The following is a 72,089-nucleotide window of genomic DNA, read 5'->3' as shown; positions in this document are numbered from 1 at the left end:
CAGGTATATCGTGCATGCCATACCCCTCCTGTCTCGCTTCCACCCGAGCAGAAAGGGGACTACTGGGGCCATTGGTCTCCCAGAAGCACATGCCTCTGGTCTTCCAGAGGCACAATTGTTTGTTTCAAACTTTTCACTGTGTAATTTATCCATTCAACACAGGCGTTTGTATCCCCAGTTGTTTCTACTTCAATGGTCTGCTTTAAGTCTTTTACCTTTCCAATTTTTATCACATAACGATCAATTAAGGTACTCTACTATTCCTTTCTCCTACTTGGGTTCTGTCTTTCACATGTATTTTAAAACAACGTTCCCGGAAATTCTTCCTGTCTGCTTTCATCACTATCCGAAATATTTGTTGTAACTAGACCTGATAGGTTTCTTCCCCTAAAACTGCTTCATACCATGAGGTTTTCTTTATTGTTAAATATATTGGGTTCCACCTTTTATCTGGACAGTCAAGAGTTTTCCGGAAAGGGCCTTGCTGTACTGTAACGAGAGGATCAAAAAAGAGATCAACTCTGAGGACTTCCTGCCTCTGCCATTCTTTACATTCTTTATTCCAAAACATATCTCTTACACTTCTCTCTCCGAGACAGTTTCCTCCCATTAGTCTTATCCCATGTGCCACTTTCGGGAATTTTTCATTAGAAACTAAGATGTATCTCTGAGTTACTGTGTTGCCAAAGATTTCTGACATTGCCACAATCCACCAGACTGCAGGGATCTGTTTCTCTGACTTGTGGATTTGTACTTTCTGGAACCGTTATCACTAAGTAAGATGACCACACCATAGCCTGCCAGAATCCTATGATAGGAAAAGCTAATAGAGTGTACCTGAACATTCTTCCCATTCTTCACTGGCATTGAAGCGCCGAGCGACTTAGCATACAATCTACAGAAACGATCCCGCGGTCGCGCCACTACTGTATAATCAGTTATTTAAAATCTTTTTAGCTTACTTTTAAGTGGTTCTTTTGTCGATTCGAATGTCCAGACTTCTCTCTCAACTGCAGATTCCACTGGCCCTTTCAGCTGAGTGTCGTGAGTCCAGACTATTTCTTCCGTTCTTATCGGGGTTTCAGTTGTTAAGAGTGCTTGGTACAGTCCCTCCCAGTCTGGTTGCAATTTGGTTTCAGTCCATGATTTGACTAGGACCCAATCCCCCGTTTGGATCGGATGGACGGTGAATTTAAGGGGTGGAGTCTGTGCCAATAAACTCCATTTCCGGAGCAGGAAAGACGAGAACGACAAGCCCAGTCTATACTTCTTTAAGAACAAATCTTTAGTATCCGGGGTTGACAGTTCTCCTTTCAATCCTTGATAGGGCAGGCCAAACAATATCTCATAAGGGGTCAGCCCCATATCTCTCATTGGGTCCGTTCGCTCTCGCAAAAGGGCTATAGGTAAACACTTAGTCCAAGGGAGTCTGATTTCTGCAACTAATTTAGATAACTGCTTATTGAGTGTGTGGTTCATTCTCTCAACGGTTCCTGATGAAGGTGGATGGCAAGGCATGTGGAACACCCAGGAGATTCCTAACTCCTTCATCACTCCCTGGAGTACCCTGGAAGTCAAATAATTTCCCTGATCTGAATCTATGCATTCCACTACGCCGTATTTGGAAATTATGTGTTCAAGTAATATCTTGGACACCGCACTTGTGGTGGCAGTGTCTAAAAGGTACGCCTCCACTCCTCCAGACAGGTGATCAACCATTATCAGCATATACCTCAGTCTTTCCAATCGGGGTAATTCTGTATATTCGATCTGAATGCTCTGAAATGGCCATTGCACAGGTTTTCTCCCTCCGGGGACTTGTTTCCTTAATGCCTTCTTGTTTATGTTTTACATGCTATGCATTCCTCACATATCTGTTGGTTATTGTATATATTCATTTGCATCCATATTTCCTTAAGACTAAATCAGGGGAGCCACTTGCACTCCCAAGTGGCTCCCCTGATGTAAAACAGCCATAATTTCTTGCACCGTCATATTATTCAACATTTCTCTCCCATCGGGTAACATCCAGCTCCTAACTGCTGTCTTTGCACCTCCAAGATATTTTAGTTCCTTTTCCTCCTTTGCAGTAAACAACGGGGAACCCTGAAGATCTAGAATTTCACGTATTGCGGAGTATATCACTGCTCCCAGTGGATTGGGGCTGCTTCTTTAGATACCTCATCTGCCAGTTTATTTCCCGTTGCTTCCAGTTCATTCCACTTCTGATGTCCATTTATATGAACTACCGCTATTTCTCTCGGGTGTAACAGAAACTCCAACACTTGGTTATCAATTCCTCATGCGATAGTTCTTTTTCTCTTCTGTTTGTCAGTTATTTTTCCTGCCAAATTTTTCTGAAGGTGTGCATCACTCCAAATGCATATTTTCTGTGTGCGTACACCGTTGCTTCCTTGTCTTCTCAGGCTCTGAGAGCTCTTTCTAGGGCATAGAGTGCACAAGTTTGGGCTGACCAGCCGTTAGCCAGTCTTTCAACCTCGATAACGCTTCCTTCTATCCCGTCGACTACAGCATATCCATTGTGCCTTTTCCCCTTAATCACCCGGGAGGAACCATCGATAAACAACCGACCTGCAACGGTACGTCCCTTAAGTCCATCCGCACATTAATCTGATATTCAATAATATCAAAGCAATCGTGTTCTGCATTACCAAGGGCCATCCCCTCTCCCTTCCACAGAAATGCAGCTGGATTCAAGCAACTGTCTGTGACTAACAGAAGGTCATTCTGTTCAATTAAGATTGTCTCATATTTAAAGATCCTAGAGTCTTTGAGCTATCGTCCTACTTTCTGAGTTAGTATGGTCCATACCGTATGTGGGGTGTTGAATATTCAGGCTCACCAAAAGTAAGTTTCCGATTCTCCTGTACCAATAAGGCTGTTGCTGTCACTGTCTGCACACACTCCAGCCACACGCTTGATACTGGGTCTAATAATTTAGACAAGTAGGCAACCGGTTGCTTCTTCCCCCACCCCTCAAACTCCGCCCATCCCCCGTCGCTGGGTTAGGACCCCTAGAGCCACTCTCCTGTCTACCGTGACAAACAAATGGAAGTGCTTGTCTCGGGAAGATAATGCATGGCAGCGGTATAGGTTAGGTTCCCCTTTAGTTCTTCAATTAATTCCCTCTCTTTATCTGTCGAATTCAATAATTTAGGGTGTTCCTCTAATCGATTCAGATATAGTTTCTTTGTTTGCCGTTCATATGAGTCTATCCATAATCGACAGTACCCTGTTAATCCCAGGCATTTTCGTAATTCCCTTTTGGTTTTAGGCGGCAGCATTCCCACAATTCCCTCAATTCTTTCTGGGTTTATTTTTCGTTTTCTTTCACTGATTAGGTTTCGCAAATATATGACTTTCTATTCTACGTACTGCAATTTATTATTGGACACCCTCAATCCTTGTTGTCCTCGAAAGTTCCCCAATTCGTTTGTGGCTTCTATTGTTTTGTCACTTTTCTCGCCTGTTACAAGAAGACCATCTATATATTGAACAGGGTAGTTCCTTTGGGACTATTGAATTTCTCTGAGACTTGTTCCAACAACTGACCAAAGAGATTCTGGAATTGAGTAAATCCCTGCGGGAGTACAGTCCATCTGTACTGCTGTTTTCACCCTGCTTTTGGATCTTCCAAATCGAAGGCAAACAGATCCCTACACCCCTGTGCCAGTAACATGCCCAGTAGGAATCCTGCAGATCGAGGACACTAAACTATTTATGGCCATGGGGAATCTTACTCAGTAGTATATAGGGATTAGGGAAAACAGGGTGGCGGGCTTGTACTATTTGGTTCAATGTCGTTAGGTCTTGTGCCAGGCGATAACTACCGTCCGATTTTTTTTTACTCGCAGGATAGGGGTATTGTAAGGTGTCATGCAGGGCTCTAGTAATCCATCAATTACTGGCTGCAGTCCCTTGTGTCACACTATTGAAATGGGATATTGTGATTTGCCAACCACGTCTACCTCTCTCTTTAAACTGATCTCAAAAGGAGGTATTTGTAATCCCCCGCGATTCTCTTCCCGTGCTCACACTCTGGGTTCTATTTCCTTCTCCTTTTCCTCGGTCAAGACAACAATTTGCATCACTAATCTCTGGGCCCATACCCCATTCTCCAGTCCGAGGAGTATGACTAAATCCTTCCACAATAAGTTACTTCCGACAGCAGGAATATATAACAGTTCACATTCGACAATATCTTTACCACTCTGGATTATTATAGGTTCAAGAACTGGAACTGTAAATCCCTCCCCTTTTACTCCAGAAAGAGTTAACAGTCGTTTCGAGATTTCCACTCCCTTGCGCTTAAAATTTAAGTATGAACTTGCTGTCCCCGTATAGACTCAGAAAACTACGTCCCCTTTGTAAGGTCCCACCTGTAAATTTATCAAGGTTTTCTGGTGGGGCCCCAGGGAAACGGAACCCCTGACACACCTGGTCTTCACCAAGGTTCATAAACGGTACTGCCTTTGCTTCCTTTTTCAGATGTGGACACTCGATCTTAAAGTGACATGTCTTTCCATAGTGGGGATTTTCACTTCTATCCTTGTTCCTGTCTATCAGACAACTGAACATCTCCTCCCTAATATCTTCTCCTCCCTTTATTTTCAATATGCTGCCCGCCACCATTCCGGTTTCCTTCTCCTTTTAGTTTTGTCCTTCTTTTTATTACCTAATCAACTGTGGCTACCATTATTTTTGCCTTTAGTTTCTGCTTCTCATGTTACGTTGCCAGATCAATTACTGAGCCGATTTAACCAATTGAACAGCTTTAGGGCCACCTGATGGCCTTTCTCCATCACCCAATGTTTTGCTCAGATCTTGATTTTATTTAAAAACATTACAATATTTCTTGCTCTCTGTAGCCTCAAATACCGATTAATCAATTTATGCTTGTCTGACTTAAAAGCCTCTTCCTAACTGCACAGTTTGGAATCATACATATAACTATATATTTATATATTATAAATTCACCTATTCAGTATTTAATATTTAAAATGTAGAATGCCTACAGTTCCTAACTTCGAAATCCACTATTATTTCCCGGTTTTAGTTCCTTAATTTAAATCGAATATTCGTTTCTTAAGTAGTCCTGATCAATCATTGCTCATTTATAATGATGTAACTCGTAAAATAAACGGAGCTGCCTTAAAAGGATTTGTCAACTCGAGTTAAAAAAATTCTACTGTATGCATAATGGCCGAATCCAAGGACACAGGAATTAACCATAAGATGATTTATTTACTTATTACAATCGAATGTTGCAGTGAATCTTCAAACGTCCTCCATAAATCGCTTTTATGTCAGGATAAAAGAGATGAGTTAGAAACTTATACTCAGGCAGTCATGACCTGCAAAAAGAACAGGAGTTAACATTTTATTTCATAATTATTGTAAAATCCTTAACCTTAAAAGAAATCATGTTATATTTCCACAATAGAAATTAGATTCAAAACAGTCCCGGATCTCAAGCTCCAGGGAACAAAGCACAAAAATTCAATAACCAAAACTGAAATGTGCATTCAAACCGAATCACAAAGGGTTAAATTTTCTATTAGCTGTACAGCTCTTTTTTTCCCTCTCTCTCTCTCTCTAACACACACACACCATATCTCACTGATACTTTCTGAATTTCCGGCAACAACACCGCTAGAGGCTTCTCCCTGTAGCCCTCTATTTTTTTGAATTTTTTTCTGGATGTCAGGCCATGATTTTCTTACGAAGTGTACCCTCAGTAGTCCTTCAGCTAAGAGCCTTTCCAAGACAAAGCATATTCTGAAACCTCCTGACGGTAAGGCTGATTTGCATTGACATATGAATTCAACTATTTACAAACACAGTCTTCGGCTGACCCGTACTTCGGCCAGAAGATGAAGAAAGGATTTCTTAGTCCATACAAAGCAACAATATTTCATCATCCATTTCCTATATTTTCCCCTTGTACAAGTATTATTTTGCCATTTCCACATCATCGGACTTACAGGAGGTAAATTTTCAGGGACCCCGCCTCCATTTCGATTTCCTTTTTTTGGTCCCTAGAGGCTTTTTCCTTACCCTTGGAACAGCCCATATTGATTTCCTTCGTTAGTCCTTCGTAACTACTAGAACTCAACCCCAGCCGCCAAGGCAATATTTAAAAATCAGTTTTCCTTCCTTGGTCCATGCACGGTGTTGCCTGGCTCGATGTCTCCCGGTGCCAACTTGCAACCTTTCGCCTGCTTCAGATAGACGCTCATCGGATCTTGATCAGTCAAGCAGAAGGGGAAATCCAGCACTGAAGAACACCGGAACATTGTGAAAGGAAAGGGATGCATCTTCCCAACCACCGACGGTGCCTACGGGGCTGGTGATGCTGGACACCCCGGACGAGCGTCGAACTTGTGAGAGACGGAGCTCACAATATAATAAAATTCAGTCCGAGTCAAATTCTGAAGCAGCGAATTTTATTGAAACGTTCTTGCAAGATGGGTGTCTAGCAAGGAGGCACCCCAATCCAAAAAATACTTCACAATTTAAGCAGTTTACTTTAGTCTCTGTAAATACTTCCCCGTTTCCCTCATTGGTCCTCAAACCTATCAATATTACTTATTGTGTTCTGCACCTGCCTCGCTGCACTCCCCCCTTTTTTACTTCCTCCCCTACTCCAAGCTTAGTGGCCCTGACTCCTACTTACCTGTAACTAACTTGGTTCATTTCAGTGCCTATATGAGGACAACGTGCCGAGTCTGCCATAACTCAATGTTCTTTGCATCTTATCTGTTTGGCTGTAACATCTTCCATTGTTTGCAAGCACATTTCATTCTTGTATTCACATTTCAGCTAATGAAAGCAATTATATATTTCCTTCACATAGTTCCATTCCTGGCCGAAACACTTATACAATGGTGTGAAGTTCATTTACCTTGCATAATCAATTACTTATTCAGCTTTTGGCTGGAAGAATTATACACTGGTGTTCGTACATTTATTTTGCATCAGCAAATATGTTTGCAGAAGTAACACTGCTCTACCTGTACCCCACAGCATGTCTAACCACAGCGAGGCTCCCACCTTTTCCTCCATTATTGATCAATTACACTTTCAGTCCCAACACACTCCTCGCTTGTCCTTAGCCAATCCCCATTCCTTCACCTCATTTGACAGTTAAACGTTTGCCCCGACATTCCACCATCTATCATTGGCCGTCATGCTATCCACACAAGTTTCAGAAAAGCTGGAAGCCAATTGTTAAAATAGTCTTGCTTTTCCATTCGCCCATTCCAGTCAGTCAGATCGGTCTTCGCCCAATTCAGGCAATTTCTGGAAAATCCATTCGTAAAAATGGAGTAACCAAAAGGAGCTGGTACTGCCCTCACTCCTCCCCCATAATCCACGAGGGAGTGAGCAACAGGAGGTGGGCCTGCCCTAACCGCTCCCCATCATCCACAAGGGAGTGAGCAACATGAGCTAGGACTGCCCTCTCCTCTCCCCCAATCATTCACAAGGTCGTGTGCAACAGGATCCGGGGCTGCCCTCTCCCATTCATCATCCACAAGGGAGTGAGGAATTTCTGTGTGGGTTTCCAGTCTGAGGCATGTGTGTGAGTGTGTGTCAGCGTAGGGAGGAAGGGAGGGAAGGGCCAGTAAGTTGCCGTCCATACTCAACTGTTGTGCTGATTTCTCTCTCAACAGTTAACCGCCTCCCACCCTTGTCGAGCCCACCATGCACTCATCGGGACCGTTTGGAAGAATACAAATTTAAGGAGTACATTCACATTTATTCTGCAAGAGAAGCAGAATCCAGTGGTCTCAAGGCAGATACAGGGACGCAGAGTCTACAGCACTTCAAGTAGCTGACTGACACACCATCACTTTTCATGGATAAAGTTAAGAATCACACAGCATCAGGTTATATAGTCCATCAGGTTTACTTGAAAGTATTAGCTTTCAGAGTGCTGCCACTTCAGGTAATCAGTGCAGCAGGGTCCTAATACACTGAATTTATGGTAAACTATCACAGTGGTATGCAATTGAAATGATGTATTAAACGAACATAGATTGTTATTAAGTCTTTCACCTTTTAGAATGTATTGCAGGTTTCGCTTCATTAATATGTAAATCCCAGGACTTCGTTTAAGTAACATTCTCGAGATAACTTAAGGTTTTAAAAACAAAATGACATCCCAGCTCAGACAATGTATTAAATCTGTCAGGTTCGAGTCTGTCTGAATCCCAAACTTGAGTCAGACTGGTTCAATTTCTCGAGTGGGAATTTATAAATTGTGGTAGGATTTGACTGTGTGCTTTCTGAGCAAAAATGGCATGTATCTGCATACATATATACATTATTTTCGAGATAATTAGAGATGGACATCCACTTCTGGCCTCACCTGTCACACTCCCATTCAAACATTTTCCAAAATCTTCAGACATACTCCCTGTGTAAAAGAAAAACAAATGCATCACACTGTGCCCGATTTCATTTAAATATGTGCTTTACCTGGTCATCACTTCCAGAGCCTGTCTGCCTTCTGCTGCCTCACTGTGTGTGGAGATTCTCACGGATTACCCCTGCTCATCATTTGTCCCCAGGGAACAAGAATCCTGCAATCTTTGCCGGGACAATCAATGTTTAAAGATACTTTCAAATGCTCCTAAGTAATGCGAGGGTGGTGTAGTGGATCGCACTGCTGCCGCATAGCGTCATGGATGTGGGTTCGTGGTTTGGCCTCGGGCAACTGTGTGGATTCTGTATATTTTCCATAGGAATGCGTGGGTTCCTTCCTGGTGCTCCGGTTTCCTCCCAAAATCCAAAGATGTGAGATTAGGTGAATTGGCCATGGTAAATTTTCTCGCCTTCAGGGATGTGTATGGTTGGTAAATCAGTTGTAACTATAGGGTAACAGAATGGGTCTGTGTGGGTTACTCTTCAGCGGGTCGGTGTGGATCTTTTGGACCAAAGGGTCTGTGGGGATTGTATTCGAACTGAAAGATGCACAGCACCAGAGTTGACACTGTTTAACAAAAGTGAACTTAATTATGTGACTGAAAGGTTAAACGAAGAAACATTCAAACAAAACAATGTTTGCTTCAACATTCTCTGCAATGTTTTGAATTTGTTTTACATTTACAGCCCAGGATGTTTATCTCATGAAGCCTTGAAGGTTCATTCACTTTCTATAGAGATCAACACCAACGTCTGCCATTTCCCACTTGAACTTCCGTCCATTTCTTCCCAGTTTCTCATTCTGATACCGGAGATTTACAGAGCTCTCTCTCTCTCCACAAATGCTCCACTGTCTGTTTTGTCAGAGCTCTTTGGGTAAAAGCAGTTTGTCTGTCAAAAGACCGCCAACTCTATCACAGTTGGTTGCAATCTTCATTGGTGACATTGCTCCAATGCATTTTTATACTTAATAGGCTGTTTTGAATTTTTCCTCTGATCTTCATTCACCATAAATGTTAGTTAACTCTGAGTCAACAGCTTCCTCAATTTGTCTCTACAGATTACCTTTCAACACTTTGTTTCTTCCACACCATGTTGAGGTTTAATTTGCTCTGTTCTGAACTGGTAATTGATTGTTTTATTCAGTATTAATTCAGTAGTGGCGGGCAATTTAACCTTTGATGTTAGGAATGCACAGTTGCTAATGCCTTTGTCTAGTCTTTGAAATTTTTTACTTTGCGATTTTCCCGATAGTTTTTTCCAGATTCTGCACTGTCCAATACTTCAATTTCTCGAATTTCAAGTAAGTTCCATGCTGAGCTGGAGTCCAAATGTAGAAGACTTTTCACATACAGACATAACTTCAGAACTGTGACTCTCCATCCAAGGGTGGGAAAACAGTAAATTGCCCATAAAATCATTTCCCTTTGTTGAATTCACATGATTAATAAGTAACGTGCAAACAAAAACAACAAGAGACTCTACTCACAGAATAAAATGTCAATTCACTCTGAGCAACGATCAATAAGACATAGGTACAGAAGTAGTCCATTCAGCCCATCAAGTCTGGTCAGCTATTTAATCAGATCACCGCCATTGATCGGATTGCCCTCAACTACAATGACTTGCCTTTTCTGAAAAACCGTTGATTGCCTTCCTGATTAAAATCTGTCCATCTCAGCTTTCAGTACACTTAATACACCAGGCTAAATAGTCCTCAGAGATAACAAGAAATTAATCCTCATCTCGTTCTTAAATAAGTGAACAAATATTATGAGACCATGCACTGTGGCCCGAGACAGGAGGCCTGTGACCAGTGGAGTACCACAAAAATTGTTGTTGGGTACACTACTTTTCGTCATTTACGTAAATGATTCAGATTTGAGCATAAGATGCATAGTTAGTAAGGACAAGGGACTAGTTTGCAGGACTTACACACTTAATGGTAATCTCCTAGGGAATGTTGCTGAACAAGCAGAACTTGGAGTGCAGGTTCATAACTCCTTGAAGCTGGAGTCGTAGGTTGATAGGATAGTGAAGAAGGCGTTTAGTATGCTTTCTTTTATTGGACAGAGTATTGACTACGGCAGTTGGGAGGTCATGTTGCGGCTGTAGAGGCTATTGGTTGGACCACTGTTGGAATATTGCATGCAATTCGGGTCTCCTTTCTATCGGAAAGATATTTTGAAACCTGAAAGATTTCAGAAAAGATTTACAAAGATATTACCAGGATTGGAGGTTTTGAGCTATAGGGAGAGGCTAAACAGGCAGGGGCTGTTTTCCCTGGAGGGTCGGAGACTGAGGGGTGAACTTACAGAGGTTTAGAAAATTAAGAGGGGCATGGATAGGATAAATAGACAAAGATTAGATTAGCATATCCGTTCGGCATGGACGGATTGAACCGAAGGGTCTGTGTCCATGCTGTACATCTCTATGACTGTACATAGATCTTGTCCCAGAGAGTCTTTCCAAATAATTCCCCTCCCATCGATGTGAAACTAACAGGCCTGTAAAATCCTGGATTATCCCTGCTATCCTTTTGATATGATGGGACTATGTCATGAGCCAGTTTTGGACTGGGGTGGATAAAGTTAAAAATCACACAACATCGGATCATAGTCCAACAGGTTTAATGGTAAACAATAGCTTTCAGTGCGCTGCTCCTTCAATCGGTGGTTGTGGAGTGAAACATCACAGGACCCAGAATGCATAAAGTGTCATGATACATTGAACAAAACTGGAATTTTAATTCTTCCATCTTTTAGCATGCTTTGCAAGTTTCGATTCATTAATCAGTAAATTGCAGAACTTCTTTTAAGCCACCTCCATGTGCTAACTTAAGGTTTTCTCACAAATGGTGACATCTCAGCTCAGACAATGCTTTAAAAGTGTGAGATCAGAGTCTGTCTGTATCCCAATCTTGAGCCCGAATGGTTCTATTTGCAAAGGGGAATTTACGAGATATTATATGTGTTGATAGCCTGTATGGACTATGCGATCTATACACCAGACCTCTGTGAAAACACCTGTGGCTAAAAAGGACACAAAGATATCTGTCTGTGCTCTAGTAATACGTTTTGAGAAGATTTGTAGCTCAGGTTGATTTTTTTGGATGTAGGTTTGCTCGCTGAGCTGCAAGGTTCATTTCCAGATATTTCGATACCCAATGAGGTAACATCTTCAGTAGGTCTCTGGTGAAGCAATGCTGAAAATTCCTGCATTCTGTTTATATGTTTGCATTTGTTTGGTTTGGTGATGTCATTTGCTGTAGTGATGTTATTTTCTGTGGTGAAATCACTTCCTGTTCCTTTTCTCAGGGGGAGATCGATAAGGTCGAACTCAAAGTGTTTGTTGAGAGAGTTTTTTGATAGAATGTTACAGTAAATTGCTCTCTTGCCTCACTCAATACTCTGGGACTGATCCCATCAGAACCCGGTATCTTGTCTATCTTAATATGTTTTAAAACGCACACCTCTTCCTTTTTAGCAATAACCTGGCTAAGAAACTTGCTATTCCCTTCCCTGAGGTCATCCTCCACCAATTCCTTCTCTTTGGTGAAAACTGACATGAAGAATACGTTTATGACCTAAACTAGCACTTCTGACACTGCACATAGAACCCCTGCTTTATCGTTGAGTGGACCAGCCATTTCCCTGGCTACATCCTTGTTTCTTTTATATATGTGTGAAAAGCTTTGGGATTCTCCTTAATACTGTTTGCTGACGACTTTTCGTGGCCCCGTTTAGCACTTCTAATTCCTTTTATAAGTCCATTCCGACTTTCTTTCTTTACTTCAAGGGCATTGTCATTTCCCCTTCTCCTAAACCATTGGAAGTGAAAAATCACACAACACCAAGTTATAGTCCAACAGGTTTATTTTTAATCAATAGCTTTCTCCGCACTGCTCCTTCATCAGGTGGTTGTGGAGAATATGATCGTAGGACACGGAACGTGTAGCAAAAGTGTACAGTGTGATGTAACTGAAATTATATGTCGAAAAAGACCTGTTTTATTGATAAGTCTCATCTTTTAGAGTGGGCATGTTGGATTCATTCCTTTCATATGTAAATTCTAGTAGTTTCTTGAAGTTACAATCTCCAATGAACTTTAACCCTCGGTGCAATATCGCCCCAGATAATGCATTGAAGGTGCAAGATGCCCTGAGGCTGTCAGTGCCCCAATGTTCAGACTGATTCTCATCTAAAAAAGGATTATACAGCATCTTACATGCAGTTAAGAACTTTTCGAGCAATATTAAATGTAATTCTGCAAGCGCAAATTCTCCCCACAAACTGATGTGTGTGTGTGTGCGCGTGTGTGCATGTGGACTTGGGGGAGTGGGGTTGAGTGTCTGTGAGAAAAAGCGTGCCTGTGTTTGTGTGTGAGTGTGAGTGTAAAGGGGTATAAGTCTGTGAGAGGGTGCTTGAGTGAGTGTGGGAGTATGTGTGAGCTTCTGAGAGACAGCTTGCATATGAGAGAGGATTTGCATGAGTGTATGAGTTTGTGGAATTGTGTGTAAATTAGTCTGTAGGTGTGTGTGTCTCTGTGTGTGTGTGCGTGTGTGTGTGTCTAATGTAGTGGGGTCACCTGTACTGTGAAATGAAACCACGCCCCTGGTTGAGGCCAACCCATGGGTTCCATACTTGGCTATCAGCCTCTGCTTGGCCACGATTCGTTGTGGACTGTCCTGAAGTCTGCCTTGGAGGATGGTCACCCGAAGGTTTGAAGTCGAATGTCCTTGGACCGCTGAAGTGTTCTCCGACTGGGAGGGAACATTCCTGTCTGTTGATTGTTGTGCGGAGACCATTCACCGTTGCGGTAGCCTCTCTTTTTCTCACCAATATACCATGCCTCAGGGCATTCTTACCTGCAGTGTATGAGATAGACGACGTTGACAGAGTCACATGACTACATGACTTCCTGCCATGCACTCAGGGGGATGGCCTCAACCGGGACCTTACGTTTATGTGATCCTACAGCTGAGACACACACATACACACACACACACACACACACACACACACACACATGCACACACACACACACACCTCTCTTAGTTTGTGGGGTGAATGCTTACTTTCAGAATTACATTTGATATTGCTCAAAAACGGCTTAAGCCCTTGTAAGATTCTGTAGATCCTTATTTTAGATTAGTATCATTCTGAACACTAGGGCACAGATAGCCTCACACAGGGCACCTCACACCTCCAATGCATTGTCTGGGCCAACGTGGCACCGAGGGTTAAAGTTTCCGAGAAAATGCAACTTTTAGTAAGTTCCGAAATTTGCATATGAAAGAACTGAAACCATCATGCCCATTCTAAAAAATAAGAGAGTTAACAAAAAATGTGTATCTTTTCCAATATATAACTTCAGTGATATCACGCTGTGAACATTTGCCCTTAATTCAGTGTCTTACAATCTTATACTCCACAACCACCTGATGAAGTAGCAGCGTGCAGAAAGCTAGACCAACCAATTCAACCTGTTGGTCTATAACCTGGTTTTGTGTGATTTTTAATATTGTCCACAATACTCCAATACTAGCACCTTCAAATCAAACCTTAGCAACGCTTTCTTTTTCTTTCTGACCATGGTCTTAATATCCTTGGTTATCCGAAGTTCATGTATCTTGCGATTCGCATCCCTCATTCTCCCAGGAATGTGGCACTCCTGAACTCTTATCAACTGCTTTTTGAAATACTCCCACATCTCTGATGCCTATTTACCCTCAAACAGCCGGCTCCGATCAAGAATGTTCTGTTCCAGCCTTGTTGTAGTTCCCCTTCCTCTAATTTAAAGCCTTCACCGGAGGGCTGCTAATCCACGAGCATCTTACGGTATTATAGTGGCTACTCCCAAAATACACCACCTCCCCCACCAACCCCCGCCACCCCCCAATGTGGCACGTTGGAACAGCGGTGGGGTAGCACGGTGATTCAACGGTGAGCACTGCTGTTCAATGGCGCTCGGAGCCCAGGTTCGATTCCTGACCCCCACTGAAACTTCACTCACCTGTCCAGGCTCATTTCCCAAATTCAGGTTCCATATAATCCCTTCCATTGTCGGGCTGTTTACATATCATGTCAAGAATCCCTCTTGAATGATCCTTACAAATTCTGCCCCATCCCATCCCCGAGCACACAGTGAGTCCCAGTCAATCTACAGGAAAGGAACATTACCCAAAACAGCAATCCTACTAATGTTACGTCTTTCCAAATCTGTCTACATGTTCTCTCCTCTGTCTCCCGCTGGCTGTTGTGTGGCCGGTCGTATACCATTCTGGTTTCACCTTTCCTATTCCTGACTTTTAAGCGATTAAACGCTGCCCTTGATCATTTATATTATTCCTCGAATTGTTGTTTTGACAGGAGCTTAAACCTCCTCCCTTCTAGCGATGCACAGCAAAGACTCGGAATTTCTCCAATCACGGCCGAGCACTGCTTTTTCTAATTTCACCTGGTTTGGGATGTTCAAGCTCCATGTGGGGTAATGTGGACCTCAGTCTCTATCTTGGACCTCGTTCTGAATATAACAATTTCATCTAATGTGGCACGGTGGATCAGTGGTGAGGTGGCACGATGGTTCAGCGGTTAGCACTGCTGCCTCATGGCGCTAGGGACGCAGGTTGGATTCCAGCCTTAGGTCACTGCTTGTGTGGCGTTTCCATGTTCTCCCTATGTCTCTGTGTGTTTCCTCCGGGCGCTCCGGGTTCGTCCCCAGTCCGAAGGTGTGCAGATTAGATAAACTGGCCATGCTCAATTGCCCACAATGTCCAGGAATGTGTGGGTCAGGTGCATTAGTCAGGGTAAATAAAGAGTACGAGTTTCGGGGAATGGGTCGATGGGTGGGATACTCATCAGAGGATCAGTGTGGATTTGTTGGATCGAAGGGCCTGTTTCCACGCTATCAGTATTCTATGAATTAATGTGGGACCTTTGAAGCCCTATGCTGAGAAATTTAGGCCTCAGGCTTCATTATCAGCATAGCACTGCATTTAATAACTCCATCCAATGTGGGAAATCTGGAGACACAGACTGGGTAATGCACGTGCAGGCTCAGTCTCAGGCCAGCTTATATCTTGGATTAATACTTCCGAGTTCACCAATCTCATTTTTAACCAGAGAGAGTAAAAACCAGTAATCCTTGGAAGTTAATGTACTGGTCCTCTCTTTTGAAGTAGACCAGGTGACCCAGATCAATATGCCTCATCTGCCAGTTCTGCTGACATTTCCTTCTCCAACTGACCAATATCCACAACGTAAGCAAACGTAAACTTGGTCTTCATCGTGTGCATAGTGCTAGCTGATCTGATGGAATAATGTGGAAACAAGGTTCCTTACCCTCCCAGCTATATATATGTGCACACAGAGCAGGAGAGTCTCAGTCTCCATTCTTGAGCACATCCCTACACTGATCTCACACTCGATGATGTGGGATGAATCGAGAAGCACAGTGTGGGGAAACCTAGGCCTAGGATTCAGATCCTGAACCAAATATTTACTGCTAATCGCGGGCTAGTTCAAACCCACAGATCAGGAAGATGTAGCCCAAGTCGAATCTTGGCCGAGGACTCGCTTAGCCAATTTCACTTCCGGTATCAGATCAGTGATTATCTCCACCATCCATACACCCAGAGCTAAAGCTGTATCTTGCTCCTCGTCAGCCAATGTGATTCATGGTGGTGGATTAAATGAGCCATATCCCACTCCTACCCTGGCCATGATGAAGGTCCAGGTTGCATCTCAAGCCTAATGCTGAGTTCGTCAATTCGCCAATATCTCCACAATGGAGGAAAATATCGGCTCAGCATGCGTCAAGGGGCGAGAGCTGGGTTAGCCAATTTCACACCCAGTTATGGATTAAATGTGGGGAAATATAGGACCAGACGGTATCATGGGCCTAATGCTGAAAGAGCCAATCCAAGTGCAGGACTTATTGAGTAGCTCAGTGCAGGGGCATTAACACTGAGGCTTCATTTTCACTTGCTTCATAAATCAGCTGTGTTTATGACTGAGGCCTCGACACTGTCTAATTGGCATAGGGGGCCACGACTGTGCCACGGGTGAGTGCAGCCTCCCCATCCCTGAGAACCATCATCCTTCCCTCCCAGCGAGTGGATCAGCAGGAGTCACCAACGATCCTTCAGGATCCCCAGATGAACAACTCCAGCTACCTATACGCGCAGCCCTCACAACGATTTGGATGTTTGGGAGCCTGCCGTCCACCTGTGTCAACATCGTGCCCCCTGCCATCACCTGGCTGCCCTTCTGCATCGTATCCTGTGTGAGTGGGGAGCTGAACAAGGCCAGGCAAAACCTCCACCAGTAGCTGCAGTGAACAATTACAGACCTCCAGGGCCTGGATGCCAAACTGCGCTGCATCGTGACCTCCCTGCGCTTGGCTTCCAGCAACCTGCTAAGAGTCAAGCAGCCCCAGGCCATGTCAACGACTGCTACATCATACACACTAGATGGGCTGAGGTGTCAAGGATCTGGAGTGACTGTAGCCTGAAGCCTAGCTCCTAGTCATCAACTGGACTGATCACAAGGGATAAAGGTGGCCAAAAGGCCTGGGCCTAGCTCCTAGTTATTAATAAGACAATTTGCATTCATGAAAAGCCGAGAACCTCGCACTTTTGACCAGTCGGCCGAATTGGCAAGGGAGTCTTAAAGTTGAGATTTGAGATGTCCCAGTAAATTTCTTGTGGACTCAGACATGCAAAGTCTCCCTCGAGGATCGTCCCAGAGATCACAGTCTTTGGAAGTCTGGAATAAATCGCTCTCACGTGCAGTTTATTTTAATTTTAGTCATCCACTTTATTTACCAATAGCTTCGCTGTGACAACATATCAAAGACACCAAGAAGTTCAGCTTATTAGTTTCGAAAGGGTGCAGAGGAGATTTACTGGGATATTGACTGGTATGGGTGGAAGATCATACGAAGAAAGGCTGAGGGACTTGAGGCTGTTTTCGTTGGAGAGAAGAAGGTTGTCTAGTGGTGAGGCAGCAGCGGTGAAGGAGGCCCAGGACCTCCATGTCCTCGGCAAAGTGGGAGGGGGAGTTGAAATGTTGGACCACGGGGCGCATGGAGACGCCTGGAGGAAGAACGCTTCATCTTCCGCCTCGGAACACTTCAACCCCAGGGCATCAATGTGGACTTGAACAGTTTCCTTATGTCCCCTTCCCCACCTCACCCTAGTTCTAAACTTCCAGCTCAGTAACTGTCCCCATGACTTGCCCGGACTTGTCCTACCTGCTTATCTTCTTTTCCACCGATCCACTCCACCCTCTCCTCCTTGACCTATCACCTTCATCCCCTCCCCCACTCACCCATTGTACTCTATGCTACTTTTTCCCCACCCCCACCCTCCTCAAGCTTATCTCTCCACGCTTCAGGCTCACTGACTTTATTCCTGATGAAGGGCTTTTTCCGCAAACGTCAAGTTCAAAGTTATTTGGATGCTGCCTGAACTGCTGTGCTCTTCCAGCACACTAATCCAGAATCTGGTTTCCAGCATCTGCAGTCATTGTTTTGACCTAGTAACAAAGGAACAGGAGAATCGACGTTTCAGACCTTCTTCAGGATTCCTGAAGAACGGCTTATGCCCGAAATATCGATTCTCCTGCTCCCTTGATGCTGCTTGACCTGCTGCGCTTTTCCAGCAACACATTTTTAAATACTTACAAAATGCCCAGCACTTCCCTGTAAAATCTGACACATTTCCCTGGACCCGCCTATTAATACCAACGCACTCCCTTGGACTACCATTTAAATACTAACACAATCCCTGGCACTCACCCCTGGAATAACTACATACTCCCAGGTACAGTCTCATAACACCGACACAGTCCCTGTGACCCATCCTGTTATGACTGTCTCACTCCCCACGATTCACCTGTAAATACTGAAACACTCCACGGGAGCCCCATATTAACACTGACATGCTCCCCGGGATCCTCACTGCATAAACTGGCACAATCCACAAGAACACCCAGTAAATACTGACAATTTCCACTGGGACATCCCTGTAAATCCTTACACTCTCCATGTGCCGTCTCTGATAAATACCAACTGTCTCTCCGGTAACCGACGCAGCCCAGGACACCAATAGATACTGATACATTCCGCGGTACACCTCTTTTAATGCTGGCACACTGCTCAAGAACTCCACTGAAAAGACTAACATATCCCCTGTTCCCCGAATAACTACCGAACACTGCACGGGAATTCACATCTGAATACTAACACATACTGCGAGGCTCCTCAATCCCCCCGTAAATACTAAAGATCTCCCGGGGTACATTCTTGTAAATGCTGACACATGCGCCGGTGCACCCCTGTAAATGCTGTTACACTGCCCAGGAACATGGATACATTCCCTGGAAACACCTATAAATACGGACTGCTGCCTGGCAGTTTCCCACTGAATACTGACACACAGCGCAGGCCCTGTGAAAACCCGAAAAACCAGGGGAACCTTCCTGTAACTCCTGACATACTCCTCGGCGCACACCTTTAAACGCCATCACAGTGCCCTGGAAACCCTCTGTATACCTTGGCACACACACCAAAACACGACCCTGTCAATAATGACACACTTCCCAGAAACTACCTGAAAATAACGACACACTCCCCTGTATACCACCCCCCCACCGTAAGTACTCAATTACTGCCCAGAACCCCCGTAAATACTGACCCTACCCCCGCGCTACATACCTAATTTCTCCCTTGGACTCCCCTATCAATACTGACACACATCATGAGACACACTCATAAACATTGACACACAACCCGGATTCCTCCTGCAAATACTGACACTTCCCCCTCCCCCCCCACACACACACACCTGTAAATACTGACACAATACCTGGAAACCATTCTGTTAATACCGACACAGTCCCCAAGACACCCAATCCGGAAGTTCAGCACTCTCCTCAAGCACATCTGACACACACAACATGATCACCCCGTAAATGCCGACACTTTTCACCGGGACACCACTGTGCATACTGTCATTTACCCAGTAATTCTCTGCAAATACCGACACACTCCCTCTGACCACCTCTGTAATTGTAGGCACACTCCATGGTATCCCCTATAAAAATGAACTCTCTCCCTCCAGGAGCCCTGTAAATGCTGACACATTCTTCGGCACACCCTTGTAAATGTTGTCACACTGCCCTTTTACCTCCCCGTCCATAACGACTGACACTCTTCCCGTAAATAATGACACATTCCCGGGAAACGCCCCTGTTTTTAGCGACATACTCCCCTGCACACACCCCTGTAAATATTGACCTACGCCCTGGAACTCCCACTAAATATTGAAACACTCCACGGGACACAACTGTAAATATCAATCCACTCCACGTGACTCCCGTTAACACTGACACATTCTCCAGGACCACCTGTAAATTCCGACACTTTCCCCGCCATATCCCAATAGATACTGACACATGCCCCTTTACCACCCTGCAAATACTGACGAACTCTCTGGGACCAACCCCCAGGAAGTAATGGCACCCTCCCTGAGACCACGCCTGTAAATGCAGACACTGTCTCCGGGAACCCAGCTGTAAAGATTAGATTCCCCTACAGTGTGGAAACATACCCTTCTGCCCAACAATTCCGCACTAACCAGCCAGATCCATTTCACTCTGACCAATACGCCTAAAACTACAGGCAATTTACCTTGGCCAATCTACGAATCCTACACATGTTTGTACGGTGGGAGGGAACTGGAGCATCTGGAGTAAACCTACTCAGAGACGAAGAGAATGTAGAAACTACTCAGACAGTCAGGATTCGAACCTGTGCCACTGGCCTGTGAGGCAGCAGTGCGAATCACTGAGCATTCTTGCTGCACCAAACATCGCCATATTCCCCAAGAACCCCTATAAATTCCGATACTCTCCTCTGAATCCTTTGCAAATACTGACACACTCACCAAGAAGATACCAGCATGTTGTAACACAGTTCCTGTTACGATCCTGTAAATACTGACACACTCCCCAGGATCCCCCTGTGAATAACGACACATGACCTGGGACAACCCCTGTAAATACAGATGATCTCTCTGTGACCGCACCTGTAACTACTGGCACACGCTACGAAAACACCCTTGTATATTCCGAAAAAATACACTGGGACACTCCTGTAAATACAAATACAAACCCCAGTATCCCTTGTAGATACACTCGCTGGGAACCCACACCCCCGTAAATACTGATGCACTCGTTGGGACACCCTTATAAATACTGATACTCTACTCTGGAACCCACTGTAGATACTAACGCACAGCACAGGTGTCCACTGTGAATACTGACACATTCCCCGGCATCACCCTGTATACACTGACACACTCGCTGGGTGTCCCCTGTAAGTAATGGTACGTTCTACGGGAGCACCCTGTAAATACTGAAATATTCCCCGGGAGACCTCCTGTAAATACCGGCACAGTCCATGGGAGCACCGTGTAAATACTGACATACTCCCCAGGACACCCCTGTAAACACTGACACATACCACAGGACCACACTGTAAATGGTGACACACACCCCGCATGCTGCCTTTAAATACCAATGCACTCCCTGGCGCCAAGCCCTGTAGATACTGACACACTCCACGGGACACCCCATAATTACCAATACTCAAATTGTGGAATACATGTCAATACAGACATTCTCCCTGGTATCCCCCTGCAAATCACAGCGCACTACCCGGGATGCTGTGTGTAAATACAGACACTCTCTGTGGGATGCCCCCTCTAAATGTCAACACACTTGCAAATAAGGACATCCTCACTGGGACCCCCTGTAAATACTGACACAGTCCCTAGGTCTTGTCCTGTAAATAGTGACACACTCCCCAGGACACCATCTGTAAATACTGACACACTTCTGAGGAGCCTCCTGTGAATCCTGGCAAACTCCCCAAGATCCCCCTGGGAATAACAATACCCTGGGTGGGACGCCGTCCCCGCCCAATAAATGCAGGCACTCTCCCCGGGACCACTGTGTAAGTAGTGACACTATCTCAGAACGTAACCCCTGTAAATACTGACTCCCCCAGGGACACCCCTTCTAAATACCGACACACTGGCCAGGACAAACCTGTGAATCCTGGCACACTCCCCGGGACGCCCCTGCAAATAATGAAATACTGCCTGGACCCCTTCTATAAATACAGACACTACCTGCGGACCCCCTTTTAATACCGACACTCTCCCAGGACACAACCGCTGTAAATGCCGACTCAGCCCCAGGGACACCCCGCTGTAAATATCAACACAGTCTCCAGTACTAACCTGCCAATACTGACGCGCTTCCCGGGCTCCCATGTAAATACTGACCTGCTCCACTTGACGTCCCTGTAAATACCGACAGACTCCCCAGGTCTCGCTGATAATACCGACACACTCCCCGGGACCCCATTGACTCAATACATGGGACCCCTCATGAAAATATTGATAGACTCTGCACCACACCCCAGTCAACACTGAAACACACCCCGGGACCACCCTGTAAATACTGACACATTCCCTGAGACCATCCTGCAAATTCTGATGCAATCCTTGGAACCCCACTTGAATACTGACACACTCCCTGGGAACCGCCTGCAAATACTACCACATTCCCCAGGACCCTCTTGCAAATGCCAACACACTCCTCGGGGCACCCTGTATATATCGACACACTTTCCAGGACACACATGTTAACACCGACATACTTTCCAGGGCCCCATGTAAATAAAAACACACTCCCCAGGACCCACTTGAAATACTGGCACACTGCCCAAATCACCCCTATAAATGCCGACTATGTCCTCAGGACACCACGATAAATCCAAACACGCTGCATGGAATCGCCCTTTAAATGCTGACTCATTCCCAGGCACCCCCTGGTAAATACCAACACACTCCCTAGGACCTGTATTTCCCAACACTCTCCCCGGGTCTTGACTGCAAATATTGACACACTCCCTGGTATCGCCCTGTTAATAATTACACACACGCTGGGACGCTCGTTGTAAATTCAGACACTCTACCTGGTACATCCCTGCAAATACCGACACACTCCACAGGATTCCCCTGTAAAAGTTAGATTAGATTCTCCACAACGTGGAAACAGGCCTTTCAGCCCAACAGTTCCACACCGCTCGTCCAAAGAGAAACCCACCAAACCCATTCCCCTACCCGATATTGACCCCTGACTAATGCATCTAACCCTGTGGGCACTTCAGCTGGGCCAATTCACCTGAGCTGCACATCTTTGGATTGTGGGAGGAAACCGGAGCACCCGGAGGGCACACACGCGGACCAAGGGAGAATGTGCAAACTCCACACAGACAGGAAGGAATCAAAAGAAAGGACCCTGGTGCTGTGAGGCAACAGTGCTAAACACTGAGCCACCGTGCCTCCTATACTGTTACACACTGGGATCCCCTCTAAATACTGACATGCTCCCCGGTCACACCTGTGAGTACCATCACATTGCGCCAGAACTCCACTGTAAATACTTCACACTTCCCAGGACCCCCGTTATAAATGATGAAAACACCCCAGGAAATTCCATGTGCATAATGACCACCATTCAACTAATGACAATCTCCCTGGGAACACACTGAAAATACCGCTACTCTCCCCTGGACCACCCACATACATTTCGATGGTGTCCCCCTCAGCCCCACTGTAAATACTTACATTCCACACAGGATCTACCTATAAATACCAACAGTCTCCTCTGAAACCCCCTGAAAGTAATAATGCACTGCCTACGTTAATGCACTTGCTAATGCCGATACTCAACGGAGCATACCCCCCCAACCCGTAAAAACTGACACACTCGCGAGTAGGCCCACTCCCTGGGAACCTCTGCACATGCCTCCACTCTTCTCAGAAACACCCTGTAAATACCAGCACACTCCCCGGGCACAGGGCTTACATGCCATCGCGCTCCCCGGACACCGCGTAATCACTGACACTCTCCAGGACGCCTCTGTCAATACCAAAGCACTCACCAAGACACCCTGTATACACCGACATGCTCGTCAGAACCCACCTGTAAATATGGGCAGACTTCCAAGAACCCTTCTGTAAATATTGATTGACTCCCCAGGAGTCCCCGTTAAAATGTGATACACTCCCGTCCCACACTATCTCATCCTCTCTCTCTAAGTCACCTCTCTCTGTCTCTCTTTTCCATCATCCCTGTCCCTATTTCACTCTTTATCTCCCCACTTTCGGTCTCTCAAACCCACTCACACACTCTCTCTCGACGACCTCCCACTCTCTCTCCCTACATCATCCCAATCTCGCCCTACGCTCTCTCTCTCTACCCCCTCTCTTTACCCCTCCATCTCTCGCTGCAAGTATCTCCCACTCTCCCCTTCTCTTTTGCTGTACCCGTCCCACTATCTCCACCCTAATGCTCATCTCTCTCTTTACAACCTCCCACTCTGCCTGTCTCTAAACCCTCCCTCTGTTTCTCTCTCCACTCCCACTCTCTCATTGACTCCCCACTCCAACTCTCACTCTGTCTGTATACTCCCCTCTCTCTCTCCCCAATTCGACCCTCTCTCTACGCGCTCCCAACCTCTCTCTTCCCTACCAATCTCGTTCTCTACCCCCCTCACTCTCTATCGCTGTACCCCCACCCACTCTCTCTTTGCCACATCCTACTCTCGCTCTCTAAAACCTCCCTCTCTCCCTATTGCCTTCCACACTCTATATCCCCTCTCTCGAAACCCCCGACTCTTGCTACACTGAAATATTTCCCATTCTCACTATCTCTCTTTCTCTACCCCGTCCTATTCTCTCTACACTCCCCCAATTCTCTCGCTACCCTTCTCAAATCTGCCTCTCTCTATCGCCTCCCCGTCTCTCCCCACGTCCTAATCTCTCTCTCCACCTTCCCACTCTCTCTAAATCCCTCCTACATTCTCTCTACGACCGTCCAACTCTGCCAAAGTAACCTATTCCCTCTCTATTCTTACCTACCCCTCTCCCTCCATCCCACTCTTTCTATCTGCCTCCCTCCCACAGTCTCTCTCCTCCTGCCTCGCACTCTGTCTCTATCTACGACTTCGCACTCTCTCCACCACACCAACTCACTCTCTTTATCTCACTATCCCACTCCCTCTATGTCTCCTCTCTCCCTTACTCTGTCGTTTTCTCAATCTTCCCTACTCCCATTCTCTTTGTCTACCCCCCACCCATTCTCCCTCTCTCTCTTTACCCCTTTCCACTCTGTCACTTCACCCCCTCCAATTCTCTCAGCCCTCTCCATCTCTCTCTCTGTCTCTCTAATCCGCTCCCTTTCTCTCTTTCTCCTACTCTCTGTCTCCCTCCCTTTCCAACTGACAGAATCTCGCTTCCTCCCTCTCTATCTGACACACACTCTCTCGCTGCTCATTCCTCTCCCTCGGCTCCAGAGAGTAGGGAAGAGTAGGTCCGGCGGTGTTGGGGGTGGTAGCGAGGTTAGAGGGATATGGGGGTTGGGAGTTGGGAGAAAATGGAGGAGAGATGGAAAGGCGAGATGTAGACAGAGGTAGTAGGAGAGTGAGGGAGAAATAGAGGGAGGGTGAGAAGAGTTGAGGCAGGTGGAGCGAGGGGGTGAAAGTCATAGAGAGTTGGGGCAAGAGAAACTGAAAAGGAGAAGAGCAGAGGAAGAGGAAGATTGAGGAGAAAGAGAGAGGAATGTAGCGGAGAAAGAATGGGAGAGGAAATGTGGAAATCATTCAAGAGACGGGGTGAGGGGAGGAATTAGAGTGAGGGTTTGAGGTGAGAGAGAAAGAGAAGGATGCGATTGAGTGGAGGTGGCGGAAACGCAGTCGAGAGATGAACTTTGCCGAAGGCCAGGTAGGAATGGGGGCAACCTCGAGGTGAAAGCAAGGACAGGGGGAGTTACACCCAACTCCTGAGCTCATGTTTCAGTTCTCTCTGCTTCCCTGAGAACCAGGACTTCGAGCTGAGTCTGTCTCTCTCCATCTCAGCTTCTTCAACACAAAGACAAACAAGAACATCATTGACTGTGCTGCTCGTCACATTTAATGAACATTTTTATTGTTTCCAAACTGAAGTAATTGATACAGTCAGTGCGATGGCGCCTTTTCTCACTGGCCACTGAGTTGTGAGAAACATTAAAATAAGTCCCCGTGTCCCTTTAACCACACTGCTCCCCACCCGTAGGATAAGAATGGAGAAACCAACGCTATTCTCCGTCTGTTCCAATAAGGATAGGCTGCTCCATCGCTGAAACACTGAACTGAAATGAGAAAATCCTGGATGGATTGATTAATGAATGAATTTACTTGATTGGTTAATTTGGGTGAAGGGATATTTCAGCACATTCTTCAGCTGCTGTCTGAACTTAGTCTGGGTCACAGCATAAATCGCGGTGTTTGTGCAGCAACCGAGGAGCTGCAGCATGAAGCCCAATTCCTGAACGAAAGGATGGGGAATCTCAAGAGTATCCACAATCCAATACATTCGGTTCCACATAGAAAACATCATTAACGTTGACCATAACAGGATGAAATTAGCCGAGATCACAAACAGTAAAATGATAGAAATCTTTCGGTTTTTCATTTCAGTGTCAAACTGAGCGTCCCCATTGGTGTGAGCCCGGAGTCTCCTGCGGGCTCTGCTGGTGAATAAAATGTGTCTGACAGTAAACACGTTGAGCAGCAGAATCAGGACAAATGGGAGAGCCGGGGTTAGAATTTGGTGGATGAACTCATTTGTGATCCAGAAACGGGAGGAATGAGCGCCGTCTATTGCAACACAAAACCAGGGGTCATTTCCCAGCCGATACCGAGTGGTGAGCAAAAAATACCAGAAAATGTTCATTGAGCAGCTCAGCACAGCCACTGCTCCCAGAACCACAGCCGCCGTTTTCACGCGGCAATATTTACTTTTCAGCTTTTGGCAACAAATGGCCACAAACCGATCAAAGGTGAAAGTGACGGTGAACCAGACAGAACAGTCAGTGGCTGCATAAAGCAGGACGGCGTGGACATTACACACAGGGATGGAGTACAGGAAATAAAACTTTGTCCGATAAACAATGGGAATGTGTCTCAATATCAGGTCGAGGATAATAACCAATAGATCCGCCGCTGCCATAGACCCCAAGTAACATCTGACACATGGAGACAATCCACAATCTTTACATAGGAAGACGTAGATCGTCACTATGTTAACTGTGAGGAAGGAAAAGAAATATATTATCCATCTGCCTGGAGGAAAAGTCACCAGTTTGATTGAAGAGTCAGTGAGACTTTTGAAATGTGTCACTGCATTCAGAGATTAACATAAATAATTGGAGCTGAAATAACAAATGGGAAGGTCTGTGTTATGACAAAAATGTGTCATAGAACACAAGAAACCCTCCCTTCCCATGCACACAGAGGCACATCCATAAGAACAAATGGTTTCCAGAACATTCCGACACACTCGATCACTCCAGAGCAGACCCAAGTCACTGGTTCGAGATCCTAATACCGAGGTTGAAAACGGTGCTGTCCTCAGGGATTCTCTCTCAGTTCCTTGAAGGCAAACGGAGGTTGGAAATTTCTGTCTTTCATCGAAACTGTATTTGATCCAAGTGAACAAATGGAAATACAATGAAAACGTATTCACATCTTTAACTGTCTGAGATGACTTTGGAACAGAGTCTCGTTCTCTCTGGAACGGGATCTTGTCTTTTGTTCAATTCACTGACGTTAGGCCTTTCACAAATAATGTCAGAGATGGAATGGTCCAGAGAATGTCGGTTCTAGAATGCACGGAGAGAAAGTGACGACTGCAGATGCTGGAGACTCGAGTTGAAAAGTGTGGTGCTGGTACAGCGCAGCAGGCCAGGCAGCATCCCAGGAGCAGGAGAATCGACATTTCGGACATAAGCCCTTCTTCAGTCATATGCCCGAAACGTCGATTCTACTGCTCCTCGGATGCTGCCTGGCCTGCTGTGCTTTTCCAGCACCACACTTTTCTCCTATAGAATGTACGGTACAGAATGATCTGGGGATGTGTATTATAGAATGTTGGGTACAGTATGTTCCCGAGCATTCCAGTTATGGATGGTCGGGTAGAGAATGTTCTGGGTCATATAAGTTATGGAATGTTGGATACAGAATGTTCCTGGGAATATCGCTTATAGAATGTGGAGCACAGAATGTTCCAGCAATATCATTTATAAATGTTGGGTAGAGAACATTCCTTGAAATCTATCAGTGTCTACACCGTCACGATTCCTCACCTTTTCCTCTGCTGCATCGATGACTAAATCGGTGCCACCTCATGAGCCCAAGAGGAGGATGAACAGTTCTTCAACTTCGTAAACACATTCCACCCTGACCTTAAGGTCACTTGGATCATCTCACTCACCTCACTCCCCTTCATGGATCTCTCCATCTTCAACTCTGTTGACTGACTAACCACGGACAACTACTGCAAGCCCACCGATTCCCAGAGCTACCTGTACTTCATCTCCTTCCATACTGTCTCCTGTAAAAACACCATTCTTTATTCCCAATTCCCCTGCCTCCTCCTCACATGCTTCCAGTTTGACTAATTTCACATTACATAATATTAAATTGACTCCTTCTTCCTTGACCACAAATACCTTTCCAACGTGGTCGACGATGCCATCCAGCGCATCTCCTCCATTTCCCATACTTCCCCACTTGGATACCACCGCTCCCAACGAAATAAGGACAGAAATCCACAGTCTGCACCTTCCAGCTCACCAACCAGCAGATACTTCGCCTCATACTCAGCCACTTCCGCCAACGACAGACCCCACCGCCAGAGATATATTTTCTCCGTGCAACAACAGTGTTCCCTAGACAACATTCCCTCCATGACTCTCTTGTCAGATGCACGCTAATCCACTATTCCACATCCCATTCCCGACACCTTCCCCTGCCAACGCAGGAAGTGCAAAACATGCGCCATCACGTCTCCCCTCACCTCTGTCCAAGGCCACAACGGATCCTCCCACATCGGACAGAAATTTACCTGAACTTCAACAAATCGCATTCACTGCATAAGTTGCACTCAAAGAGGTCTCCTGTTCATCCGGGCGACAGGATGCCATCTCCTGGATCCTTCCAGAGAAAATCTCTGGAAAACCCGCACTAACTAACTCCATCGCCCCGTGGCTGAACACTTTAACTCTCGCTCCCACTCCATCAATGACATTGAGGTCCTGGGTCTTCGCCAATCACCAACTCCTAACCACCCGACACCTGGAGGAAGAACTGCCTTGGGACCCTGCAACCACATGCGTTCAATGTGGATTTCAACAGATTCCTCATTTCACCACCCACTGGATTTATTCTAGATCAAACCCTACAAATCAGCACCTCCTTCCTAACTTGTCGATCACCTTTCCCATCTATCTGCTCCATCCTCCTCTCCGACGTGTCACCAACACTCCCACATTCATCGTCTATCGTATTCACATCTACCTTCTACCCAACGCCACTCCCTCCCATTTATACACTAACACCACGACCCCAAGCACTAATCCTGATTAAGGGGTTATGCCAGAAACGTCAATTCTGCTGCTCCTCGGATGCCGCCTGACCTGCTGTGCTGTTCCATCGTCATACTCACAGAATGAGACCTGCTGGATAATATTTCATGAAGCCGCATTACCACCCCGTGTATACCCTGTCACACCGTCACCGTGGAATACATTTAGTAACGGAGTTACCCTGGAATTACGCAACATTGATTTTAGAATCCGGGCAATCTCATGGTAACAGGTCAAAGTTGGTCAAGAAAATAGCCTGATGATGTACATCTACTGCCCTCCTCACCACCCCTCGTTGATAACTCAGTTCCCCATGACGTTGAAAACAATCAGATGAAGCAATGAGGCAGACAAGGACAAAGAACGTATTCTGAGTGTGGGACTAAAAAGTCCATCATCAAGAGGGTCTCTGCAGGTCCATCACAGACTGAGCAAGGCGAGGCGAGAAATAAACAGTAGCCCGACTTTGTGAAGTGATGCAGGAATCAAAAATAAGGAATCATTCTCACAAACTACTTGTCACAAATGGATGTGTCCCTCACGGTATCTGTAGGATCGGGAAGCGCACAGTCCTGAGCGCGGGGACGTCTCAGTCTCCTACTGAATATACCGTCCACTGTATTATGTTGCACTACCTCCTGTGAAGTAGGGCATACCTCTAATAGGAAGATAGAAGGTAATGTGGGCATCCATGAGGCACTGTGGGCTGTCGACAACTGCATCATCAACGGCCTTCCGTCCATGATAAAGTCAGAAATGGGCTGTTCACTGATGGTTCCAAAATATTCAGCACCATTCACACTATACCCATACTGAAGCAAGGTATTCAGGACATCAAGAGTAGTAAGCAGGGATAGAATAAGGCCATTCATCTATGCGAGGCAGTTTCTCAGCAACGTGAGCAGATCTTTTAATCTCTCATGACTGTTACACAGGAAATGGAAGGTAACATTCATCCATTCAAAACAAGCCACAAACAAATACGTAGTGGACTGATTAGTAAGGCAGGTGCAGGGTTAAATTTGGTTTAAATCAGTCTTTATCAGATGAACACACATTAACAACTGCAGTGATACAGTGACCCGTGCTGGGGCCTCACATATTTGCAAACAATATCATGGTTGCCATAAGTGCAACAAACGTGCTCTATGTAAATTTGAAATGACACTAAGCGAGACAGGAACTGAAGTTATCAAGAGGAGGTAGAGAATCTCTAATTGGATAAGCAATGGACAACAATTTGACAGCTGGAATATAACGTGGGTAACCATGAATCTGTGAATGTTTCAGGCAGAATGAAACGTTGTATACTACATAAACAGAGAGAGATTACAGGAATCAATGATACAGTGTGTATCGGGGGTGTACTCTGACACTTTCAGACATTGGAAGTGTTGCTTCATCTCCCTGATGGTCTGCTCACCGATCTTCCCGGGGTCCAATTGCTCTCAGTACACACGTGGTAGTTTGAGGTGATTGGTTAACGACTGGGACTCAACCTTATTTCCTTTTGGAAAATAAGACAGTGTATGTGATTTAGCGGATACACCGATATCATTTTGGAACGAGTGAATGTCATTCCCTTAGTTTGACAATAGTTCTGGAAAAGGCTAGACCTTGTTCACAAATTTGAAATTATGGGCAATTTTGATGGCATGAGGCAGGAAAATACAAAAGATAATCAGAGAAAAACTGTTTGAGTTTGAAGGACGTCTGGGATTGGGCATCTTTCAAAAGCGAGATAATTAAAGTCCAGGGACAACGTGTTCCTGTTAGTGTGAAGAGGAGTGCTCGCAGGAGTAGGGAATAGCACATGACATGAGATGTTGTGCTTTTGTCAATGAAAAAGAAGGAGGCACATGTCTGTTGTAGGAAGCGAGGATCAAAGGAATCCCTTGAGTGTCCAGGGTGTTAGAGAACCCTTACGGCGGAAGTCAGAAGGGCAAACAGGGAACAAGCGATCATTTTGACTGATAAGTTTAAAGAGAATGGAAAAAAATCCTGCAAGTATATCAAGCGCAAAAGACAAACTAAGGAGAGAATAGGGATGCTTAAAAATCAAACTGCTATCTATGTATAATCTTACATAAAGAGGTAAACCCCACCAGCTACAGAATCTTAAGGAAAAGTGGAATAATAAAAACACCAAAGTTAAAATGTAAAACATTGCAACCCTTCATTTAACAGTGGAAATATAGAAATACAGTGAACAGTGCAACAACACAGTCCATAAGCGCTTGGCCATGCTGGGTACTCACTCCTCATAAGGACTGATAGTCCCAGACACCTCTGCCTTACAGCCTGCTCCTGTTTCATAAGTGAGATTATATACAAACATACACCGCATCAATATTTACTGTGGAGAAAAAGATGGAAGTGAGGCAACTCGGGGAAATAAATCCATGCAGTGATCTTTTGAAACGAGATCAAATTACAGAAGAGGAAATGGTGTAGTTCTTCAAATGCATAACCGTAGATAAATATCCAGGACCTGTTCAAGCGTATCCCAGATCATTGTGAGAAGCGGGGGAAGACATTGTGAAGCCCCTAGCGGAGATATTCGTATTATCCTCAGAGTTGTGATGAAGGGTCCCTGGACCCGAAACATTAATTCTGTATTCTCTGCACAGACGTTGCCAGACCAGCTGAAATTTACCAGATAATTTTTGTCTTGTTTCCGATGAAGCATTTGCAGTTCGTTCAAATTTTATTTGTATCATTGAGAACCATGGGTGACGTGATGAAGGGCTCGAAGACAGATAATGTTGCAATATTAATTTGAAAACGGCAGCAAGGAAAAGGCAGGGAACTACAGCGGGGTGAGTGTGATGTCAGGGGTGTGTAATTATTTGGAACAGATTCTCAGAAACAGGATTTACATGCAATTGTAGCGGCAAGTACTGATTTTGGAGTTATCACGGTTTTGTGGATGATAAAATGTGTCGCGCAAACTTGTTTGAATCTTTTGAAGACGTGACCAAGAACATCGATAAAGGGAAAGCAGCATACGTTGTCAAAGTGGACGCGAGTGAGGCCACGAAGGTTCTGCATGGTAGTCTGGTTAATAAGGTTAGATCACAGCAGATTAGGGAGAGCTAGCCAATTCGATAAAACAATTAGCTTGACAGCAGGCGGCAGAGTGTGGTTGGAGAGATTTGTGGTCCTAACTGAAAACCTGTGTCAGGCGGTGTGCCACAGGACCAGGCAGGTGCTGTTTGTTATCTTTATAAATGATTTGGATTAGAATATATGTACCATGGATAGTACATTTGTGGACAAAACTAAATTTTTTTGTTAGAGTGGAAGGTTGCAGGGCCATTTCAAATTAACAATGAGATCTTGATCAACTGGATCAGTGGGCGATGTAATGGCAGATGGAGCTTTATGCAGATAAATACGAGGTATTGCATTTTGATGGACAAATGAGGGCAGAATTTAATAGTTAATTGTAGGGCCGTAGGGAGTGTTGTCGAGCAGACACACCTTGAGCAGAGTTAGAAAGTTGCTTGAAAGTGGACCAGCAGGTAGATAGGGATGTGAATAAGGCGTTAGAAATTCTGACCGTCATCGGTCAGAGCATTGAGTATAGGAACTGGGACATCATGTTGTTGCTGTACAGGAGAATGATAAATCTACTTTGGGAGTATTGAGTACAGTTCATGTCACCCTTCTATCCGAAGGATGATATGAACTGGAAAGAGTACAAAATATTTAAAATGATGTCACCGAGTCTGGAAGTTTTGAGACATAAGGATAGGCTGGGATTTTGTTCCATTTGCGTAGGAGGCTGAGGGATGACCTCACAGACGTTTATAAAATCACGAGGGGCATGGATAGAATGAATATCCATGGTCTTTTCCCCAAGGTGGCGGATTCCAAAACCAGAGAGAATAAGTTTAAGGTGAGACTGAAAACATTTAAAAAGGAATTAAGGGGCATTTGTTTCTCACAGAGGGTTCTGTTTATATGTTGCGGAAGTGGTCGTCGTGAGTACAATTGCAGCATTTCAAAGATGATTGGATGGGTGCATGAACAGGAAAGTTTTGGAGAGGCATGTGCGAAAAGCAGCAACGTAGAACAAGTTCAGCTTAGCAAACCCAGTGAGGATGGGCGATTTTGGCCGAACGATGTGTTAGCATATTGCATGACTCTGAAAATTTTAGAATCTGTAACACCTCTTTCATCACTAATTCTTCACTGCCCCCAATTTACTTCCAGGTCAAATATCGTCTGTAAATGCTTTCAACAATCTGACTCTCTGAACTTCCTTTAATAGAGTATTTCTGATATGGATGTGATGCTGCAGACCACAGCAGGGAAGAATCAAAATTGTATTCAACCACAATCTGCAACTTTTCTGCAAGGGATAATCTCTCAGTCTACCACGACAATCAAGCCAATCTGTGCTTCAGTGACGAGTGTGGGTGAGCATGCCTGGGTCAGAACTGTGTGTACCCACAACGGATGACAACTCGTTAAATCTACGACACTTGACCGGTTACATTCCAAACAATATCAATTTGAATCGCTGCACTTTGACATGAAGAAACAGCAGAAGACAGTAAATACGACAAATACAATGGGCCCTGACACCATTGCTGCAAAAGGACTGAAGACTTGTGCTGCACAGCAAGCCGTGTTTCATTCCAGCTCCAACGCTGACATCTCCTTGGCAATGTAGAAAACTATTCTTCTATGTCTTATCCTTAAGAGGAGAATAATTACAATCTGACCATTTACCATACCCTCAGAACCATCACAAGTGTCAAATGGGTGGAACTTGTTTTTGACAGAGCTGTCAAGCAACACAGAAATAACCTGCTCCCCGTGGTTTCCGATAGGTCGCCATGTGGAGATGGTGCTGTTGTGTGCATGCCACTTGATTACTAATCCAGACCTGGCTAATCCTCTGGCAGCTGGTGGAATTTAAAAGCAATTAATAAAAAATCGAGATCTAAAGTCTTGTGTCAGGAATTGTGACCCTGAAGCCAACGTCGTTCAAAAAAGTAAATTTGCTTCCACAAAGTACTGTCAGGAATCAAATCTCTGGTGCTTTCCTGCCCTGGCTAGAACTGACTCCAGACTCACAGACATATGATAAACTCTTCAATGGTCTCCGAAACGGCCATGAAAGACCATTAATTGTATCAAACAGCTCCGAGGACTGAAAGGATAAAACCGAAAAAAACACACGTCAATCGCCTCTATTTTGGAAAAGGGAATGGGAAACACATTCTTGTCGACTCTGCAGAGACGTCCTTCCTAGAATTTCAGAACTTGTGACAATGTTGACAGAGCTTTCCCACAGACTGCACAGAAACATCAGGAAAGGTGTAGGCCGTTCAACACATTGGGTTTTCCACATTCTCGTTCATGGCCGAACGTCTCCTGGATAAAATCCACAATGTACATATCCCTTAACTTGACTGACTTTGGGAAAATTTAAAATAGGAACTTTGGTGGGCGCTGTGTCCGTTGACGTTTCTATCGAATGCAATACAATGATGGCTGACCCATTATTACCACACCGATACCCTGCTCTCTTTCTCACCTTATGTGGGCGAGAATTACCGAGGTTCACCAGACATTTGTTGTCATCTCAATGCAGAGCGGCCTGCCTGTACTTAATACTGTCACACCGTGTTTTAGACTTCCCAGTCAGGGGAATTATCATTCCTGCTTCCAATCCCTCTCGCCCTGACAGACTTATATATATTTCACTGAGATCACCACTCATTTGCCTAAACCACATGTCCCAAACTTTGCTCCAAAACACGCTTGTCCTCCTAGAGATCAGACAAGTCATCCTTCGCTGCACTCACTGAACGTCAATTTTTTCCTTCATTAACTAAGGAGAGGAAAACTGCATACTATACTGCACAATGGTCGAAATGGGGGCTCAGCCAGGTCCTGTACAGCTACTTACTCCTGTACTCAAGTCCCGTTACGATGAGGGTCAACAGACCATTTATGTTCCAAACTACTTTCTGTTCCCGCAATATTGCTTTCAGTGACTGGTGTGCAGAGAGATCCAGATCGTTTCCAATGTTACTGCTACTCACTTGGTGCGTGCATGTTCACTGCTCAGCATGACAATGCTATTCCCACTATTGACTTCAGGTTTCTAAACTCATTGCCATGAATGGACCTTGGCGACGACACAGAAGGAAACAAAAAATGAGCACCGGTCCCTTTATAGATCAACGTTTTACAAACAATCCATTTTCAAATGGTAGGCTGCCGTACTCTATTTACGCAGAAGTGCCCAATGTCACATCTACCTCCATTGATCTCCATCTGCCACATATTTGGTAGTGGAATGAAGCCTTTTTTAAGCCATTCTCAATGGTGTCTTGCACCTCTGAGACAGCAGACCCATGTTCTCTCTGGAGGCCCGAAGCTAGTGAGGAATGTCTAACTGTTTCAGAATTCAGGTATTCAGGCTGCTGACAGGATTGTGAACAGTATAACGTTGAGTGTAGGGTCACATAGTAACTGAACATTAATGTGTTCAGAGTTCAGAACTCTGTCAATTGACATGAGGTCTCTGCACAAGCACGTTAACTGTCGGGAATGGAACATCCTCGGGAAAGTATGGAATTTCTTAACTTATCAATGGCTGCTACAGACATAATGAATGTGCGTTCATAAGCATCACTTTTTAACTTCTTATTCTCGCACAGACCGACATATTAAACACATAATTAATGCATTCTGTCTTCATGGCAACATCATGCCAGCGTTAAATGTTGCGAAGTTCCTTTGCTCTGTCTCGGTTCATGTCGATAATTATTTATCAAGCAGATTCGGTCTGTACGAATGTATTACTGACTCAACAGAAAACTACCATCAAGTCAGATACATTTACACTGATAATTTAAATATTTTGCATGGAGGACCACATATAATTTACAAATATAATTGCTTACTATCCCGTATGAATTCTGTTCGTGACTTCTCACCAAGGACATCCAGGTCCTTTTCCCCAACAGCACTTCCTGACCTCTCACCATTTAATAAACATAAATGCGAATGGTTCCATTTGTTGTTTCCATATTAACCATTTTTATATCTTGCGAACAGCTATTGGCCAAACAATCGTCTTTCTGATAACACACAAGCCTTCTGTCCAGAGAAATCAACACTACTCTCTTCATTCTATCCATTATCCAATTTTTGATTCATATATGATATTTTCCACCCCTACATGCCTTAGAAAAACAATCAGTAATTCGTGCACCAGCTCTATTGTCACCTCTTCAATACACTGGCATGTAGTCATCAGATGCAGGAAATTATCAAGCTTCAATTCAATTCGATTTTGTAAAACGAGCTCTTCATTAATTCTAACTTTCTGAAGTTCCTCATTTTCACCAGTCCCCAGTCCCCTCGTGTTTCTGGAAGTTAGATTATGTACCTTCCTCGGGGGATATAGAACCAAGGTATTCCTCTCAGTGGGCAGACGGCTTCTGTCAACTCGTGAATACATCCACGAGTATTGCTGCCTCGAAAGTTTCAGAATCAATCCATTTCACTTCATGATGAGTGTCAGCACAGTCTTGTCCCTGGTGTTAGACTGGAGGTTTTACTGAAGAACGGGACACAGTTCTGTGACAACCTCATGTTTTAAAGAAGCTGGCTTCACACTTCGCACCTGATATTGAAAAATATTCATGGAACTCTGTGGGGGAAAGTGCAGTGGCCTGCACCTTCCTGTGTAAGAACTTCCCATCTGTATAGACTCAGGTCCAGCTGTTTACCATGGACCCAGGTACACTGGAAATGTAGTATCCAGAGTGGGGTGACCAGACCCTGGAGTTTCCCTGAATGAACGCAGCAATTGACAACATAAAGACGAGAAAAGCGACCAATGAACTTCCTCTTAATTTACAATGAAAGGAGTAAGTCAAATAGTCCCTCACATGGTACACCCATTCAGTGTTCAAATTGCCGCCCTCTCCTCAGTTTCACTTTCTGTGGAGAGAGCCTTTAGGTCTTTGCAGGGCACCACCATAACTGTTCGTTTCTCCAAAGGAACAGTTGACAATGTAAAAACGCATTTCTCTGTATCTCAGCAACGGCAACACTAGTATTGCCAATGCTGTTTATCACCACGTTCAGAGAAGATAGATAGAGGGAAGATAACTCAATTTGAGTAGGGATATACCGAAATATACGTGATCTTCAGGAATATGGGAAAAGGGGAAATGTTTGAATAAGGTCCAACACTTTCAAGCGCTGGAGAATTTTACTTCCGATCTCCCAGCATTCACAGTTCCTTTGTTTATTTAATTTTTCATGTTGTTGTTTCGTGGATTTCAGCATCACTGTCAATGGGAGCATTTGGGGTTCTTCCTAATTGCCCTTGACTTTGTGGTCATTTATCAAAACGGCATGCAACCAATCACATTACGCTGGGTCCTCAGTAAAACTTAGTCCATACTGTGCAATAATGTTTAGTTCTTTTACCAAAGGCTGTCAGTTAAATAATATATTAAACTCTGATGGTTTATGGTTACCATGAGTGAACTTTGGATTCATTCCAATTTTGTTTTTGAATTAAAGTTCTCTCATCCGCTGTGGTAGGATTCGAACCAATGACTTTAGAGTCATAACCTGTGCCTCGCAAATACCTGTCCATTGACATTATTACTCTCATGCAGAGCCCCGATTGTGAAGAGGCAAGAACAACACTGTAGTCAAAATATTTGTAACTGGAAGAGTGGTCAGAATAGAACTGAAGCAGTAACGTGTGATTGTAATAAAGGGGCATATAACGGTTAATTCAACAACAGTACTCTGTCAGAGCTGAAGATTGGGGATATTGTAGAGGTGGGTGTGGGCGCATTTGATAAGAGTGAGTAGACGGCGACATAGAACAGTTCAGGTAAAAGGGAGACTCAAGTTTCTGAACAGGCTTATTCCTTCTTAAATTTTTATGAGTGAGAATCCTGAAATTCATGGAAATGAGGTGAGGGTTTTGATGGAAACTGAAGATTACAGTAGAATATTCCAGAAATACTCGTGAACTGGGGGTCTGGTGAAATTGAGGAACTTCAGGAAATTATGATTAACGAAGATATGTTTTTCAAAATCGAATTCAATTGAAGCTTGGTAATTTGGTGCAACTGATGACTACGTGCCAGATTATTGAGGAGGTGGGAATAGAGCTGGCCAAAGAATTACTGATTATTCTTCAAAGCTGGTAAAATTCTGAAAATGATCCTGCAGCCCTGACCGCAGCTATTCTGAATCCAAATATTTAAAACAGGACGGAGAGTTAAAACAGAAATCTGGGACCTACATGGTCCGTAACAAGAAGGGCAGATATTCGCGTTTTCTTTAGATCATTACTTAATGGGCAACATATTGTAGAAATATTGGATTTGACAGCGGACTACGCCGAGCTAGAGGAGCGTTAATTCTGGATAAATCGTCGAAATAGCAATATACTTCACCATCGTTGATAGAATTAACAGAGATAGACTTACCTGGAACACCAACAATAACAATGGTGAGATAATAACCTGCCTGATTAATCATCAGTACAGCTTCTGTTTACAACTCTAAACATGGCCATTGCTGAAAAAGCCAGAAGAGGTCCAACAATAAACTCCGATCCATTGTTGGAAAAAAAACAGTCGAATGTTCTCAGATTCGGATCATTGTTGGAACATTCCAATCGAATGTTCTCAGATTCTGATCCATTGTCGAAACATTCCAGTCTAATGTTCTCAGATTCCGATCTAGTGTTGGGACATTCCACACAATGTCCTCAGATTCTGATTCGTTGATGGAACCTTGCAATCAAATATTCTCAGATTCTGATCCGTTGTCGAAACATTTCAGTCTGTTGTTCTGAGAATCTCTTCCTCTCCCTGTCTCTATGGCAGCTGAACACAATCATGTTCATGATGACACTGCCCCTGATATAATGGGATAACATGTTGAAGGAAGCCCCTTAGTAATAGGAGAGGAAACCCCGCAGTCACGCAGTTAGGATCGGTGCAGACTGATAGCAATCACAGTCACTGAACAAACAACTCAAGTTAACTCCTTTCACTAATACTCTCAAGTGTCACAATAATGGTTAGCCTGAGTGGGATGTTGACATCGCTGACTATCGGGTTAATGGCACATCTCCAATCGTAAAGCTGGAGCTGAGAGAGACTGATGACGATTTCCGTTCACAAGCTTGATGATTCGACTGTGTTTTGGAAGGGTAGGAATTGCTCGACTCCCGAAGCCATCTACATCTGATCACCAGGCCTGCTGCATCATTTTGTTTTATCTATTTATGTTTAACTTCAACGTTTATTTCAACATCATTTAACGGCTTCAGTGGGCAGAGGCATTTTTTGAGAAGTTCCCACAGTATCATCGGCGGTGTGGGTTTGGAACGTTCCGTGTAGGCATGTGGCCATGTCCTGGTGAGTGTTGATCTGCTTCAGTGGAGTGATGATTAAGTTCTCATAGCACCAGGATTCTGAGTTTTACCTTTTCTCACTTATTTATTGTGTCTTAGCAGAGTTGGAAGGAAGTAAATTACTCATACCTTCTTCCTTCTGTATGAAATTTCTCTCAGAATAGTCTATTAATGTTATTTCCTCCTGGATTGGAGAACTGCAACTCAGACAATCTGTTTGTGTGTATTTATGGTATGTTAACATATTGGAGCATTTACTAGTTCAATGAACGATCATTCTGTTATATCTTCCAATTGAATCAAGTTTTTTTCAAGTTCGTCTTACTGTTGTTATGTTTAATATACAGTATTTGAATACATTGTGTTTTTCTTACTGTATAATATTTTGAAAAAATCGTATTGTTTCTGAAACTCAGCAACTCGCATCTACCTTGAAACTAAAAAAAAAGTTCGTGTCGAATCTACCTTCTCCATTTATTTTGAAGGAGGCTTCCGTGGTCCATAACCAGAGAGGCAGACCGTAATGTTTTAATTGGATAATTCTTCAATTTACAACACGTGTAGAAATATAGGATTTGAGAGCGGAATGGGACGAGCTGGAGGAGTGACAGTTATTAAAGGAATTTTATCAGATACACAATCTAGCTAACAGACCCAGCCCGGGCACATATAAGCCCTAAACAATTATCTGTTCATCATGGAACACTGTGTAGACCAGGCTCAATACAAGCTGGCAAACTGTCACGGATGGAAGACTGTGCAGAGCGCACAATTCCACGAGTTATCTGTCCTACATGGGGAGCATAAACATAGATGAAACGGTCTATCCAGCATGGGGAGATTTGTGGGTGCCACCACTGCCTTGCTCTCTAAACACGGACAAGGTACCTGTTCAGTATGGGGAGCTGAGCAGTGAACAGGACTTCATTTTGCAGTCGCAGCGAAAGCGGTGCGAGCGAGGACCGGGGCACTGCCAGGAGGGTAAATTAACTGCTATATTTGCTATCGTGTGCTGAACCCAACACGCTACATGTCTGGTATCTCCCACCTACTCTCCACCTCTCACCGTAAAGACTGTGATGTTCTGAGAAGATAACTTTTTTTTTTGTATTTCAGTTTTATAGCGTGATTGGTAAGAAAAATTACTTCATTCCCCTATTTCATTGATCTATTAGTTGACTATTTGAAAAAGGGCATAACCAGTAAGTATTAGAAATCAATGAGCTCATAAATGCATATACGTTAATAAAGTAATTCATTAAGTAGATCTGGCTGGGCACGTGATGTGCTGTAGTTGTATGATGTGGGAACTGGATGATCCAAATGCAAACGACAGAGACCACATTAGTGGAAAATGTTGATTGTTGGAGGAATTTCGTCTCTGTTTTGATGAGATGGAATCTGCACTTCAAATACTGCAGCACATCCAGAAGGTGGAAAGTTACCTGGACGCTTTGGTTCAGCAGGCAGTCACACCTAATAGATTAATAGTTCAAATTCAGTTCATGACCAGGCAGATTAGTGTGTTATTGCAAGTGAGGCAGGTAGGTGGATCTTGAGGTCAGGAATGGAGGAATTTATCCACCTTGTACGAGATGCATGCTCCCGGTATTGTTGAGGAAAAGGGCTGTGGGAGGATGAACGAGCTGACCGCGTCATCATGGTGCAGGAGGCCATTCAAGAGTGGGGAGCTAAAAAAGAAACACGCGGCAAGTTATAGGGATTCTATAAGGAAGGGGAGAGATAACATATTTTACAAGCTGGATCATGTGTCGCACATGGTGTGTTGTCTGCCCGGTGCCATGAGGTAGAACATCTCTGACCAACTTAAAAGGATCTTGGCAGGGGAGCAGGAGGATACAGTGTTATGGTCCACGTTGAGACTGACATTATATGCAATATCAGGAAGGAGGAACTGTTTGGGAATTGTGAAGCACTGGGTACGACATTAAGGATCAAGTCCTCGAGGGTTAAAATCTCAGGAGTAAGGCACGAGGCGCGTGCAAATTGCTTTCGGAAGAAGAATATTATGGGAGTGAACCCATGGCTCAGGGAATGCTGTGAGAAAGAGGGTTTCCTTTTCATTTGGAATTAGCATCAGTTTTGGAGCAGGAGGGACATATACCGATGGGATAATCTCCACCCGAACCGATGTCGCACGAGTATATGAGCAAAACCGATTTAAAGGGTGGTCACTCGGACTTTAAACTAGTGATGGAGGAAGCGAAAAGGATAACGACAACGTGTATGATGGTAAATAATAAGGTAGGCAGCAGGTTTACATTCGTGCAGAAGAATTACGTTCAAGACAGTCTATTAAACAAGTAAAAGTAGCGTAAACAGGAAATATTCCTCGGGACGTTGGAAATCGTGCAGTTAAGAAACCTGGATAAGGTCACTTTACCTGAATGCTTGAAGTAAGGTCGATGAGTTAACGGTGCAATTTATCGTGAATGATTATTATTGAGGAGGCATTACGGAGACATGGTGGCAGGATGGTCATGACTGTGTGACAAAAGCTGGTCCTTCTTCTAAAAGTTGTTCGTTTTCTCGAGGATATTTCGTCGTGTTTCTTTTTTGTTCAGAGTGGATTTAAACGGCTCCCGGCTCCAATTAGCCGAGTTTGATACAGAGATGAATAGTGATTTGACAGTACTTTTGTTTATATGTAAACAGATGAGACTTCAGGCGAAAGTGATCATGTTTTAGAAGTGACCTGCATAATGAATGGGGAGTGCTCAGGTTTCCAGCTGAGCAGCTCATCCAGAAACAATTAAAGAGTTCAGTAGTGGAATGTGTGAAGAAAGGCCGCTACACGCTCTCTCCTTCTGCCCTTTTAACTTCAACCTGTAAACATTTATTCAATTTTCACGACAGTTTCAAGGGGGTTTCTTATTAGGACTGTTGTGTATATTCGCAAGAGCATAATTAAGTCTAGTTTGTTTAGACTGAATTCGGTCAGGTTTTTTTATTCTGTTCTGTTTGTTTAATTGTGCAATTTTGTGAATAAATTTTGGCAACTTTAAAACCTGGTAGTCCACCCAGCTAACTTCCTTTGGGTCATTTTCACAGTGCATTTACGAAAATAATTTGAAAGTTTATGGTCTGGGCTGTCTGCTTCAGAATGTGTTGAGTGTTTAGCTTAGCCCGTAACAACTGGGAGTTAAATATCCAATGGCATCAGACTACAGGGAAGAACAGACTGGAAGGTATGGGAGCTGGTGTCGCTCTGATACACAAGTGCGAAATGAGGGCGTTGCTGGAGGATGATATAACTTCTATGGAGAATAAGATGTAATCCATTTAGTTGGAAATTAGAACATCAAAGAAGAATTTAAAAACTGGTAGGTGTAATCTATCATCCACGATGGGTCATGTGTTAGCATGGACAGAGGGCTGGTTGTCGAACAGGAGGCAAAGAATAAATGATAATCAGTAACTCGTGGTGCGCCTCAGTGATCAGTGTGGAATCCACCATTATATAGGTGTTTTAACGTTGGAGGTCACATGCAGTGAGTAAAGTTTGGGGTGACTCTATAATGAGTGGCAGATTAAGTGTGCAGAGACTCTGAAACTTTGTAGAGGAACATAGATACTTTGTATGAGTGGCAAAGATCTGGCAGATATAATACCATCTTAATAAATGTGATGTCATGTATTTTAGCATTCACAGAAGGTTGGTCTGCAGGGACAACAAGGACTGAGGAAGGCAAATGAAATTTTGTCTTTCATTGCTAAAGGAAATAAGTCTAAAAGCAGGGAGGTTATTTTGCATTTGTACAGGGTTTTGGTGAGGTCATACTTGCGGTTTTCATCTCTTTACTTACGCAAGGATATACTAGCAATGGAGGGGTGTAGAGGAGATTCAATAGCTTGATTCCAGAGTTGTGGGGGTTGGCTTATGAAGAAAGATTGAATAAACTGGGATCATGTTCATGGGAAGTCAAAAGAATGAGGAGGTATTTTATGGGAATATATGAAATTATGAAGGGAAGAGATAAATACAATTGCAGATGATGTTACCATTGGCACGTGAAACTAGGGTAAGAGGGCATTGCCTCAAAATTAGATGGAACCGAATTAGGACTGAATTAATAAGGAACTTCTTCACCCAGAAGGTTGTAAATGCATGGAATTCGTTGCCCCAAAAGTAGTTAACGTTAGTTCAGCGAACGTGTCCAAAGCGAAGATAGATTTTTTTAAACAGTAAACGAATTATAAATACAGTGAAAGTGCGATTAATTGGAGCTGAGTCCACGAAATGATCAACCATGAACTTATTGAATGTCGGAGCAGACTCGAAGATGCAGATGGCCTACTCCTCCACCTCGTTCTTATGTAGTTATGAACACCGATTAATTGATCTCCAGATCAGGAGCAGTTATCCTCCCTGGGTGCTGAGCTGTATACACCATCCCAGTGCATTGCTTGGTAACAACGTGTTAGATCACTGACCATGCAGCCAATGTTGGAAGTGACAGGAAATTTAGCTCCCATCCATTTACAGTTCCAAATCTCCAGTCTGCCATGACAATGGGTGCTGTCGGTGTGAAAAGCACTGCCAGAGAGAGACGGTGGTAGTCTCAGTTGAAATAACAACAAATGGGAGGGATCTATGATATATGGAGAGGAGGAGATTAAGAGACACTATCATGGAAAGATATGTTCACAGGTTTAAGAATGTTGAAATGCAGACATGTCGTTAGCATCCGGTAGTATGAACCGGTATTTCTAGAAATGTGGTTGAACAGGTTACTGGTGTGATGTCAGATGATGGAGAGATTTCAATGAACATTTGTTCTGCAGCTTTGTAACTGGGGGTGGGGTCAGCAAACAATTCGACTCATTGGACTGACTCTAAGCATAACTTGTGTCAGTGCCATTTTCATTGAGAATATCAAAGGGATCATCTGCACGAGGCTGGCCTAGTTCCCTGGTGTTACCTTATCGAACTCACCTCATTAACTAACTACTCCACCCGATAATAAACCTCTAATTCAATGCCAACCCAATTCCCCCAACCACCATGGCTGAATAGACTCACCATCGGACGGATGCCCCTGAATATTCCGTGATCCGTGGCACTAGTGCCATCTTTGAAAGATCTATGGTTGAAATTTCTCAGTTCAGACGGGCGCTGCACAGTTTAGCCCGAGCATGGCAGATAAGGGAGAATTACATCACGATTGATTGATAGTGGCACGGAAGTTCTGATGGAGGGGTTTTACTGAGGGGGACCATTCTCCATCCAGACAGGGCAACAACACCAGTCTCATCGAACATGCTCTGAGATCACCACACAGCTCAGTGCACTATCTGCGGTCTGAAGAAATGTACAACAATGCAGGATAAGCATCAGTAACCTTCCCCACTCTGTCAGGATAAATGTCACCATACCCTCGCTGCTCCCTCACACTCACTGCATATCTGTAACAGCATCTAAACCGAAAGAAGATTCATGCTCCACCACTCTCACAACTGCATCCAGGACCTTCCTCTGTCTCTCTCTCTCGTCCCTCCACTGTATCCCCCACACTATTAACATGCCATGGATCTAGACTCTGGACTGACTCCCTCTGGATACCTCATTATTTCCATTAACAGCCCAGCTAGTCTAGCACGAACAGCAGGCACACTCAATCCCACCTTCACTTGCTTTCTCCCATTACAGGCGAAACACCCTGGAATTGGACAGACACACACACACACACACACACACACACACACACACACACGGACACAAGGACATTCACATTCGGAAGACACTCAGACAAACAGATACACTCTCACACATAAACACAATCACACACACGCAGAAAGACATACGCAAACACACGCTCTCACACAGCAACACACACACAAACACACACACACAAGCAGGTACACAGACAGACACATTCAAACACACACAGACAGAAAAACACAGGCATGCACACACAGACACATAGACGGCTCGTCGAACCAGGATTGTAAATATAACATATTCCCAGGAAATTAAATGAATGTTTGGCCATTCTGTACCTCATTATGTTTTTTAATGCTGAACATTTACCACGTTAATGATGGAAAATTCCTGAGACTGGCCCAATAGTGGTAGTAACATATGAGGAACAATATTGGTCAGTAACAGAAGAAGCTGTTGTGCACTTCCAAAGATATTATTTGGAAAACCAAACAGCCGTGCAATGTTAGACATTCTCATTAATTTGGTGTTTTCTCAGAGAGAAGGAAAAAAATCTGCCGCTCATGCAGTCGTGTGGGGAGGCCAACGGAGGATAGTGTTGTACGAATCTAATCACAACACGGACAGACAGAGAGCGAGCAGCTGGGCGACTTTGAATCAAATTTCAATGCATTTTCTCCGAAACAAGATTGCACAGAAATGCAGACAGAGGCTACACGAACATAGATACTGACACTAATACACATAACATGCGTAAACACAGATACAAACACAGATATGGACACTTTCACAGAAATGCATGAACACATCATTCCCCGGACCCCAACACAGGCCATTCCGTTCAGCCCCTTAAATCTGCTCAGGACAAGTTGGAGACCATTTGCTCCTGGTACCTGATGCATAGAAACAGAGGAGACCACTCAGACACTGCAGGCTGTCGACATTTTTTTGATGAGGATTGGAATACTTTATTGGGAAAAGAGTGGGTGTTCCTGTGAAGTATGCACCTTATTTCCTTTCGCGAGTTCTGAGAAGATTTGTAGCTAAGGTTGAAGTTTTGGATGTAGGTTTGCTCGCTGAGCGGCAAGGTTCATTTACACAGGTTTCAGTACACAACTAGGTAACATCTTCAGTGGGCATCAGGTGAAGCAATGCTGAAAATTCCTGCATTCTGTTTATATGTTTGTCCTTCTTTGGGACAATGATGCCATTTCCTGTGGTGATGTCATTTCCTGTGGTGAAGTCACTTCCTGTTCCTTTTATCAGGGCATGGAAAATGCAGTCTAACTAAATGTCGAACTAAATGTGTCTAACTAACTGTGTTCAGGTTGGGATGCTATGCTTCTACGAATTCTCCTGCGTGTCTTTGTTTGGCTTGCGCTAGAATGGATGTGTTGTCCCAGTCGAAGTGGTGTTCTTCCTCATCCGTATGTAAGGATACTAGTGAGAGTTGGTAATGTCTTTTTGTGGCTAGTTGGTTGTTCATCTATCGTGCCTGTTTGTCCAGTGTAGTGTTTATTACAATCCTTGCAAGGCATTTTGTAAATGACATTGTTTTTACTCGTTGTCTGTAAAAGGTCTGTCAAGTTCATTACCTGTTGTTTTAGTGTATTGGTTGTTCTGTGGGCGACCACGATGCCAAGGGGTCTGTGTAGTCTGGTTGTCATTTCCGAGATGTCTTTGATGTCGGGGAGAGTGGCTAGGGTTTCTGGAGGTGTTTTGTCTGCTTGTTTGGGTTTGTTCCTGAGAAATGGGCAGACTGTGTTCTTTGGGTACCCACTCCTTTTGAATATACACCGTATAGGTGATATTTCTCTGCTCTGCGTAGTTCCTGCAGTGTCTGTTGGAATAATGTTTTTATGCATCTTCGTTTGTGGGTGTTGGGATGACTGCTTCTGTTTTTCAATATTTGGTCCATATGTGTTGTTTTCCTGAAGCCACTGAACACAGTCCGCCGGTTTCTTAGCACCAAACACCAACAATCATACAAAACACCGCCAGAAACCCTAACCACTCTCCCCGACAACAAAGATCTCTCGGAAATGACTACCAGACTACTCAGACACCTTGGCCTCATGGTCGCACACAAACACACCAACACACTAAAATAGCAGCTAATAACAATGAAATACCCTACTCAGACAACGAGAAAAACGAATGCCATTTACAAAATACCGTGCAAGGACCATAACAAACACTACATTTGACAAACAGGTGGAAGGCTAGCCACCAGTATACTTGAACACCACCAATCACGAAAATACATGACCCACTCTCACTATTATCCTCACATACGGATGAGGAAGGACACCACTTCTACTGGGACAACACAACCATCCTAGGACAAGCCAATAAAAGGAACGCACGACAATTCGTAGAATCATGGCATTCCAACCTGAACTCTATCAACAAACACATCGAGTTAGAACTCAGCTAGCAGATCCTGAGAAAAGAAAGAGGAAGTGACCACCACAGGAAATAACATCAATTCAGGAAATGAAACCACCAACACAAAGAAACTCAAACATATAAACAGAAAGCAGGAATTTTCAGCATTGCTCTGCCTGAGGCCCACTGAAGATGTTACCTAGTACAGTAATGAAACGTCTGGAAATGAATCATGCAACTCAGCGAGCAAATCAACATCCAACACCTGCTCTCTGTTCACAGAAGTTCCCGTCTCCATTTATTCACCACATTGCAGACCCCGATTCGCAGTGAGTACTGCGCCCATACCGTACCCAGGCATTGTTCACAAAATCTACTGGTGTCCCTGACTGCGACATGCGTTCACTGAACGTCCATGAAAATAACAACGATGAACCTTCCCATAACAGAATGAAAGAATATAAGAATCAAGACCAGGTCATTCAGCCCCTCTAGTCTGCCTTTCCCTCCAATGAGATCATGGTTGATCTGCTCGTGGCCCCAACTCCTGGAGTGCCTGAGATGTCAAACATCTTTTGATCTCTGTCTTCCAAACATCTGTGACCTATCTCGTCTAACTCTCTGGGATACATAAGTTCCGACGGTCACTCCCCTCTGTGAGAAGGAAACACTCTCCACATATACACTGTGATGTATTGAAAGCAACAAAATATATGAACGGAAGGCTGCTATCAAGACAGAACTTCACTGAAGATGGCATCAAGGAACCCGAAGAAAATCGAACTTAATGAAATCAGAAGGAATCTCCCCACTGGTTGAAGTGGTTAAGAGCACGAAAGAGATACTTTATGCTTTGTAGACATCTACTATCTGAGTCCCGGGACATCTCTGTCGGTGATCCTCAGGGTAGATTTCTCGGCACAAATATCTTCAGCTGCTTTAACAATATATTTCCCCCACCATAAGATCAGAAGTGGGGATGATCACTGAAGAATACAATGTTCATAACAATGTGATCCCCTCAGCTGATGAACCTGTCCGTGCCCATGTGAACCAAAGCCCCGACACAATTCAGACTTGCCCTGTTTAAGTGTCGTATTTCACATGTAACAACACTGTCTGACACGAATCATTTCCACAGTAAAAGGAGGAGCTCATTCAGCATCTCAAGGTTGATTCATAAGAATATGGGGAAGCCATTCAGACCAACGAAACGATCAGATAACGAGATGGAAAGCCGATTCACACCCTCCTGGCTATTACTCAAGAAGTGAAAGCGCCTCGTCAAAATATTGAGCTGTTTAACAAGAAGCAGAAGTCATCCAATCAGGTCATTGAGCTTCTTCCATGAGATCAGGAGGCAGCCATTCAGGCCCTCAAAACCCTCAAGTAGACGGGTGATATCGACGCCCCGAACGTGACAAACCAATGAAGCAGAGACTGTACGGATAGACTGCTTCATATTGTTCGTCCTGGCCCCATTGTTCATGGCACACACGTGTTACATTAACATTATTTGCTAATGGAGTGGAGGGACGGATAGCTTGTGCCAAGTCTCAAGGAGGCATCTTCCACCTCTGAGAAAACAGGCTAGTGTTCTCTGTGGAGATCAAATGCTGCTGGGACTTGCTAACTCTTTCAGGAATAAGGCAGTGCAGCTGTTAACAAATTTGCGAACATTGCGGGATCACACAAAAACTACACGTTGAGGCAATGGCAGTACATTCAGTGTCTGGAGTTCTCTCCCAACCTACATGAGACGCCACAATGCTACGTAAACTGTCAGGATACGCATATCATAGGGAAAATGCAATTTCTCACTGTATCGATGTCTTCCACTGGATATAATGGGTGTTCGTCCATAATCTTGGAGTTTCAATACAATCACCTCTTATTCTCAGTGCTACAGAGTAAATACTCATTTCCTACACAACCTCCTCATGGTATCATATCCCAGAGATTAGTCTAGTGAAATGTCTTTACTGTCTCTGTGACATGAAGATTATTGCTTATAAAGTAGAGAACGTCTGTCCACAATGCCCAAGTACTGCCGCAAGAACACCCTAAAATGCAGGAAGGTGTATTTACTCCTACGCCTGATTGTTTTTATAATGAAGGATAGCACTTCATTTACTATCCTAATTAATTGATGCTCAAATGAATTCTGGAGTTGACTGATGACCAACGACACGCAGGTCCTATTGGCCAAAAGCACTTCCAAACTCTCTCCTTCTTATAAATACAAAATGAAAAAGACTGTATTTGTTGTTCACATTCAAATCATATCTTTGTGTTGCGAGTTGCATTGTTCCAAACAGTGATGCTTGTGATATCCAATGAATAATGGCCTTCAGTTCAGAACATGACCCTACTCTCTGCATTCTCTCCATCATCCAATTCTCAATGTATTTAGTTTGTATCCCATTACCAATCTCTGTTACATTCTTCACTCAGCTGTTTGCAACCATGTCAAAAATGTTCGTAAAAGTCGCATGCACCATTTCTATGATCGTCATTTTTCGAATGTCGCAGTCATGGACACAAGTGGAGTTTGTCAACTCCATGTTTATCAAAGATAATTTCCCTGTCCGGAATCTGGGCTGGCTCTGCTAAACCATATCATTATTCCCCTAGGATCTTGTTATCATAAAGTTAAAAAATGCAGATATACACCAGTTGATGTGGTGTATATGGATCACAGCAAGGCGTTTGATAAGCTTCCTTACAGTGGGCTACCGTACAAAATGCAGTGGATTGGGATTGTGGAAGTCATAGCAGTTTGGATCAGTAATTGGCTTGCTGAAAGAAAAGAGAGGGTTACAGTTGATTGAACATGTTTATCTTGGTGTCCAGTTACTCGCGGCGTACTGCAAGGGTCGGTGTTGGGTCCACTGTTGTTAGTCATTTTTATAAAGGACTTGGATGAGGACTAAGAAGGGTGGGTTGGTAAATTTGCGGACGACACTAAGGTGGGTGGTGTTGTGGATAGGGACGAAAGATGTTGTAGTTTGCAGAGAGACATAGATAGGATGCAGAGCTGGGCTGAGAGCTGGCAAATAGAGTATAATGTGGAAATGTGTGAGGTGATACACTTTGGCTGGAGTAATCGGAATGCAAAGTACTGGGCTAATGGTAGGATTCTTGGGAGTGCAGATGAGCAGAGAGATCTCGGAGTCCATGTACACAGACCCCTGAAAGTTGCTACCGAGATTGACAGGGTTGTTAAGAAGGCACACAGTATTTTGGCCTTTATTAAGAGAGGGATTGAGTTCCGGAACCAGAAGGTTATGCGGCAGCTTTTCAAAGCTCTGGTACGGCCACACCTGAGGTATTGTGTACAGTTCTGGTCACCGCAGTTTAAGGAGGATGTGGAAGCTTTGGAAACGGTGTAGAGGACATTTCCAAACATGTTGCCTGGTATGAAATGAATGTCTTACGAGGAAAGGCTGAGTGCCTTGAGGCTGTTCTCGTTAGAGAGATGAAGGTTGAGAGGTGACTTAATAGAGGCATAAAAGATAATCAGAGCGTTCGATCGTTGGACAGGGAGGGCATTTTTCCAACTATGGATATGGCAAACACGAGGAGACACAACTTTAAAGCGAGGGGAGATAGGTATAAGAAAGATGTCAGTGATATTTTCTTTACTCAGATTCGTTCGGGTATGGAATGCTTTGCTGGTATCGTTAATAGATTCAGCAAGTTTAAGTGCCTTTCAGTCGTGATTGGACAGGAAAATCGACGTACATGGAATAGTGTAGGTGGAATGGGCTTCAGATTAGTATGGCAGGTCCGCGCAATGTCGAGGGACGACGTTCCTGTACTGCGCTGTAATGTTCTATGTTCTATGTTCTATAACTGACATAAAGTTATAAATTTGTTTGGTATCTGTTTAATCTCTTTTTGCCGTCATAGTATCTACTTTCCAGTCTGCAGGATCCTTTCCATCATCTCAACAGTTTGGATGAACTTTGACGTCACTCATAGAATTAAGGAGTTGACAGGGAAGCCACTGACCTATCGTGACTCTACCGGCTCCCAAAAAACTAATCCAGCAAGCTCAATACTCCAACCCTATCTCTGTAGCCCTCAAAGGCATCTCACATCACCTCCAGCAGTTTATCAACTTACAAATCAATGCGTTTTTCCAATATTTCAACTTTAACTTCTGATTTCTTTATGTTCCTCACTTTCATCAGTCAACCTGTTCTCCCATATTTCCAAGAGATGTTCTAATGCTGCCTCTATGGAGACTGAACGCACCAGGAAAAGATGGCGTCTGTCACCTCATGAAGCAGAATCCAAATAATTGATGGGCAATTTCAGTACAGTCCTTACCCTGGTCTGAAACAGCAGGTTATGCTGTAGGTGGTTACACAACTGTGTCCTCCTCATTTTTGAAATAAACTGGCTTCACACTTTGCACCTGGAAAAGATAAAACATTGGGAAAGATTTGTGGAAATCTCAGAAATGCTATTTCCGTGTCCTGCTCCTCCCTGTGCATTCTCTGCAGACCCAAATACATTGTAAAAACTGTTGCTGTACCTTCTGCAGAGTAGGACGCCAGACCGACAGTGCTCCCTGAATGAATGCAGCGGCTGACAACACAAATCCGAGAAAACCATGCAGATGCTCTCAATTGACAATCCCGTGACATGAATAAGTCCAATCCCTGTCGTGATGGCACTCCGACGCAGTGTTGATAAAACCTACCTCTCCTCAGTTTCAATTCCTGACTGACAAGCCGTTACATCTCTGCACAGTCCCAGTGACGAGAAATATGAATAGTTCTGCTCTCCATGGAAGTAGCTTACAATGTAACTGCACAATTTTGTGTACCTCAGGATAATAGCGACACTGCTTTTGCCAGTGATGAAGGTGCGGAGTTGATGGTCAGCGGTATTAACTCCAAACAATAACTTCAGTGACCCAGATAATGACCCACACCCAGTCTTCCATCCAGCCACAGCGGATGCTGGAATTTAAATTCAATAGAATATTGTCAAAACTAAATGCATCTGGCTCACTCGTGTCCTTCAGGGAAGGAAATTTGCTAACTTCACTGGTCTGGCCTACATGTGACACCAGACCCTCAGCAATGGCAGACTCTCAAATCCCCTTAGAAATGGACACGCCAGCCATTTCATGATATCACTACAAGGTTTCAAAGAAATGAAAGCAGACAGACGTAAGGACTGGCAGCCTACAGCAGGTCGAAGTGCAGTGGTTCAAAAGTCAGTTCCCCAACACCTTCTCAAGAGCAACTAGGAATGAGAAATAAATGCTGGACCAGCCAACAACACCCATGTTCAATTAATAAAAAAAGATGATCACACCCATCAAAGAGCGATAGAGAGGACAGAATTCACTTGAATTATGGTCTCGGTTATATGCGTACATATGCGTGATACTCAGGTTTACAGGAAAAGGTGAAAAATCAATTAGATTATTCCCACGTTTGTATTTCCATCCCAGCTGGTTTTCAACAATCCATACCTTTCCGTTTCTTTATCTCTCTATTTCCCCAAAGTTTCAACTCACTCCATCTACATGCATTGCATTCGTTCCCAGCTGATTTCAGATTCGATGCATGGTCAGTGGACTCTAAATGGTGAATCTGTTTTTGTCCCCTCGTAGCCTGCTAAAACTGCTCCGTTTCCCCAGCATTCTGTTTTTTTTTGTTTCAGATGTCCAGAAACTTTTGTTTGATTTAACCTTTTTTGTTGTTTTTGGGACATCGACCCATCGAGTCTACACCGACCCCCTGAACAGCATGACACTCAGACTCACCGAATACCCTATTCCTGCTTTTCCCATTGCTAACCCGCGTCCTACCTTAACCTTGCATCTAACATAGTTACAATACCTAGCTGCACACGGTGGGCAATTTAGCATGGTCAATCCACTGAAACCGTTGGACCGTGAGAGAAATCTGGAGCGCCTGCAGGAAACACTTGCAGACACGGAGAATTGGAAAACTCAATACGAACATTCCTGAAGGTGGAAGCAAAGAGGGTGCTTGATGCTGTGAGACATCCATACTAACCGCTGAGACAGCACGCCACCCCCGTCCCCAACTGAGTCACTGTGCTTGTTAATACTCGGGAAAATGTAAATCTGAAATTGAAACAGAAAACAATATCAAAAGACAACAAATATGTCAGGATCCTGAGATAGAAACAGAGTTAGCATACTGAGTCTGATATGATCCCCTTCTGCAAAACTTGTACTGGACTCAAAAAGTGAATTTTGTTTCTTTCTGCTCAGACCAGCTAAGGTTTTCCAGCACTTTCAATTAACTTTTATTTTGGACTGTGTATCTTTGTCTGACCTGAAGGGAACAGTGAAGTTCCCATTTCTACTGAGTTTCAGGTATTTGGTGACGAAGCATGTTCATCACTAAATCATCCGCCGACATTTCTGCCACCTCCAAACAGACCACACCACCTGGAATATATTTCCCTCCCCACCCCTTTCCGCCTTACGCAAAGACCGTTCCCTCCATGACTACCTGGTCAGGCCCACGCCCCCAAACAACCCACACTCAAATTCTGGCACTTTCCCCTGTCACCGCAGGAACTGTAAAACCTGCACCCACACCTCCTCCCTCACCTCGATCCAAGGCCCTAAAGGAGCCTTCCACATCCATCAAATTTAACTTGCACATCCACTAATATAATTTATTGTATGCTTTGCACCCGATGCGGTCTCCTCTACATTGGGGAGACTGGGCGCCTCCTAGCAGAGCGTTTTAGGGAACATCTCAGGGACACCCGCACCAATCAACCACACCGCCCCGTGGCGCAACATTTCAACTCCCCCTCCCACTCTGCCGAGGTCGTGGTCTTCCTTCACCGCCGCTCCCTCACCACCAGACGCCTGGAGGAAGAACGCCTCATCTTCCGCCTCGGAACACTTCAACCCCAGGGCATCAATGTGGAATTCAACAGTTTCCTCATTTCCCCTTCCCACACCTCACCCTAGTTCTAAACTTTCAGCTCAGTAACTGTCTCCTTGACTTCCCTGGACTTGTCCTTTTCCACCGATTCACTCCACCCTCTCCTCCTTGACCAATACCTTCATCCCCTCCCCCACTCACCCATTGTACTCTATGCTACTTTCTACCCACCCCCACCCTCCCCGAGCTTATCCCTTCTCGCTTCAGGCTCACTGCCTTTATTCCTGATGAAGGGTTTTTCCCGAACCGTCGATTTTGCTGCTCGTTGGATGCTGCCTGAACTGCTGTGCTCTTCCAGCACCACGAATCCAGAATCTGCTTTCCAGCATCTGCAGTCATTGCTTTTACCTCGTTCTCCTACCAGGTGTCGGGTAGTAAGGGAGTGGCTGTGGAGTCGGCACAGGACCTGAATGTCCTCGGCAGCTGGAGGGCGATTTGAAATGTTCAGCCACGCGGCGGGGGGGTTCATTGTTACAGGTGTCCCAGAAGCACTCTCCGAGAAGACGTCCAGTCTCCCCAATGTAAAGGAGATCATTTTGTTCACGAGAGACGTAATAATTGACATTAGTGGAAGTGCAGGTGAAACCTTGATGGACGTGGAAGACTCCTTTGTGGCTTTGCATGGAAGTGAGGCAGGAGGTGTGGGCGCAGGTCTTGCAATTCCTGCGGTGGGAGGGGAAGGTGCCAGGAGGGGCGGATGGGTTGATGGGGGGGGGGGGGCGAGAACCTGACCAAGTAGTCACGAAGGGAACAGTCTTTGTGGAAAGTGGGTGGGGAATATATCCCTTGTGGTGGGGTCCGTTTGTAGGTGGGGGATTTGCCAGCGGATGATGCGGTTTATGCAGACGTTTGTGGAGTTGAACATGTGGAACAGCGGGGTCTGTCTTGTTGCGGTTGGAGGGGTGGGATTTGAGGGTGGAGGTTCGGGACCTAGTTGAGATGCATTGGAGGGTGTCTTCAACCACATGGGAGGGGAAATTACGGTCTTTATAAAAGAAGCAGGACAACTGGTGTCGTCCGTGATAGAACTGGTCACCCTGAGAGCAGAAACGGCGCAGAGGTAGGAAATGGGAACACAAAATAGCATTTTTGAAGGCGAATAGGTGAGAGGAGGTGTAATCTAGGTTGCCGAGGGAGTAGCTGGATTTGTAAAAATGTCGGTGTTGAGTCAGTCGTCATTGACGGAGATGGAGAGCATCAAGGAAGGGGAAGGAGGTGTCATAGATGGTCCATGTGAACTTAAGGTCGGGTGGAATGCGTTGGTGCAACTGATGAATTGCTCAAACTCCTCGTGGGAGCACGAGGTGGCGCCGATGCAGACATCAACGTAATAGAAGAAAAGGTGGGGAGTGGTGATGTTATGAGGTTCTGGCTTTATAATCGTCAAATCTTAGAAGATTGTCGGGTGTCTAATTGAAACATACAGAATAATGAATGCCTGGTCTGGGCAGATATTGGGAAGATGATTTCATTGTTAATAGAGAAAGGACACAGAGATAAGAGGAGATCATGCAGAACGGAGATAAAGGGAAACATCTTCAGCCAGAGAGTGGTAAATCTATGCAAAGAGTGGTAGTTTCCTTCCATAAACGATATGAATGAACCAGGTGAGTTTTTCCTGGCAATCGAAGCAAATATCACAATCAGTCTCTTAATTCATGATTTGAATTCAAGCGTCACCATTCCCATGACAGGATTAAAATCCTGGTCACCAGGATATTATATTGGTTACTCGATTAAGAATTCAGCGATACCACTGGGCCCAATCCTTCAGATTGTGACTGACACGTAATCTATGACATTCCCTAGTTTTTGCCTTCATGTTATCCATGAATTCCTTGACAACACAAGGATGATTTTTTGCCGTTATGCAATTTTTATTCGGTGTTTTGTATCTCCCTTAGTACTTGCCAAATTTCATCATCTGTCCTGCCCCTGACAGTTCTTTTTTTTTCAGCACAATCCACCGAGACCAAATCCTTCCGTTGGTCTGTACAATTATCATTACCCATTACTAAAACTCTCATATTTGACTCTGTCCTCACACTTGCAGTCTTAATTTCAAACTCCAGCATGTAGTGGTTAACCCTTCCAAGATGAAGGGTAACGACAAGACCATCTATCAATCCTTCCTTGTTACTAATATCAAATCTGAAGTAGCCTGTTCATTAGTTGGTTTCTTGACATATTCTGCTCTCAGACACAATCCCTCATACCCACTTTGAATCGTTCTCCAAAGATAGGTTTGCCAAGTTGATTAATTTAGTGAATATTCTTGTTCAAACCACCGATAATTACTGTTGCGCCCTTGTCCCAAGCCCTCGCTATTTCCCCTTTGGAGGGACGGTGGCTGAAAATTACTCTTCCCAAGTGGTTTCATCCTTTCCTTTATATTTGCACTAAGACTGGTTGGAAATATTTTGTATTGGCACAAAACCCTTTGAAATGGTCTGACGTTTCACTCACATGACCATCTGTTAATCGTTTTTGTCATTGACTACATTTCAGTTTTAATGTCATTCATTATAAAAATTGCAAGTGAATTTAATAACACAAAGCATTTCGTATTCTACGGGGCATGTCAAATTATTGTTATTGATAATTTTTTGACAAATAGTTGAAGATCACACATTTCAGTCCAGAAATTAAATTGATTGATTTTATTTAAATGTGTAAGAATGCTGATTCTATTTGATTGCTCGTCGTTTGCTCTCTCTGAATTTCTAATCATTCTTAGGCCAACCACTTTGCAAACGACACTGCAATGATATATACATTTGAATGCTCTAACAGTCAATGTATAACTATGATCACCAGGATAGTTAGGCATGCGCGTTTTTCGGTTCAAAATAAAATGTGCTTCCTTTATTTTTGTATCATATAATGTTGATAGGTGTTTATATATTAGTTCCATAAAAGTAGATTTTTGTTCAGTTGAATGATCATAATTCATATCTAACGTTTTTCCAATTCACAACATGGTAAACACCTGATGACTGTACGGGTCAGTAAATTCGTCACTTGCAAACATGACCTACATTATAAATGGATTCCTGAAGGCCTGAATTCAAACACTATTCTATTAAACTTCACAGCTGATTGTGATACTAAGTGATGCACTGGTCTGCACCTGATTCTGTCCAGAAAGTTGCCAACTTGCATTAGTGTTGTCATTCAAACATTTCTTCGCAACAGATCATTTGGAGTTCATCTTGGGAAGGGGTAAACTAGCCGACAGACTATCACCAGTCTCAATGTCCCAACAAAGGCTGTTCAAATTAGATACCAATGTCTGACCAGCAACCATGTCTTCCAAATTCCTCCTTAATCAGAGTTTGGCCCAGCCAGACAGATGTATGGACAGGAGTTTGGGAATCACACCGCAGAAGGTATTTTATGGTGTTAACATCTGGCTGCCCCACCCCCCCCCCCCCCCACCACAGACGCTATTCATCAGCACCCTGGACGAGATACTGACCGACAAACTGACCGTCTTCTGCAGCACATTGAGCCACAAAGTGAATCCTGTAAAACCATATGCAATGAATGTCGCCTTGACATTCAACAGTCTCAAAACAAAATTACACATCTCTGTGGATGTATAGATATTAATACATGGATCAAACAACAGAATGTGTATGTAGAAAACAGGACCAAACATCAAGCCAAGAATCACTTGACTAGCGGAACTTGGTGGATTTTGTCTCGTGTAGGTAAACACGCAGATATTTGCCTGGCACTGAGTTAAATGTAATAATGTTCTCCATAACTGGAAGAATCGGCCTAACACTGCTCGCCAGCTTCCTGACCTCAAACACAACACTCCCACACATGTTCACCAATTGATAGAATCCACAAACTGGGAGACACTTGAGGCATGGATCAGTACAGCACAGTGCAGACCCTTCGGCCTTGATGTTGTGCCTGCCTTTTGTCCTACCCTAAATTCAGACTACCCTACATATCCTTCATTGTACTACCTTCCATGTGCCTATCCAGCAATCGCTTAAATGTCCCTAATGTATCTGACTCGACTGGACTGTCAGCAGTATAATCCACCCACCCACCAACTCTAAAAGGACCAAATCCGATATCTCCCCTAAACCTTTCTCCAAGCACCTTAAAGTTCTGCCCACTCTTGATAGACATGTCTGCCCTGGAAAAATAAATCTTGGCTATCCACTCTATCTATTAATCTCAACATCTCACACACGCTATTAAGTCACATCTCATTCTTCTTTTCTCCATTGTGAAAAGCACTAGCTCACTCAACGTTTCTTCACAAGACATGCCCACCAGTCCAGGCAGTATCCTGTTAACTATGCTCTGCACGCTCTCTAAACTTCCACATTCTTCGTATAATGAGGCGTCAGAACTGAACACAATATTCTAAGTGAGATCTAACCAAGGTTCGAAAGAGCTGCAGCATAACAACGCGGCTTTCAAACACAATCGCCCTGGTAATTAGAAAAACTACAGCGCATTTCGGCCTTCGGCCCTCGATGTTGCGCCGACCAAAGCCTACCTAACCCACACTAGCCCAATAACCTCCATATGCTTATCCAATGCCCGCTTGAATGACCATAAAGAGGGAGAGTCCACCACTGATACTGGCAGGGCATTCCATGAACTCTCAACCCGCTGAGTAAAGAATCTACCCCTAACATCTGTCCTTTCCCAACCTCCCCTTAATTTAAAGCTGTGCCCCCTAGTAACAGCTGACTCCATACGCGGAAAAAGGTTCTCACTGTCAACCCTATCTAAACCCCTAATCATCTTGGACATTTCTATCAAATTTCCCCTAAACCTTCTTTTCACCAATGAGAACAGCCCCAAGTGCCTCAGCCTTTCCTCAAACGATCTTCCTACCATGCCAGGCAACATCCTGGTAAACCTCCTCTGCACCTGTTCCAGTGCCTCCATATCCTTCCTATAGTATGGCGACGAAAACTGTACACAATACTCCAGATAAGGCCGCAACACAGTCTTATACAGCTGCAACATGACCTCAGGAATCCGGAACTCAATTACTCTACCAATAAAGCCCAGAACGCCAAATGCCTCCTTCACAGCACTATTTACCTGTGTGGCAACTTTCAGAGATCTGTTTACATGGACACCAAGATCCCTCTGCTCATCCACACTACCAGGTAGCCTACCATTAGCCCAGCAATCCATTTTCTTATTACTCTTACCAAAGTGAATGACTTCACACTTGGGTACATTGAACTCCATTTGCCACCTTTCTGCCCAGCTCTGCAACTTATCAATATCCCGCTGTAACCTGCCACATCCTTCTTCGCTGTCCACCACTTCACCAACTTTTGTATCATCCGCAAACTTGCTCACCCAGCCTTCAAGCCCCTCCTCCAGGTCATTTATAAATATGACCAACAGCAATGGTCACAAAACAGATCCTTGTTAAACACCGCTAGTAACTGCACTCCAAGATAAACCCTTACCATCAACTACTACACTCAGTCTCCTTTCAGCCAGCCAATTCCTAATCCAAACCTCTAATACACCCTCAACGCCATACCTCCGTAATTTCTGCAGTAGCCTACCATGTGGTACCTTATCGAACGCCTTGCTAAAATCCATATACACCACATCTACTGATTTACCATCGTCCACTTCCTTGGTCACCTTCTCAAAGAACTCAATAAGGTTTGTGAGGCACGACCTGCCCTTCACAAAACCATGCTGACTATTCTTGATCACATTATTCCTATCCAGATTTTCATAAATCCTATCCCTTACAATTCTCTAAGATTTTGCCCACAACAGAAGTGAGACTCACTGGCCTATAGTTACTTAGGGCTGTCCCTACTCCCCTTCTTGAACAAGGGAACCACATTCGCTATTCTCCAGTCTTCTGGCACTATTCCTGTAGACAACGACGACATAAAAAGCAAGGCCAATGGCTCTGCTATCTCCTCCCTAGCTTCCCAGAGGATCCTAGGATAAATGCCATCAGGCCCAGGGGACTTATCTATTTTCACCCTTTAGAGTATTCCCCGGACCTCTTCCCTACATACCGCAAAGCCATCCATTCTAATCACTTGTAACTCAATATTCACATCAGCAACAATGTCCTGTTCCTGAGTGAATACTGACGAAAATTATTGATTTAGTGTCTCTCCAATCTCCTCTGCCTCCACGCACAATTTCCCACTAACATGCTTGACTGGACCGATACCTACCCTAGTCATCCTTTTATTCCTGACATACCTATAGAAAGCCTTAGGATTTTCCCTAATCCTGCAAACCAAGGAATTTTCATGTCCCCTTCTCGCTGCTCTTAGCTCTCTTTAGATCCTTCCTGGCTACCTTATAACTCACAATCGCCCCAACTGAACCTTCACGCCTCATCTTTACATCGGCCGCCCTCTTCCCTTTAACAAGGTATTCCAATTCCTTATTAAACCACGGCTCCCTCACAAGACCCTTTCCTCCCTGCCTGACTGGTACATACTTATCAAGGACACCCAATAGCTGCTCCTTGAACAAGATCCACATATCATTTGTGTCCTTCCGTTGATGCCTATATTTCCAGTCCAAACATCCTAAGTCATGCCTCACCGCATCATAATTTCCCTGCCCCCAGCTATATCTCCTGCCCTGCAGTGCACACTTATCCCTCTCCATCACTAGAGTAAAAGTCACCGAGTTGTGGTCACTGTCCCGGAAGTGCTCACCTACCTCCAAGTCTAACACCTGGCCTGGTTCATTATCTAGAACCAAATCCAGTATGGCCTCACCTCTTGTTGGCCTGTCTACATATTGTGTCAGGAAACCTTCCTGCACACATTGGGACAAACACCGACCCATCTAACGAACTCGAGCTATAGCTTTCCCAGTCAATATCTGGGAAGTTAAAGTCCCCCATAACAACCACCCTACTACTTCCACTCTTCTCCTGAATCATCTTTGCAATACTTTCCTCTACATCTCTCGGACAATTAGGAGGCCTGTAGAAAACTACTAACAGGGTGATCTCACCTTTCCTATTTCTAACCTCAACTCAAACTACCTCAGATGGCAAGTCTTCCTCCATCGTCCTTTCCACCGCTGTAATACTATCCTTGACCTCCCCCTCTTTCACCCCCACCTCTGACCCTACTAAAACATTTAAACCCTTTAAAAATTAAAGCCAAAACAACATAGGTCTTCTTCATACCTTATCATTTTGGGTGGAAACTGAGTGATCTATGTACATGGACCACAAGATGCCTACATTCCTCCAAACCTCAAAGAATCCTGGCTTTATCTCCGTATTCTGCATTGAAATTCAACCATTCAAAAGAAATCGCTTCAAACTTTTCCTGGTTCAACTCCAACTCCCACTTATCATCCCAGTTCTGCATCCAGTCAATGTCCCATTGCAACCTGCAACAGCCCTCTGTATTACCCACAAGTCCACCAAACTTCGTTTCATCGACACACTTACCAACCACACTTCCAGTTCCTCATCCAAGTCATTTATCAATTTACAAGTAGAGGTCCCAAAACTGATCACTGTGGAACACCACTGGACACTGACCTCCAGGCGGAATACTTTCCATCTACTTCCACCCCCTGTCGTCTATGGGCCAGCCAAATCTTTATCCAGACAGGCAGTTTTCCCCCTATCCCATGCCGCCTTACTTTCGGAATAAGTCTACCACGGAAACCTTATCAAACGTCTTGCTAAAATCCATGTCCACCACATCCACTGTTCTGCCATCAGTAATGTGTTTTTTCACATCCTCAAAGAATTCAATCATGTTTGGGAGTCATGACCTGCCCCTCACAAATCCATGCTGACTATGTCGAATCAAACTGTGGTTTTGAAAGTAATTATAAATACTGACTCTCAGAATTCACTCCAATAGTTTGACTACGACAGATGTAGGACGAACACGTGTGTTATTCCCATGATTATTCCGATTCCTTTTTTTCTGAACAAGGAAATGGCAATTACCCACCTCCACACATCTGGTACTGCTGCAGTTGACAGTGAGGCAGCAAAGATAATTGAGAAAGGCGCAGCAATCTCTTTCCTCGCTTCCTGTTGAAATCTCTCGAAATCTGCACTGTGCCCGAAAATGACTGAGGGATTTGTCTATCGTTATGTTTGTACTTCACCTCCACTTGTCTACTTCATAAGCTCTGTTCAAGCAACTGATAAACTGTTTTCCATTTCATTGCTATGTACAGTGCTGCCTTCCTTGAACAAGTATCGTTCCCAATCCCATTGAATCATGAAATGGAAAATAATGGGAAGACACGAACGCCTTTATGATGAAGGCTTATGCCTAAGACGCTAACAATTGTGCTCCTTGTATGCTGCATAACCTCTCGTGCTTTTCCAGAGCCATAGTCTGCGACTCTGGACTCTCCAGCGAATGCAGACTGCACTTTGTCCATCGCGGAGGGGGGAGTCGAAGAGTGTGGTGCTGGAAACGCACTGCTGGTTAGTCAGCATCTGAGGAACAAGCGAATCGATGTTTCAAACACAAGCTCTTCAACAGGAATTAGGCTTGAGGCACAAGGGGGCTGCTAGATAAGTAGGAGGGTTGTGGGGTTCGGCATAAGATAGCTAGAAATGCGAAAGATAGATGACAGTGGGGTAGAGGTGATCGGTTGTCGAGAAGAGTAGAGCTTATATGTGAGACAGGGAGGGCAGTTCTTTGATAGGGCATTGCTGAATTAGAGGGTTGGATTTCGGACACTATGATGGGTGGAGAAATGAGAAAACTGATGAAATCCACATTGAGCACATATGGTTGCAGAGTTTTAAGTTGGAAGATGAGGCGTTCTTCCACCAGGTGTCATTTCCTTAGGGTTTGGTGGTGGAGGCGGCCCAGGACATGCCCAGGACATGGGAGGGGCTTCAAAGTGTTTGACCATAGGGTGGTGGGGTTATTTCATACGTGTGTTCCCGAGATGTTCTCTACAAAATTCCACGCTTTTGCTGTCCTGTCTCCTGAATGTAGAAGTCACCACATCGAGCGAGACGGGCACAGTAGATGACATGTGCGGACGTACAGGTGAATCTCTGTAAGATGTGTGACGGAGCCTTTGGAGCCGTGGGCGGAACTGTGGGGGAGGGGTAACACTTCTTGCGATTGAAGGGGGAGGTGCTGGGAGTGGAGGGCATGTTGGTGGGGGAATGGCTCGGAACTGTCAAGGGGGTCAGGGAGGGAATGCAGATACGTGTGGGCAGGGAGACATATACCTGATGGTATGATTTGTTCGTAAGTGGCGGCAATGGCGGAGGATGACGCGCTGCAACTGCAGGTTGATTGGGTGGAAGAGGAGGACGGTGTGTGGGGGGTGGGTGTTCCATTCTTGTTGCGAGTGGAGATGTGTGAAGTGGACGAGATAAGCTGGAGGGCACCGTCGCCCATGTGAATCAGTTCAGGATCAATCCAAGAGGTATCTTACATATATTAGAGCAAGAAAATAGCAAGAGAGAGAATGGGACGCATTAAGAACCAAATTGGACATGTCTGTGTGGATACATAGCAGATGGGAGAGGGCCTCAACGAATGTTTCTCCTCTATGTTCACCGTGGAGAAAGACTAGAAGAGTTGAAAATTTGGGGAATGTTGTTGTGATATCTTAGAGACATTCCATATCACAGTACAAAAGGTGTTTGAATTTCTACAACGTATGAAAATGGGTAAATCTCACGGTCCTTACTAGATAAAGATAACAACAGTGCAAGAGACGAGAGAAGAATTTGCTGGATCCCTGTCTGATAATTCAGATCATCATTAACCACAGGAGCCATTGCGGAAGACGAGTGGATAGCAAATGTTGTGCCCTTATTCAAGAAGGACTGGGAAAAAAAAGCTGAAAATATAGATGACTAAGCTTATTATCTGCGGTAGGTAAGTTAATCGAGAAGATTCTCAAGAATAGGATATGCATGCATTTGCTGAAAAATGTGTTGATGGAAAAGTTCAGCAAATCAGGCAGCATCCAAGGAGTAGAAGAATCGACATTTCGGGCTTATGCCTGAAACTTCAATTCTCCGACTCTTTGGATGCCACCTGATCAGCTGCGCTTTTCCAGAAACGTATTTTTCAGCTCTGATCTCCAGGAACTGCAGTCCTCACTTTCTCCCATACATGCATTTGTAATGACAGGTCTTGATTCGGAAAAGTAAACATGGCTTTATGCATGAAAGTTCAAGCCTAACGTTTTTATTATTACATTTTCTTTGATGAATTGAGCAGGAAGCTTGACCAGGGTTTGGCAGTAGAACATCCAACATAGAACAATACAGCGTAGCACAGGCCCTTCGGCCCTCAATATTGCGCCGACCTGTGAACTATTCTCAGTTCCTCCCCCTACGCTATCCCATCACCATCCATGTGTTTATCCAAGGATTGTTTAAATCTTCCTAATGTGGCTGGGTTAACTGCATTAGCAGATAGCGATTCCACTCCCTTACCACTCTCTAAGTAAAAACCTACCACTGACATCTGTCTTAAATGTATCACGCCTCAATTTGCAGTTATGACCCCTCGAACAAGATGACGTCATCAACATAGGAAAAATGACTGTCAGAGTATACCCTATCTAATCCTCTGCTCATCTTGTATGTCTCTATTAAATCCCCTGTCAACCTTCTTCTTTCCAATGAGAAGAAACTCAAGTCCCTCAGGCGTTCCTCGTAAGAATTTCCAAACAGACCAGGCAACATCCTGTTAAATCTCCTCTGCACCTTTTTCGATGCTTTCCATATCCTTCCTGAAATTTGGCGACGAGAACTGTACACAGTATTCCAAGTGCGGCTGCACTAGTGTTGTGTTTATTTCCGACATGATATTGCGGCTCCAGAACTCAATACCTCTACCAATGAAACTGAACACACCGTATGCCTTCTTAATAGCACTAACAACCTGGGTGGCAACTTTCAGGGATCTATGTACATGGACTCCAGGATCCCTCTGCACATCGATACGACAAAGAATCTTTCCATTGACCCAGTACTCCGCCTTCCTGTTCTTCTTTCCAACGAGAGTCACTTCACACTTAGCTGCATTGAACTACATTTGCCACCTCTCAACCCAATTCTGCAGTTTATCGAAGTCCCCCTGCAACCTGTAACATTCTTCCGAACTGTCTACTACTCCAACGACTTTATTGTCATCTGCACATTTGCTGATCCATCCACCTATGCCCGCGTCTAATTCATTTATCAAAATGACAAACAGCATTGGTCCCAAAACAGAACCTTGTGGCACAATGTGAGTAACCGGACTCCAGGTAGAATATGTTCCATCAACCACCACTCGCTGCCGTCTTTCGGAATGTCAGTTTCTAATTCAAACTGCGACATCACCCTCAGTCTCATGCCTCTGCACTTTTCCAAAAGGAGAATGTGAGGACTGCAGATGCTGGAGATCAGATCTGAAAATGTATTGCTGGAAAAGCGCAGCAGGTCAGGCAGCATCCAAGGAACAGGAGAATCGACGTTTCGGGCATGGCTTATGCCCGATTCTCCTGTTCCTTGGATGGCTGCCTGACCTGCTGCGCTTTTCCAGCAACACATTTTCAGCATTTTGTCCAAAAGCCTACCATGTGTAATCTTATCAAAGGTTTGACTGAAGTCCATGTCTGCGACGTCAACAGCCTACCATCATCTACAGGCTGGGTCACCTACCCAAAAAACGCATTGAAGTTTGTGAGACACCGCCTGCACTTGACGAAACCATGTTGAATATTTGAAATCAAATTGTTGCTTGCTAGATGATTAGAAATTCAGTTTTAAAAATAACAGTAATTAAGTATCAAAGGAGTTCACCATAGTTCATAAAACCATTGGCAAGTGTCCGAAAATCCTACCTGACACTCTAGTATCCTTCAGGAAGGAAATCTGCGGTCTTCACTTGGTCGGACTTACATGGGAGTCCAGACCCACTGTCATGTGGTTGATTCTATTGTGCCGTTTGAAATGGCCAATACAACCACTCAGTTGTATGGCTCACGACAAAATCCCAAAGAAATGAAAGTGGACGGACCTAAACACTGACTCCTTACACCCCACGGACGGTGGTGGGTCAGGAATGCAGCTCATCGACACCTTCTCAAGGACAATGGGAAAGGGAATTAAATGCTGTCCCAGCATTGTTTTAATGAATGAAAGGCGGTTATTACACGAACTCACTTGAAACCGGGAATTTGATGTCTCCCCTACATGTTCATGACATTCCCAGGGATGTCTGCTGTGACGAGGAGAAGGAGTGAGTTGAACTGATAGAGAAAGAGTAATAGATGAAAAAAACAAACCAAGAGATTGTTGAAGATCATAAGGGAACAGGAGAAAAATAAATTAGATTAGTCCGTTATTTCGTTCCATTCCAGCTGATCTTCAACAATCTCTTGGTTTGTTTTTTCATCTATTACTCTTTCTCTATGAGTTCACCTCACTCCTTCTCCTCGTCACAGCAGACATCCCTGTCACCAACATTAAACAAACCATTTCACAACTGTGTTCAATTCTGATATATGGTCAGTGGGCTGGAAATGCCAATTGTGTTTTTCTCTCGACCCGAGGTTTCCATATCTGCTCAGTTTCCCTGACACTTTCTTAGTCTTTTTGTTTCTAATAGCTAGCATTATTCCTTGTTTGTTTAAACGTTAATTTTGTTATTGCATGGGATGTTTGCATCGATGACAACGGCAGCATTTGTTGACCTCACTGATTGCCCCATACTTATTGTAGTACAGAAGCAAACACATGGTTGTCGGTCTGAATTCACTCTTAATCCAAACTAGGTAATAATGTTAGATTTCAAGGTAATCAGTGAAATAGAAATTTTTATAAACAAAATGCTGGTCGACTTACAGTTGCATTAGTAAAATTCGCTTATATTTCGAATCTGTGTCATGTGAATTTAAGTTCTGGAATCACCTCTGGTAGGATTTGGTGCAGAGTTTTTCGTGTAATAACTTTATGAAATGTCTCAAATGGCTGTGAATTACATGTCCAGCCGTGTTACTACTCTGACACAATGTCCCCATCATGAAGTTATTTTAGACACAAGAACAAGGTTGTGATTGAAACATGTGTAACTGAAAGAGCGTTCAGAACAGGGCTGGAACCGTAATGTCTGAATTACACCAAGGCACAGAAAATGGTTTACTTAACAACAGTACTGGTACAGAGATGGAAACTGAGGATATTATGGATCTGATCGTGGATAGGTTTATTAATGGAGAGAATACCGAGATATAAACTAATTCAGGGCAAAAATAGATCTCAAGATTGTGAACAGTCTTGTTTTCAGATGTTTGCTAGTTGAGGGGGAGGACTTAAGTATGTGGGTAATGAATGGAGGTCGTAATTAAAACAAAGCACAACAGTTTCCGTCTTTGCCAAGTATAGATAGTGGAAATAGCAATGAAGTTCACCCTCGTTTATCGGATTAATAAATGAAAAGCAATGGAGAGACTTACCTGGAACACCCACAATGGCGAGAATGAGATAGTAACCCGCCTGAATAATCAGCAGCACACCATATATTCGCCGTGGTAATGTTAACTTTGACAAGGATAAATAGTAAAGTCCCTCGGATATACTTCTGTTCATTGTTCTAATATTGCAGTCTATTGTTTTCAGAATCTGACACGCTATTGTAACTTTCCAGTCTAAAGTTATTAGATTTGAATTTTCCTCTCCCTATCTCTGCAACTGCTGAACACTGTTATTGTCTGAGGTGATACATCTGCTGCTACAATGAGATAAAACTTCGAAAGAAGTCCCGTACTAATACAAGAGGTAAACCCTCCAGTGACTCAATTAGTATCCATGGAGACAGATACCAAAGGCAGTCACTGTACAAACAGTTGCAGTTAACTTCTTTCAGTATGGTACTTTCAGTTCACAATAAAAGCTGGAGTGGAATGGATATTGACAATTTTGGCTATCGATTTAATCCCTCATCACTAATTGCTCTAGTGAAGTTCGTTGTGAGGAAGAATAATAGATGATTCCTTTTACCAGGCTGAACGATTCTGCTGTGTTGGCCATGTAACTACTGAAACCCCACACGCTCCCTAAAAAAGAATCACAATGAAAGGATTTTAACTGTGCTAATCTCTCCTCCTCAAACACATTTGCCAAACAATAGATTATCATGGGGCATATTCGTCCTGACCATACACAGGAACTGTAGATTTGTCTGGACATTGATCTTATTAAGGTAAATTTGGATCTCCAACGCCGAAAGTGCTTCAGGAATTTTAAGGTAAAGTCACAAACATCTGAAAACAACTCATTGGCTTTACTGCAATTAGACTTACACTTTGTGACTTCAGTTCAAAATTCAAATGTGACATCTACAATAACCTTGTTTTTTAAAATCCATGATTAATGAGTCAGGGAGATTGCTTATATCTGTACAGCATATTCAAATTTAAAAACAGACACAGATAACAAATCTGCGGGGTTACAGGGAGTTGCAGCAGAGTAACAGTAAGTGCACAGTTCTTTCCGTCTGGTGTAGAGATGATAAGCTGCGTGACCACCATCTTCACTTTAATTATTCTGAGAAATATTTTAAAAACCTTCAGAGTCTGAGAAAACAGGCTTATTCATAATGGACAGACAATGTCATCATCAATAGTCTATTCCTGTTGTTTCGTTAAGTGTAGCCGCCTCTATCATGTCTTTTAAATCAAAATCAATTTACTGCGGCTCGCGCAGTTAAGAAGATATTGACAATGAGTTTTCTTTTGGAATTTAAATAAGGAACAGGTTCCAGTGCAATACAAGTGACACTGGCAGAAGTCATGGCAACAGAAACGGAGCACATCGTCCAAATATAAACAGGTTCAACAGCTAGAACCATCAAGAACAGCAAAATACTAGAGATAATGGAAATCTGACAAACAAGCACAAAATGGTGTAGGAATCCAACAGATAAGGCAGGATCTCCAGAGAGAAACAGAGCTAACACATCCACTCTGATATGAACGTGTTCGAAACAAGTCATATTGAAATAAAATAAAAGTTAATTATGCTCCGATGGTGCCAGAACTGCTGGGTACCTTTACAGCACTTTCAAATTTCTTAATTGCAGGAGACCGAGAGTAATGGTGTAGGGTTGCTTTTCTGTATGGAGGCTTGTGACCCACAGTGTTCCACAGATGGTGGTTCTCGGTCCTCATTGTGTGTCATTTATATAAATGAGTTGGATGAGAATTTACACAGCATGGTAACTTTGCGGATGACACAATCATTGGTGATGCAGTGAACAGTGTAGAAAGTTTTCGAAGCTTACAAAAGGAACTTGATCAAATGGATCAATGGGCTCACAAATAGCAGAGAGAGTACAATCTGAATGAATGCGATATGCACGCAATTGTGTGTATTTGCCGCTCTCTGATGCATCAGTAACAGGATGGTTGCGATCCCCATCTCCTGCAGTTTAACACAAAGATGTCCTCCATGAACTTTCAGAGGCCATACCCTCTCCCTAGTTCCAATCATGCTATTAGAGTAGTTGTGGAAACTTTCTCGTTTATCGTCATTCTTATCTGTTCATTCACTTTACTGACACCTTCCACCCGAACTTAGATTTTTCTGGACCGGCTCAGAATCCTCTCTCCCCCTCCGAGACCTCTCCATTTGTATCTCGTGCGACCGACTCAACACAGATATTTAGTACCAACCGACCGTCTCCGACAGCTGCCTAGATTACACGTCCTCCCACGCTGCCCCCTGTAAAAACGACATCCCATGTTCACAATGCCTCCACCTCCACCGCATCTGCTCCCAGGAGGACCAATTCCACGACCAAACAACTCAAATGGCCTCCTTTACCGCAATTGCCCCTCAGACCTGGTCGACGACGCTCTCCACCGCATCTCCTCAACTTCCCGCACCTCCGCCCTTGAAGCCCTCCCCTCCAATCGCCACCAGGCCAGACCCCACTGGTCCTCACCTTCCACCTCACCAACCTCTGGATTAATCGTATCATCCTCCGTCATTTGCAATACATCCAGAGACACCCCACCACCAGGGATATATTTCCCTTTCCACCACTATCAGTATTCAGGAGAGACCAGTCCCTCTGCGATTCCCTCGTCAGAGCCAAAACCACCCACCAACCCAACCTCCACTCCTGGCACATCCGCCTGCAACCGCAAGAAGTGCAAAACTTGCGCCCACACCTCCCCCTCACCTCGCTCCAAGGCACAAATGGATCCTTCTATATCCATTGTAAATTCACCTGCACCTCCACGCACATCATTTACTGTATCCGCTGCACCCGATGTGGTCTCCTCCAGATTAGGTTGACAGGCCGCATACTTGCGGAACTTTTCAGGGAACACCTCTGGGACACCCGCACCACCAACCCAACCGCACCGTGGCTGAACACTTCAGCTTCACCTCCTACTCCACCAATGGTATGCAGATCCTTGGCCTCCACCATTGCCAGACCCTGTCCACACGACGCTTGGAGGAAGAGCACCTCATCTACCGCCGAGGAACTCTCCAACCACACGGGATGAATGCAGATTTCTCCAGCTTCTTCATTTCCCCTCCCCCACCTTATCTCATGCCAAACCCTCGGATTCAGCACCGCCCTCTTGACCTGCAATCTTCTTTCCACCTCTCCGACCCCACCCCGTCTACGACCTATCACCCTCACCCACACCTCCATCCACCTATCGTGTCCCCAGCTCCCCTCCCCCAAATTCCCTACCCCCTATCTTTTATCACAGCCCGTTTGGCACACCAGTCTCATTCCTGAAGAAGGGCTTATGCCCGAAACGTCGATTCTCCTGCTCCTCAGATGCTACTTGAACTGATGTGCTTTTCCAGCACCACACTTTTCAACTCTGGTACTCCAGCATCTGCAGTCGTCACTTTTCCTTCGTCATTCTTATCTGCCAATGCAACCTGATATCCCCTTTTGGTCTTCCTGATTTCACTCTTAAGTGTCACCCACACTCTTTATAATGGTTAACAGATTCAATTGAACCAAGTTATCTATGTATAAATTAAGATTCTCCTTTATTTTTGATTATTACCTCAATGATTTTATTCATCCGTCGTTCCTTAATCTTACCAGGCAAAAGTGAGGACTGTAGATGCTGGAAACCACAGTACAGATTACAGTGGTGCTGGAAAAGCACGGCAGGTCAGGTGGTATGCCAGGAGCAGGAAAATCGATGTTTTGGGCAAACGCCCTTCATCATGAATGGAGGCAGGGAACCTCCAGGGTGGAGGGATAAATGGGGGCAGGGGCAGGAAGCCTATAGCAAAGTGTACAATAGGTGAATGGGGGTGTGGATTGAGTTGATAGGTCAGAGAGGAGGGTGGGAGAAGGCCGCAATGTGTATAAAAGGTGGATGGAGGTGGGGGTGAGTGTGATAGGTCAGAGGAGAGGGTGGAGCGGAGAGGTGGAAGAGAAATCGGCAGGTAGGACAGGCAATGAGGGCAGAGCTGAGCTGAAAGTTTGGAACCGGGGTAAGATGGGGGAGAGGAAATGAGGAAACTTGTGATTGCACGTTAATGCCTTGTTGTTGAAGTGTTCTGAGGTGGAAGATGAGCCGTTCTTCCTCCAGGCTTCGGGTGGAGAGGGAACGGCGGTGGAGGACGACCAGGCCCTGCATGTCCTCGGAGCAGTGGGAGGGGG

The sequence above is a fragment of the Chiloscyllium punctatum genome, chromosome 51, assembly GCF_047496795.1.
Source record: "Chiloscyllium punctatum isolate Juve2018m chromosome 51, sChiPun1.3, whole genome shotgun sequence".
In the NCBI taxonomy this organism is placed as follows: domain Eukaryota; kingdom Metazoa; phylum Chordata; class Chondrichthyes; order Orectolobiformes; family Hemiscylliidae; genus Chiloscyllium; species Chiloscyllium punctatum.
The sequence above is the reverse complement of the archived record's forward strand: the minus strand, read 5'-3'. Positions refer to the sequence as shown.